At 52.3% G+C, this 60948-nt stretch overlaps 2 protein-coding genes across 3 annotated transcripts; both read right to left on the bottom strand.

Annotated features, from left to right (window-relative positions):
• Positions 1–9119: 9119 nt before the first annotated feature.
• Positions 9120–21960, bottom strand: WNT10A (Wnt family member 10A). 2 transcript variants are annotated; one of them, XM_036422020.2, is made up of 4 exons: positions 21334–21960; positions 20092–20354; positions 12638–12814; positions 9120–10175 (listed from the first exon to the last, which is right to left on the bottom strand). In XM_036422020.2, the coding sequence occupies exons 1-4, from the start codon at positions 21447–21449 to the stop codon at positions 9718–9720; spliced, it is 1014 nt and encodes a 337-aa protein (XP_036277913.1). In that variant the 5' UTR covers positions 21450–21960; the 3' UTR covers positions 9120–9717. The 2 variants fall into 2 exon arrangements, with proteins under 2 accessions (XP_036277913.1, XP_036277912.1); XM_036422019.2 differs by having other exon boundaries at positions 12435–12814; positions 21334–21953.
• Positions 21961–29145: 7185 nt separating this feature from the next.
• On the bottom strand, positions 29146–42909 carry WNT6 (Wnt family member 6). Its single transcript, XM_036422107.2, has 4 exons — positions 42505–42909; positions 31873–32093; positions 31378–31712; positions 29146–29966 (listed from the first exon to the last, which is right to left on the bottom strand). Exons 1-4 carry the CDS (start codon positions 42582–42584, stop codon positions 29505–29507), a joined length of 1098 nt encoding a protein of 365 aa, XP_036278000.1. The 5' UTR covers positions 42585–42909; the 3' UTR covers positions 29146–29504.
• Between the last annotated feature and the right edge of the window lie 18039 nt (positions 42910–60948).

Here is a 60948-nt window from a genome sequence, read left to right as displayed (position 1 = left end):
ACAGAACTGTGACTTCAAAAGTGTTCCAAATCAATGATCTCACTCAGGACTATGAATCTTCAGTAAGTGACCCAGGGAAGCAGAGAATTGTTTATAATTCACCCTAGAGGCAGCAACAGCCAGATCTCAGGGTGATGATGGTTGTGTTAGCGATGGCCCCTAGAGCCCAAGGCAGCAGCCCCCTTATCAGGCTGCTCCTGGGCAAGACCTTGCTGAGGTTCTGGCTGCTTAGCTTCTCTTGGTTCCTGCCTATTTCCTGACCCTGATTCTTGAGGGAACCTGTCAATTCTGCAATTGTCTGATATTCCAGTAAATTCCTCTTTTACTTCAGTTAAGCAGAGTCCATTTATATTGTTTGTAATTAAGAACCCTGATTGGTACAAAAAGCCCACTGAATGCTTCAGTCAGAGGAAATAACATGATCAGAGCACTTTATGAGAGAGAAAAATAGAAAAAATCTGATAGAGGTGAATTAAAGAGGAAAAAAGAGGAATGGCAGGAGTCAGTTAGGAGGCTGTTGTGATATTTGAGGTCTGTGATGAACTACTGACAGTGCTGATGAAATAGGAAAATCGGCAGATTTTGGCCACTGATTGAATATAGAAAGAAGAGAAGGGAAAGTCCAAGCTGGTAGAGTTTTGAGCCTTAGTAACTAGGAAAATGATGGTTTTACAAAGAGAAACAAGCAAGTCAGAGAGAACTAGTTTGGAGAAGGAAACCATTTATTTATTCAACAAATATTAAATGTCTGCTCTATGCCAGCCACTGTTATAGGCAGCGAGAAGAAGCAGTAACATAACAAAGTTTCAGTCCTTAAATTAACAAATACATGAAATAATGAAGCTGCCTTAATAAAGCTTTAGTTTGTGGAGCCACAGACACACAGTAAAGTATGTCTAGCTGGCAACCAGAACTTTAAGAAAGATCATAGGGCCCTAGCTGATTTGACTCAGTGGCTAGAGCATCAGCCTGTGGACTCAATGGTCTGGGGTTCGATTCTAGTCAAGGGCACATGCCCGGATGTGGGCTCAATCCCCAGTAGGGAGCATGCAGGAGGCCATCAATCAATGATTCTCTCTCATCATTGATGTTTCCATTTCTCTCCCTCTTCCTTCCTCTCTGAAATCAATAAAAATATATTTTAAAATAAAAATAAAGACCATAGGATGAAAGGCTGGTCCTAAGGACAGATTAGTAGTTATTCCCAAAGACATTCATTCACTCATGCACTTATATTTATTGAATATAATAAATATTATATTATATTTACATTACTTATGTAGGCAGTGCCCTTCTTGCTATAGAAATACAGCAAAAAAAAAAAATAGAGAGAGACAATCTCAGCTTTCATAGAGTTGCCATTAAAGAGTGTGTAGGCAAATGGTAAACAAATACACAAATATATCAAAGATGTGATGTGTAGTATGAAAAAAAAATAAAGCAAGGTAAGGGTAGGAGGTGGTTTGCTATTTTAAATATATATTTTATTGATTTTACACAGAGAGGAACTGAGAGGGATAGAGAGTTAGAAACGTCGATGAGAGAGAAACATTGACCAGCTGCCTCCTACCCCCCCCCCCCACTGGGGATGTGCCCACAACCAATGTACATGCCCTTGATTGGAATTGAACCCGAGACCCTTCAGTCCCCAGGCCAACGCTCTTCCACTGAGCCAAACCGGCTTCGGCTGGTTTGCTATTTTACACAGGATGATCATGAAGGCCTCTCTTGTAAGGAGATATTTCAGTGAAGTCCTGAGTGAAGAGTGGCAACATCCATGTGGCTATCTGAAAGAAACCTATTTCAAGCAGAGATAATAATGGGTGCAAAGGCCCTGAGGCAGGATAATTTGGTTTGTTCAAAGAACTGCCAGGAGGCCAAAGTGTTAAAGCAAAATGGATGAGGGTGAGAGTAAGAGGAGGCAAGATGAATGTGGTCATGGGAGCCAGATCTTGTAAGGCCTTGAAAGGCATGGTAAGTAATTTGGCTCTTGTTCTGAGTGAGAAAGGAAAGCTTTAGAGTTTTGAGCAGAGGAGGCACACTATAGGACTAACACTTTAACATGATCTCTCTGGCTGCTGTGTATAGAACAGATAACGATAGGGGTGCCGGGGGGAAGACAGGGGCAAAAGCAGAGATCTACTAGGAGATAACGGCTGTCATTCAAAACAAAGGAGGTATGGACCAGGATGGTAATGATGGAGGTATGGACCAGGATCTGCTGATGGTTTGGATACGAGATGTCAGAAATATAAAGGAGTCCAGTGCCTCCAGAGTTTTCAACAAGAATAGCTGAAAGAGAAGTTGCCATTTACTGAATAGAAAGGATGAGAATTATATCTAAAGTTTCAAAGAGAGAATAAAATTGTTTTTAACCTTCCTTCCTACCTCCCTTTTAAAATAATTTAGCTCAAAAGCCATGCTGTGAGTAAAGGATCTATGTGGGAGCAGAGGAAATATTGACTGACATAGGTTATCAAGGCCAACATGGGAGAAGATGGAATCTGCAAGGGAGTTGAAGGGGCTGGCAGCAGTGGTGGGGAATAGGTTAGTTACGAAGGGATTAATCCAACAAGAAGGGAGAAGGAAGCTACACAAATAGGGAGAAAATTAGAATAAATCCTGTGGTGCTGGACTGGAATTGAAGGTATGTGAACTCAAGATTTTCTACATAGAAAAGTTGATAGATGATAAATAGATATAAATGTGTGATAAATCATACTTTTATTTCCTAGCACTGTCCACTGAGACACAGTGTGCATCCTTAGCACCCAGATCTTGACTTCTACCAATTGTTCTCCATTAAAGGAAACAAAGGTGCCTTGGAAAAATGGCTGCTTGCAGGGCTGAAGCAGAGAAAGTATAAGATGAGCCCAGAACATCTTGTGCCAGAAAGTAAGGAAATACTCAAAGAATTATGGTGACAGGAGCCATCTTGGCAGCTGGCCAATTCTGGGGAATTTTAAGCATGAACATAAATAATGAGGCAATGAGTAAAATACTCACATCTGTAATATTGCTGCCAAAGATACATAGCCCCAATCTAATTGTGAGGAAACAACAGATAAACCACAATTGAGGGACATTCTTCTTGCACTAGGTCTGTAGTCTCTAACATGTCCTAATCATAAAAGCAAAAGAAGCCTTAGGAATTGCCTCAGACTGAAGCAGTGAATAGCTCGGGACTATATTCTATCATTATAGGCCAACTGATGAAAGTCCAATAAGGTCTAGGGGTTAGATAGTATTAATGTATCGATGTTAACTTCCTGACTGTGAGCATTGTATTCGGTTATGTAAGAGAATGTTGTTATTTGTAAGAAACATACACTACAGTATTAGGGGTGATGGGGTATCATGTAGGCAACCTATCATCAAGTGGTTTCAGGGAGGGGAAGATTCTTTGTACTATTGTATCTTTCTGTTACAACAAAAGAAAAACAAAACAAAGAAAGAGTGAATGGAACACTTAAAGCAGTAGAGAATGAGAGGAGAGCCAGGCAGTATAACATCAAATATGTGCACTAAAAGGTTGAATATGTCAAAGCAGAGGACAGCTAATAATGTGTAGTGTTGCAAAGACATCAAAGAGGATCAAGATTGGGAAAAGCTATTAAAATTTAACTTTTTATATTGAGAATTATGGCAGCATCTTTATACATCTGCAGTACAATGGAAAATAAATCAGCTATTCCATTCACAACAATACTGATGGGTATATGGATTTGAGGACACTTCTAATAATTTCTTGGGTTTTCTGAGCCCTGAGATTCAAAGGTTGGAAACTTGTTTCCATTGCAATCAGTATGATTTTAAGAAGAAAATCCCAGTGACATAGTCATATTAGCTCTTGCTAGGAGGTCAGGTCTCTAACACCTAGTTTTAAAAATGGTCTTTCTTAAATTCGGTATATTATAATGACATAATTTTATGCTCACACTTTGGGCAAAAATATCCTGGATGTGGAATTATTATTGTACCCAAGTAATATATGTTCATTATGGACAAATTAATAATGTAGATAAAAAGGAGACAAATTTTAAGCCACCTATAACCCCATCATCTAAAAATAATTTCTGTTCGCATTTTGCTGCCTATTTTAGACTGTGTTTTTAAATGTAAAACACACCTACAATTTTGTGTTGCAATAAAGGAGGGATCCTGCCCTCTGCTATTTTATATCTTGCACTCACACCCCAAATAGAGCAAATACTGTCTCAGTAACTAAATATACTTCAGCCACCTCATTTTTAAGGACGCTGTGAGGAATTCCATTGAGCGGTGATTTATGTAATCATGTTCCTATTTGCAGACTTCTAGCGTGGGCTCCAAGAGATCGCACCGCAGCACGAGCCAAAAAGGACTAGAAAAGATGGAAGATTGGGGAATGGTTAAATCACCGGACAAGATTTTAAGCACGCAGAAAAGGGGGAAAGAAGGTCAGGGAGGGTTCGACCGGCGCAATGCATAGGGCCTAAAGGAGTCGATTTGGAAACGGTGGGCGGCAGAGGATGGGTGGTACCCAAGAGCTAGAGGCGCGGAATGGTGGAACCCCAAACCCAACTCAGGCCGGCTGCGACAGCGGGCGGTCCAGGCTCAAAAGCTGGTGCGCCGCCGTTCCTCGCCAACAGAGGGCGCTGGGACCGCAGAGGTTCTCAGTGGGCGGGTCCCAGCTGCCAGCCAGATGTGTACTGCCGGACCGCGGGAGGACTGAGCTCTGGCCCAGCCGCTGCAGACCCGCAGGGCAGGAGGGGTGAGAGCGAAGAAGGGTTGGCAGGGGGTAAGGGGAGTGGCAGAGTCCCCCACTGTCTGAGCTCCGCAGGCTTCCAGATTGCCTTCACTTGTGTAACAGAAGCTGGTAGCCATCCGCCCAGAGGGGGCGCCGTTTTCTGATTCCCACAGAAGTGCGGTATGGACCTGCAGGGGGACCTCAGCAAGACAGAGCCGGGTCCACGGGGTGGGCCCGGGGCCAGGAGACATCCACGCGACCGTCTGCAGCGGGAAAGAGAACCGGCCTTGAGGGCTTTGACCTTCTGAGATACCCAACCCTCGACTTCAGACGCTCCAACACACACACACACACACACACACACACACACACACACCCTCCCGGCGCTCTCTTCCTGTCCTGGGTGCGGTGTGCTTTCCAGGAGAGAAACTGAGGCACAGCAGGACGGAACTAACAGTAGAGCCATCTTCTGCGTCTTGTCTGGAGCAGAGAAGTTGGCCTAAGAAGGCCTCACCCCTAAGCCCCAATTAAGGTCCCTGGGCAGACGACAACCCCAGGGAACCGCCCTTTCGACCTGCCCGCCGTCCCCACCCCCGGCCGCTTCCCGGACTCTGGAGCAATCAGCTGCTGCGCTGTTGTAATTGGCGGTGTGGGCCTACCTAGCCGAGGACCAGGGGGCAGCCGAGGGGCTTAATTGCAGGGCTTTCGGGGATCCCTTCCCCGGAAACTGGGAGTTGGGGGGCTTAAACCCCAGCGAGAATGCAGGAGGAGGAGGAGGGTAACCAACCCGGGAGCTGGAGGGTGGGGGGAGGGGGAAGATTCCAAACTCCCCACCCCAACCCCAGAAGTCCTGGTTAGTCTTGTCCGAGTCTCCTCCCTCGTCCTGACACCCCCCTCCCTCTCCTCTCTCTGCCACCCCCGTCACCTCCCCCCCTTCCCGTATCCCTAAGGCGCTCCCACCCTGGGGAAGAATGTGCCCTACTAGCGCACTCTTGCCATGGTAACGGCACACCCCCACCCCCGCGCACCGCAGCAGCCCGGCCTGGCCCGAAGGGCGGCGAGAAGAGGCGGGGGGCGCCTCCCAGCCCTGCGGACACACCTCGACTGCCCTGGTTGCCACGGCAACCGGGGGCGTTCCGAAGTGCGCAACCGCGAAGTGGCAAAGGGCTCTGCTCGGCTCGCGATCCCTCGCGCCTCTAATTCACCAGCAGAGGACCCTGGCTCCTGCAGGGGACCACCCTCCCCCAGCTTCCAGGACAGAGTCCAGGGAGGGATCATGGGGTGTTACAGCTTCGACGCTCTGCAAGCCTAGGGAGCAAAAGCAGCTGGAGAGCTCCAGGAAGCCTGGAACCTGAAAAGGAACCCCCCTTGTCCCCAAGAGCCCGTCCTCCCCTCGCAGCAGAGCCTGAGGGGGGCGCTGGCAGCAGGAAGCTGGGGTAGGGCCCGGAGGCGCGCAGGCCCAACAGCGGAGCGGTGATTACAGGGACCTGTCCCTCCCGCCCCCGGCTCCCACTCTCATTAAGTCATTTTTTCCCCTGTTGGAAAGTCCCCGCGCCTTGAGCACAGGGGTTGGGGCGACCGCAGGCAGCTGCCGGCAACCACATAAGAAGTGGGAGTGGGAGGGGAGGAGGGGGACCGCGACTAGGGCCTGGCCAAACTCCAATGTGGAAGGCCCCCTGCCAGGGGCTAGCTGGGGGCACCTTAATTCGGGGAAGGAGGGGTAGGGTGAGGATACCCCTGACCTTGCTTTTCACCCACCAGGGCCCTCCTACAACAGCCACCAAAGTCTACCTTTGCTTCTCTCTTTTTGCCAACCCTAGGGTCTTGGGAGGTTTGGATTTCTGGTCTCCACACTAAGCTGGCTGCTCCCCCCTGCTGCCTGCTGATCTGTCCACCACCCTCATTCTGCCAGTTCCCCCCATTCCTCCCGTTGGGACCTTCCAGGTTCCATTAGACCAAACTACGTTTTCCTTCAGCAAGATGACTCAGTGTCCATCAAGGTGAAAGGTGTTGAGGGTGGAGTGGTCCCCTTCTCCTCTGAATGTTCTCTGGTCCACCTTCTGTTCCCATTTCCAAATCTCAGCCACGGTCCTCTCTGAGCTGTTGGACAGTTCTTCCATCTACCTCCCCTGTCCCACTTTATTTCAGCCCATTTCCCCTATTTGCAATCAGTATATTGATTCCCGCCTCGCCCTTCAGCCAGTATGCATAAGCCCAATGCCTCCTGGGCCCCATTTCATCATCTCCACATCTCCCTTTGGGCCCTTCCCAAATTCCACACACCCCTGCCTGTTCAATTGTGGGATCCAGCTTTGGTCTCAGGACTCTAGTCAGCTTCTGGCCCAGACAGAGGATGGGGGTGGGCAACACCCTATTTGTTCCTTCCGCAACTTTCCCTGTCTTCCTTTCCATGTCAGACTAGCATATATCAGATCACTATGACTCAGCTGGTCTGGTGTCCAGCCCCCTGCCACACCTCACCGCCCACCCTTCCTTCTAGAGGCAGCATGCTCTCCAAAGTTACACCTCCTGCCTCCAAATTCCAACCCTGATCCTATATCGCCCATTTTCAGTCTCTCCTCCCCCAGCTCTGTCTTCCTTAAGCACGGGAGGCAGAGGAGGATGGGGCCAAAGCTTCTGCTGTAGTGGACACTGCTGGGGGAGGAAGTGTCCACCTCCTAGTCCTCCATTCCCCACGTGCCACCATTATCCCCCTTCCCTCCTCCTCCTCCTCCTCCTCCTCCTCCTCCTCCTCCTCCTCCTCCTCCTCCTCAGAATGGTATGGCAGGGAACCCAGCCCCCACAGCTCTCCTGGGTGAACAAGAGGAAAGGAATGAGGCAGGTGTGTCTGGCTGCTCCTGCTTACCCCTCCTCCCTGGGGACTCTTACCTGCCTGCCTGCCTGCCTGTGGAGCTGTCTTTTGGGGGATGGTGAGAGAAACCCTGTATTCCATAGAGGCAGAAGAGCTGAGCATGTGAAAGGAAGCCATGCTGCCTTAGCATGTCTGGGAGCAGGCATTTAGAGGGGAAGGAGCTGAAGACAAGCTAGTGAGGTCAAAGCTCCCAGCTGGTGGGCCTACAGGGGTCCATCCTATCCTTCTTATCCTTCCCTAGGGGTAGGGAGACATGGGGCAGGGCTAGGGAAATATGAAGAATTTTTGTAGGCTGGCAATTGGGGAGAGGAATGACACTCTGTCCTTGTCCAGTTGGTCATGAAGGGTGGCATTCTGGGGTGACCTGAGGCAGACAACAGGATCCCCAACTGTGAGCAGGAGGAGGCCTGGAAGAAGAGGTGAAGCATTCTTTCCCTAAGATCCTGATCCCACCTTCCTCTCCACTCCCGCCTCCTCTTTGAGGATCTGTTCCAGAAAACATCAGATCTGAGAGCCAAGGAGACTGTGACACTGAACCAGCTCAGCACTTTTCACGGGGACATGGGGATGGGGATGTGCTTGCTGACCTAAGGTCTCCCTGAGTTGGGGATCTAGGGGCACAAGAGGTCCAGGAAGGATGCCTCCCTCCCCCACCCCAGCCTTATATACCCACCTCCCCTGCCCGGACTCAGAGAGACCAGAATCCAGACAGTGAGTCTCCTTGGCCCTCCCCCGCCACCCTTCTCCCAGCCGCACCTCCTAACCCCACCTGCTCCCTGGGGCACTGGGCTGGGTTGAGCTGGGTCTTGCCCAGGATTACTCCTCTCAGAGTGCCTCCTGTCTCTGCTGACGGGTGCTGTGGGCACAGCCACTCGTCCTGGCTTCTGGCAGAAGGTTCAGATACAAGCCGGACTGCTAGAGCTGTGGCATCAAGGGCTCTTGATCCAGCCCCTTGTCAACATCCCCTGCCTCCACTCCATCCAGTCCGGGCCCCATCTCTGGGTGGGAAGACAGCTCCTAACTGGATCCCCTGCTGTCAACGTGTCCTCCTTCCGCCAGTTCCCCATGCAGTAATCCAGGTGGGAATTAGACCATGACATTTGCCTGTACCTGCTTAAGACCCTGTGAAGATTTCCATTCCTCTTAAATGAAATCCCAACTCCTTACCTTGACCTAGGACACAGATTAGGACCCTCCCCCTGCACCCAGCTCCTCTCCTGCTAATCTATCCCTTGATTTCTTCACTCCAATCACACTGGCCACTTTGCTATTCCTCATCAGAGCTTTTGCATTCCCATGGCTTCTGCCTGGAAAGCCCTTACCCTCAATCTGTGCATGGCTGTCCTTATCATGGGGCCCCCAGCAAGAGTGTCACAACTCCAGACCAGTCAATGGCTTTATCTAAAGGAGCCCCACTCCTCCAAATCACTCTGCATCCAGCACCCCGCTTTATTTTCTTCATCACACATAGCATTGCAACGTTTTGAAATGAACATCGTCTGAAATGAACCTGTTTACGTATTTACTTGTTTATTGTCCATCTCCCCCAGCCACAGTGTAAACTCCAAGAGGGCAGGTGCTGTCTCTCTCATTCACATCTGTATTCCCAGCACCCACCCCTCGTCCCCTGAAGAGTACCAGGCCACAAAGAGTGCAAAATAAATATGTGTTAACTGAATGATGAGGGGCAGAAGCCTGTCAGGGAGGGTGTCTGGGCCTCTCTAGGATCTCTGCAGCTCCATATGTCCATTTCTTCTTTTCAATCCTCTTCCCGCTGCCCAGCAGCTTCCATTCATTCCCTCCCACTTCAGGGGAAGGGGTGAAGGATGAAAGGAGATAGGCGTGGGGTTGGCGGCTGACACTCGCCCCAGCCCAACTGAGCAGCCAGAGCTAGGAGCCCACAGAAGTGAGCGATGAGGTCTAGACTTTCCCCGCGATTACACACCTGAGGACCCTCAGAACTGTAAGGTTCCTATACGATCACGTGACTCAGCCTCCTCTCCCAGGAGCCAGGGCGACTCTGTCAAGGTCTCCATCGGCAGAGGAAGGGCCAGTCTCAGGGAGGGGAGCCTCCCGCTACTTGCAGACGCTGACCCACTCCGTGATGCGGCACTCCTCACAGACCACGAAGCAGCACCAGTGGAAGCGGCAGTGGCAGCGCTCGCTGCGCGTCTGGCGCAGGATATTGTGGCCCCGGCCGCAGCACATGCTGCCGCAGCCGTCGGGGCCCGCGCTGCTCTTGTTGCACAGGCGGCCCACGGTGCCCGCCGAGTCCAGGCGCGGCTCGCGCTCGCAGAAGTCGGGCGACTTCTCGAAATAGACCAGGTCTGCGGGGCTGGCCCGGCGGCGCGGCCCGGGGCCGCCCGGGGCCGGAGAGGGAGCGCCCCCGGGGCCCAGCTCCAGCTGGCCGCTGTTGCGGTTGTGCGGCCTGATGAGGGTGGCGCGGTGGAAGCGGTTGCGCAGCAGCGCCCCCACCGCGCGGAACTCTGGCGTCACCTGCCAGCAGGTCTTGAGCTGGCAGCTGCCCGAGGTGCCGTGGCACTTGCACTTCCGCCGCATGTTCTCCATCACGGCCTGCAGAGGGAGGCGCGGTGAGAAGTGACCCAGGCCACCCCACTGCCCTCCTTCCAACACAAGACAACGGGTCTGAGAGAGCCAGAGGCTTTTTGAAACCAACTCCCATTGCACTGAGGCCCGAAGCGGGGGTTGGAGGGCGGGGGTCGCACAGCCCCTGAGCCAGGCGGTCCAGAAGAGAGATCTGCCTGCTCTTCTGCTGCTCTCGCACCCACCTCCCAACAGGCCAGGCCTTGGGGGAATTCCCTCTTTCCTGCTCACCCCCCTCCCGCCCCCCTTTCCCAGCACCTGCAGGGGGCCCTTGGGGCTGGAGGCTCTTGCTTCCTGAGGGGGGATCCCAGATCCTCAGGGAAATTCCCTCTCTTCCATCCCTCAGGTGGGGGCCAAGAGCTGGGGTTTGCTGGCCCCACTACATCCCAGCCCCAAAGCCTCTGGCCTTGCTCCAGGCTGTGAGTGGGGGCTTTGGGGAGTCTGAAAAAGCCCCTTTCCTCCTCTGGGCCCTGAAACCCTTTGCAGGGAACTTAGGAGGGGGGAGAGGGTGGAGAGACAGCCCTCCCCCTAGTATACTGTCTGGGGCTTTTTCTGTCCAATGTCGAGTAGCACAGTTCCTCCTAAGAAGCAGAACACCGACTGGGCTCAAAGGCTTTACCTGAACACAGATTGGGAGCAGAACACAAAGAGCCAGACCCGCCAACCCAGTGAAAGTGGAGAGAGGTTCCCAGACCTCCAAAGGAGATAGTTAGGGAACAGAACCTACTCACGCCCTGCTCTTCTCTGGCACGATCCTCACCAGAGGACTCAGAGGGCGTTGACCACATCCTTCTCTCTCCCCATTCCACATAAAAAATGCACCCTCAGACAGGGAGAGCAATGACCTGGGACCCTCGACCTGGGCAAGAGGGCCACAGACAGACCCCCTGCTCATCCAGGTTTTAAAGGGCTCCTCAGCCTGTATGTGCAGCCTGTGGTGTCAGCACCACGTGGGAACCAGCCCAAAGCCTCCCCTGGCCAACAGCTCCAGAACATCTGCTTCCCACAGGCAGCAGCCATTAATTAACCAGTTTAACGATGAGGAGGAGGCGCTGCTGGTATGGGCTGGGAGAGTAGTGAAGCTTGGGAAAAGAGCTGCATGGACAGGGCAGGGCTGGGTGGGAGCTAGACTTGACCTGAGGGTGGATATGCCTCAGTTTACTTCACCTCTAAAGCGAAATGGGAAGAGCTAAGTCAGCTTGGAGATTTTTTTTTGGAAGGAGAGGGTGAACCATCCTGACCGAGGGCCCAGGAGAAAGGGGAGTGAGATGGAGAAGGTGCCAGCCAGAGTGAAGGGAAGCCAGGACCAAGGCCTGAGCAGGCCCAGCAGGGCAAGAGAAGGGGCAGGGTAGGGGTGGAATAGCCAGGAAAGGAGAGTGCTGAGTTACCATGACGCTTAGTGTAGATGTAAGCAAAAGAGCAGGGTCTCAGAGCTCAACTGCCCAGAGGCGAATCCTGCTTCTACCCCTTTCTCACTGGTTACATCTCCTTCGGTCAGTTTAGTCGCTCTGTGCCTCAGTTTCCATATCTTAACCTGAGGTTCATAATAGTACCCTCAATAGGTAGTTGTATGATTAAATAGGCTAATATGTAGTAAAGTGCTCCAAACAGTACCTAACTCAGAGTAAGCACTCAATAAATCTAGTTTATTATTACTTTGTTCTCTCTCTCTCTCTCTTCAAATGAATGAGACATTTGAGGTAGCATGACCTTTAGAGGGTAGGGGAGCCTGGGACACAGTCCTACAGAGGTTCCTAGGAACCTCACTTTGAGAAATTCCCCATTCTGCACAGAAAGCTTGGGGGAGAAAGGGTTGCAGCAGAGGATATCATGGAACACTAGAGTGGATGGCCTTCTGGATGATCCAGTCCAAATTTCCCACTTCATAGGGGAGGCAAGAGGGTGGCAGAGCCAGGCCTAGACCCCTGAGGTCTGACTACAACCTGTCTCTCACCATTTTCCCCAGAGGAAATGGGCAGAGCAGGCTGCCCAGTAGAGGGTGAGTTAGTGAGGGCAGGGGTTGTTCCTGCCCTCTATCCCCAGGCCTACTCAAGTGCCTGGCACTCAGTAGATATCCAATGCATGTTTGTTGACTGGATTAGGAGGGGGCGATGAGAAAGTTACTGAGTTAGGGGGAGCCCTGTGATTCCCAGGGGAGAGGCAAGCTGGGGAAGGGGAGGGCCCATGGCAGAGGGAGTAGAGTGAGGGGCTGGGAAGGGTAGCTCTTACCTGCCTACCAACTCGGTTGTTGTGGAGTCTCATGCGTGCGTGGATGTCTCTGTGAGGCTCCCGGGAGTCCAGAAAGTCTTTAGAGAAGCGCTCCCCAAAGCCCACGTCAGGGCTGCAGCCGCCCCACTCCCAGGAGTCCTGCAGGCCAGGGCTAGCAGGGGGCAGGGCTGGGAGCTCGGGAACCCCGTGGCTCAGGCCCTTACCCCTCTGCAGCGCATCCAGCTGTAGGCGGTGCAGCTTCCGAAGGAAGGCCTCCTCATCCCCGCGCCGGGATGCGTCACAGCCGCAGGCCCTCAGTTTGCCCAGGGCACAGGCATTGGAAACGGCGTGCACTACCCCGGCCGCAGCGATGGCATATGCGAAGGCACTCTCTCGGAAACCTGCAGGTAGAGATCCAGGAAACTTAGGCTCTGAGCAGACTTGACAAGCCATCCCTCTGCCTTCCCTACCCAAGCTTCTCACCAAACAGAGGGGAAACTGAAGCCCAGTGTTGGGAGAAGGCCTGTTACAGGGCACCAAGTCAAAGGGGGTCATAAAGCACACCAGAAATCCTGCCCAGAGCATGCAGGTGGTGGGAGTCTCCCTCATAATCCTCCTTTTTGTTTTGTTTTTAAATATATTTTATTGTTTTTTTACAGAGAGGAAGGGAGAGAGAGAGTTAGAAACACTGATGAGAGATAAACATAGATCAGCTGCCTCCTGCATACCCCCTTTTGGGGATATGCACACAACCAAGGTACATGCCCTTGACTAGAATAGAACCTGGGAGCCTTCAGTTCCGATTTCAGCATAACCCTCTTTTTTGGCACTTATTTCCCTGTTTCATTAACATCACCCTTAACAAGCTCAGAATTTGTGTCTACATCTCTCCTTTTGGACAGAAGATATCGTATCTGTTAAAGATTCTCCTTCTTCTTCTTCTTCTTCTTCTTCTTCTTCTTCTTCTTCTTCTTCTTCTTCTTCTTCTTCTTCTTTTAAATCAGGGACTTGCCCTAGCTTGTTTGGCTCAGTGGGTAGAGTGTTGACCTGTGAACTGAAGGGTCCCAGGTTCGATTCCTGGTCAGGGCACATGCCTGGGTTGTGGACTTGATATATATTTAAAATAAAACAAAATCAGGGACTTAATCTATTACCTCTTATAATATTTGCATTGTAAAAATAAGCCTGCAGAAGGAAGGCAAATTAGGTAACCTAAAGAATAAATCACCAGTGATTGAGTTCTAGGTTGCAGGAAATGTTGGGCAGATGGGCAAGTCAGAGGAGCTGGTGTCCTTCTAAAGCTCCTGGCCCCAAGATTGCCTGCCTGGTTGTCTCTCCCCCCACCCCCTCCAGGTTCACCATAGAACCTTTCTGGGGCCAGAATTGAGAGGCAGGGAAATCAATTGGCAGAATTTCCTCTTTTCCTGTCCACAGGACATTCCTGAACATCTAGGTCAGCTGGAGGTTGTTTGAGGAATACTAGAGGTGAGCCCTGTGCTTTGCATGGGGTCAAGCAAAATAGTGTTGAAAACTGAGAGGCACTCAAGCTAAGGCAGACACTTTCCCTGAGATGCCAGTGATGGTAGGTGAAGGGGAGATGGGGGCACAAAGACTCCCTCATGAGCCACTCTCAGGGGCTCAGGGTTGGGCTAACCTGGCCACTGACTTATCTACACTGTTTTCCTCCTTGGTGTTTCCAGCCTGAGCTTTTCTCTGGGACATCCCTGGTAGGTCTGGGCCTGTGGCAGGGGAAGGCCTACTTGCAGAAGAGTATCTGGCTCTCAGACCCACAGCTGCTTCTTGCTTATTCTGCATCTGAGAAAGGACCAGCTGTGAGCAGGTGCTGGTACAAGTTTCTGACCAGTCTCTGAACCTGTGATGGCAATGAAAGACGCTAAAAGTAACAATAGTCCTCACACAAAGAGGAGTCTACCTTTGCCATAGGCCTCTGCTGAGGAAACCCAAAACTAGCCAGAGGCTGAAGGCCTTGGGGGATGCTGGAGGTTCAGAGGAAAAACTAGGGCCTTCCATTCAGCATCAAAGAATGGAAGGACAAGCTCTCAGAGGACTTAAAGCTCCAGAGAGCCAACCAAGACTGGACAGAGACCCCAGCCCAACCTTACCATGTGCACTCCTGCCCAACCAAACAAACAAAACAAAAAACAAACAAACAAACAAACAAACAAATAAAAAAAACCCCAAGATATATAGTCGTAGTTAAGAACTTAAAATCAGATTGCCTGGGTTCAAATCTAGGCTCTTCCACTTACTAGATGTCAATAGCTAAATGACCTTGGCCAAGTGACTTGACTTCTCTGTGCCTCACTTTACTCATCTGTAAAACAGGGTTATTATTATCTGCCTCACTGTTGTTCTAAGGATTAAATGAGTTAGTAAATTTAAAGTACTTAGAAAAATACTCATAGTAAGTATGAGTTAATGTTATATAAACATTAACTATTAAGTTCTTCCTGCTGTCTGACCTCACTCACTATTTCTATAGTTTCGGGCCATTGCTTTTTGTGTCCCTGATCAGGGACAGAGCCCAGAAGCTCACAACCCACTCTACAATAAATTACTTGGTTCACCAGAAGCCCATACAGCAGACTGTCCCTCTCTATTTTCTCTTTCCAACTTGTGGTATCTTTGGGATCTTTCCATAAGAAGCCAGCTATGAACAGACAAGAAGAGATGGGTATTTGCTGGAGCCTTCAAAGGGGATACTGGGAATTGGTGGCAGCTGCAGAGGAGTAGACACTGCTCTGGGAGATGGGGCCCAAGAGAAAGGAGGACAGATTCACGCTGAGGAGCACACCCTGTGTTTATCCATTGCCTTTTGTCTGTGGATCTCTGAAGCACTTCTCTTATTGCTGAGGGAGTCATCAGCCTGCTCCTTAGACAAATGGCAATATTCAGATCTCAAGAGGAAGCCCAGACCTCAGAAATCTACCCCCAAACACACACACACAAACACACACACACACACAGTGAAAGGAAGATGCCCAAGGTCATGGGGCTTATGGAGCTGGACCCAGCCCCAGCTCTCCCAGTTTCCAGGCCTGACAACTTTCTGCTGAAGGCCTTTTGACAGGGAAGACCTGCTGCTGAGTAAGAGACCAGGTAGCCCAGGTCCCAGTTCCCATGGCCCTGACTCTGAATGGCACCAGGAAAGAGCAAGAGGCTGGTCCAGGAGGGTGTGCTAAGCCAACCATCATATTCTAGGCTCTGTTACATTCAAGGATAGGCTGGAGGAATCTGGAGAAATCTAGTCCACAGCCTGCAATGACCACCCATACCTACCACAGGCAGCAAAAGAAACCATTCGTGGTCTCTAGTAGCTGTCGCAGCCCCATGTAGGTGTGACCAGGCAGAGTTTGTGTGGCCACCCTCTGTTCTAAGCATCCAGGCTTGAGAAGTCCAGCCCACTGGGTCTGCCTCCAGTTCCCATTCAGGGCCCCAGTTTCGGTCCTGGCCCCGACTGTCTGGAGCAGACGCAGGCACTGTGCCATCTGGCCAGCTGGAGGGGTGAGGGGTGGGGCCATGGCCAGCTGGGCTGCCCGGAGCATTGGTTGGGATGGGGGTGGGGGGCTCGTTAAGACGCACAATTAGCCTCTCTGCCTTTGATCTGGGACAGGGACTGCCAGCATCTAAGTGGAGTCAGCTGCTGCTACAGGCTGAAGCCAATGGCCAGAAAAGGGCTGGGGGAGGAGATTTGGAGGGTAGGGAAGTGTGGAGGAGAGAGGATTCAGGAGCCAGTGGGAACCTGGAGGGGGTAGAGAAGCTTGAGCCTTGCCCATTTGAATCAGACAGGAAAGGGGAAAGGTCTGGTCTCCATTCCCTCTGTGCAAACAATTTGTGCGTGCTCATGTGCCTGGGCTGAGAGGGCGAGAATTGTGTGCATACGGCAACACTTAGGGATGACACTGAATGTGGCTACATGCTTGCACAAACATGGGTAGGAGTGTGTGTGTGCATGTCAGTTTTAGTTCTTGGACTACTCTTACATTGCACAGTTCACCTCTGGGCACAGAGATCGTGGTGGCCTTTTAGCTTGGGAGGCAGTATGGCAGGAGTTGAGTGGACTCTTTAAAGTCAGCTGGCCTGCACTTGAGTCCTGGTTCTACAGCTCACTTACAAGCTGTGTGACTAAATGCAAGTTATCTAACCTCTCTTAGCTTCATTAGGAAAAGGAGGATAATAATAGGACCTATGAATGGGGATTGTTTGAGGACCCTAAAGTACAGATAAAGTGCTTTAGAAGAGTGCTTGGCACAACACAAGTACTTAGTATGTGTTGTCTGATCTATTGGATGCCATTAGAATAGTGGGATCTTAGGTGACCTTGAGATACGATTGCCTGTGCCTCTGTGTCCCCATCTGAGTTCTACCAACTACCCCAAGCCTGGAGACCTAGGCATGAAACCAAGACTCTGTGAGGATGAGTGTAAAGAGGAAGTGGGAGAAGAAAGAACCCAAACCTTGGAGAACAGAGACTGGACTCTAATCTGCTGGCTTCTCCTGCACTAGGAGCCTGGCTTGTTGTGGGGCCTTCTATCAGTTTCCAGTGGGTCTGGGTCTGAGGGAGGGCAGTACCTAAACTGTGTGGGAGCTCCAGAACCTGCTGTGTGAATCTCCTGCCGTCTTCTCCATCAAGCCTCTCCTTGTCCTCCGATCCCTTCTCACTCCAGGGTCCAAGTCCAGCCTGAAGAAGCCCCTTCCTCAAATCTCCCTCTGGTCCCTGAGTGAGAGATGGGTTCTCTAGTTCTCACAAGGAAGAGCTCCCCTCTAGCTGGTCTTCTGCCAGCACTCCACCCACCCAGGCACTAACGCTCTGGGCCCTAGAACTAAAAGCTGGGAATGTCAGTGCCCTTGACACTTAGGTCACAGCTGCCCCTGCGCTGGATAAAACAGCCAGTATGGACTGGGAGTCCTCTCACAGCTTTTTTCTGACTCTAGCCTCCTAGAGGCCCCTCTCCTTGTCCTCCAACCCCAGGCTTCAGTGCGTGGGTGTGCACACACACACACACACACACACACACCTATCTCCTCTCCTTGGCTGGGTAAAGCCCTGTTATGTGCCTTGCCTTCCCAAGAACACACTCCAGGTACTCAACCTCCTTTCCTTCTCTCTCCTGCATTAGAACCCAATCCCTCAGCCCAACCCATCTCAGGAACGGTGCCAGGACAATTAGATGACAGCAACAGCATTAAAGTGGAAGGCCCAAGGGACCACCTCTTCCCAGCAGTTTCTGTACTTTAAACATGGCAGGATGCACCTTCAAGAAACCCTATTGGCAGCCTAGGCTCAGCACCTTAATATTCTATGTGGCAGAACTGAGGTCACCTGGCTTGGACAGCCCACAGCTTAAAAAGAAGTGACACTGTGGAAAGGGCCTATACCAGGGGCTGGCTGCCCCCAAAAGTGGTTCCATGGGACTTAAATTCAGCTAGTCCTTCAGGTAGAGCAGGAAATGACCCCCATGGGGGTGAACTGAGAAGTGGAGATGAGAGAGGTCCTTTGTGGGGGTGGGGTGAGGGTAGGGGAAGGGGTGGGGGTGGCAATTCCGTTCCAGAAGCCTAGAGTCCCATCCTCCAGGGAGAGGTACAATGAGGTGTCGTAATGCCTGGAGCAGAAGCCGCAGAGGTGTGCGACGATGTTCTGAGGCCAAAGGAAGGAGCCCAGCCTCCTTGCCAAGCCCAGGAGTCGCTGTCCCGCCCCCTCCCCGCTTTGGGCGCCGCCCCGTCCCGGCTAGCCCTGGCAAGTCTCCCCCTCCACCCCTAACCTCTCCCCCTACCGTCCCCCCAGCTCACCTCCCGCTTATTAAACTGCAGGTGAACCCGGGAGCGCCTGGCGCCGCGCCAAGCCCGCTCGGTGCCACCGCTCGGAACTCGCCCCCCGTGTCCAAGACCCTGCGTCCTCCGCCGGGCGCAGGGCCTCGCCAGGGCGCAGCCATCGGAACGCCTGGCTCGCTCGGTCTGGAGGGGACAGGAGGACCAGAGGGGAAGAGGGGCGCCGAGGCCAGGAGGGGTAAAGAGCTAGTTTTGCCCGCCCTTCGGAAGCCGCAGGGCTGAGTCCCAGGGAGCGGAACCGAAGCAAAGCACCCCGGTGTCCTCATGGCGCTGGAGGGAGATCGTGGCTTCGGGGAACTCGGGTGACCTAGAGACCCCCCGGAGTGGGAGCGGGCACACGGCGGCGGCCAGGGCGGGGCAGATGCGGAGGCCTGTCACTTGGGGTTGGCCGGCGCCCCGCCGAGCAGGGCGGGGCGGGCGCGGGGGTCCGGCCAGCGGGGTCCGGGCCCGCCGCCCTCCAGCGGCTGGAGAGGCTGGAGATCGGCGGGGCGGGCGGCGGGGCGGGAGCGCAGGGCCGGGCGGGGGGCGCCCTCTCGGAGCGGCGCGGCGGGGCCGGGAGCCGTCTGCCGCGGCCCGCGGGGATTAGTTCGCGGCTGCATGCCGCCACACGCGTCGGGCTGGGCTCCGCCAGGGAGAAACAGCGCCCGGGGCTCGCGGGGGAGGCGGGAGGGAGAGCGCGCGGGGGCGGGGCGGGGCGGGCGGCCCGGGGTTGGGCTGGGGGAGACTGGGAATGCTCGGATGGGGTCCTGGGAGGGGTCCTGGTAGAAAGGGGAAGGCGCTGGCTTTCTACGTTCTCTCTGTTGTTGGGGGTCCATTGGAGCCTTATTCTCCCCAGAAGCCGCAGACCCCTAGGCCAAAGGGTAGAGGAGTACCCCTCCTTCCCCCTTTACCGTCAACTGAGAATTGGACAAGTCCCAAGGAGCTAGGTCTCCACACCGTCCCACACGGGTCCCCACACTGTATCCCCTAAGCAGCTGAGTAGGAGAGATGGGTATCCAGCCGGCCAGGCCAGGAGGCAGGACCCCTATCCTTCCCACAGCACCTGACTCAAGGCCTAAGATACCAACCCAGGAGGTAGGAGAGCAGAACTGAGTGACAAAACCTTCCTAGATCTCCAGCCCAGGCCATTCTAGGGACTGCCCAGGTGAGGCCTGGGTCACCTAGCAGTGAGGAGGGAGGGCAGGAGTCTAAAGTTTCTCTGTGTCGTGAGGGAAAAAGAAATTGGCAGGGCCCCCAGGCCTACTGGGCTGGAGGCACACACACCCAGTGCCTCTGATTCAGAGAGAGCTTTCCAGGGAGGTGAGGATGACACAGAGGCCTGTGGCATATCCTGCTGGGAAGAGCTTCTTCGGAAGTACAGACCTTTTACCTGCCCAGGCTTCCCTCACCTACGCCATTTGGCAAAAGTCCCCCATGCCTCCTCATGCTGATTCTGGGTACTTTATCACAGGCGTTCTAACCTCAGCGCTGTTTGCTAGGAGGAGGGTAAGTGAGGCAGGCCACAGATATAGATAGTTCCTGGGCCTGGGATAATGCCATGCCAGTGACAGGGCAGGATAACTCAGGAGTCCTCTTCTCAGGCATGGAACCTGCCACCCTGGGGCCACACAGCCTAGCCTCAAGCCAACTCTTCCCCCATTTGTCTGCCCATTACCCCCCTCACTGTGGGGGGGGGCATTTCTGAGACCAGATAAAGGTAGTGTGGCTGGCAAATGGGCACCGAGGAGGTTGCCAGCTTGAGGGAGTGGGCTGGGGATGGCTAGCAGATAGGTTCTAAGGTGGAGGTGCTGGGAGGGGCAGGCAGAGGGGCAAGATGAGGGGCAGCTACCTCTGCTGAAGATGGGACTCTCGTAGGGGATCTTATTTCGAGTCTCGAGACTAGAGCAGTTCCAGCGCTGATCCCGGAACTGGTGCTGACATTCATGGATGGCGATCTGGATGCCCTGGATGGCCGAGGCAGCCACGTCAGGGTGGCGCACGCACACCTCCATCTGCCGCCTACTCAGGCCGGGCAATGTCAGGCACACGGTGTTGGCATCCAGCACGGGCTCCGGGGGAAGGCGGAGGCCCAGAATGTCGTTGGGTGCAGACCTGCAGAGTGGGATGGGGGTGGGTGAGTGTTTGGGGGACTAGGAGGGCCCCATCTAACGATACACAGCCTGTCCCAAAGGCTCTAATCCCCTGGCCTTTGGGTTTCGGCCCCTCAGTGTACCCCTAATGCATTCTCTTTTCCTTGACCTTCTCACCAGCATCAACTCCAACAAAACCCACCCAGCGGCACACCCACACAGGTAAACATGTGCAAACGCACACATCTGGAATGCCTGCACACACAGTATCTTATAAGTACATCTGCAGACATGGATGCTTACCCACACAGCATTCCCCAGAAGACCACTCTTTAAGACATGTTTCAGACATATTCCTGAAGACACATTGAGGTGAACACCCAGACCCACTTACATGCATGCACACTTCACCAGACATGGTTACAGACACAAACAAGTACACATAGGTGTTCATCTTAACATTTAGGAGCTCTCACATTCACATACCTGTGCACACAGACTGCTATTTACATAACACACCTTGCTGGGCTCACTCAAACACACACACACACACACACACACACACACACACAACCCTTCCATTTTCAGTACCTCACTGAACCCACCTGGGACTACACCCTTCCAACCCCCAGCCCTGTCCCTGCCTGTGAGCCTTCTCCAAGGTGGAGCAAGGCAGTTTGGACTTATTTCTGGGTTGGGGTTGCATGCCTCCAGCACAGCACTGACTCCAACTTGGTACTTGCCACACACACACACACACACACACACACACACACACACACCTTCCCTTCTGGTAGCCATCACTCTCCTGGGCACTGCCCTGTCTCCCTGCACTGCCCATATTCTGCCACCAGTTCTACACCTCCCAGGAGGACACTGACTTTCATTGGGCAGCAGGACTTTCCTGCGACACTGTCCCTCCCTCCTTCCAGGGTCCCCGAGGCCTCTGCGGCTGGGGGTCCCAGCTCTCTGGGAAGGCGGAGCATAAGGTGAGGGCTCACCTGGGCAGGGCGGCAGCCAGCAGCAGCAGGAAGAACAGGAGCGCGCAGAGCGCGGGCCGCGGCTGGGGCCCAGGTCGGAGAAGCCGCAGCCAGGGGCAAGGGTGGGTGCTGCCCATGGCGCGCGGGCCGTGATGGGCGGGGAGCAGGGGGCTCACAGCCCGGCAGGACCCTCGAGCCAGGGGCGACGGCGCATGATCCGCGGGGGTCGGGGTGGCTGCGACACGGAGCTCCGACCTGGGTCACGGCTCCGGGAGCAGACGGCGCCCGCCTCCCCGCTCCATGGGGCAGCGCCCCCGGGCACCGCCCCCGGGGGGGGGGAGCAGGCGGGCGCACCGGGCACCTCCTGGCACAGGGGTCCAGGGAATTTCCCGAGGCCCCCCTGCGACAACTCCTGGTGCCTCTTGAGGGTAAGGGGGGCCCGGAGGTGCTGCGGGCTGGAGACGAGAGGCTGGGGTGCCGGGCAGCCCCCCGGCGCTGCCCCGCCGAGCCTTCGCTTCCGAGGGCGTGTAGGGCGGCGTGTAGGGCGAGCCGAGGTGGGGGCCGTGGGGGGGGCGGCGCTGTCTGTGCTGGCCTCGCCGCCCAGAGAGTGAGTGACTGTCCCAGCTCAGGGAGCTCCGCCGCCTCCCCAACCCCCAGAGTGTCTCAGGGCTCTACCCCACGTGACGTCACGACGGGGTGGGGGAGTGGAGGCGTGTACGCGTCCTGAGGCCACTGCGTCCGCTCGGGACTCTGGGTGGGAGCGGACACGCGGGGGGTGGGGGGGGGAGGAGAGGGCAGGGGTCTGTGCGCACAGGCACAGGGAGGTGCTGGCACTCCAGACGTGCTGGTTTGTGTTGGAAGGTGTGTGTTACTGGGAGGTGTGGGTGCCTGGCGGAGACACAGCTGCTGGGGAGCGGGTCCCCCCCCCCCCCCATACACACACCTGCGAGGGTTGGAGGGGGGAGGGCTGCCCCTCTGCTCGCCTCCCCCACTTCAGGGGGGACTTCCCAGGCTTGGCTGGCGAGGCAGGTGTTGGATCCTGCAAAGGGGGGTTTGGCAGCTTCTGGATCTTGCTCTCTCCTTCGCTGTGTGACCTTAAACAGGTGCCTGCTGCTCACTGAGCACCCTTAGCTGCTTTGTGAAATGAGGTTAACGAGGGCCCCCTCGTCTAGTCACCTCATCCAGCCAAGGAAGATAAAATTGCTGGGACTCCAGTAGTAAATGCTTGTCTGGGCGCAGAGCACCCAGAGGTGGCACACCCTGGGAGGGGTGGGGTTAGAGAGCCTCTTAATCCCAAAGGTGTGCTTCAAGGGCGCCTTATTTCACCCTCTTTTATTCGCAAGAAAACATTTAGGTTCAGAGAGGGTTGCGATTTACTCAAGGTCACACAGCCAGTAGGTGGAAGAGTTGGAACCAAAACACGTTTGCTTGATCCTGAGCACAGCAACAACTGCCCCAACACCAGGTACTGCTTGCCCTGGCCCTGCCACTGGTAATTGCTCCACTGGGAGCTCCCCAACACCAGCTTCCAGCTCAGGCTCAGGCTCACTCCTCTCTGGTATCCTTCCTGTCCTCTCTCTGTAGCTGAACACTGGGTTCACCTCAATACAGGGTGAGTGTACTAGATCCAGGCAAGCACCCGAGAGCCGGAGGGTTGGGAGAGAGGCTTCTGTGCCTGATTCTGGTTCTAATCTGTGCCCTGATAGTGAATCCTACTCCCGCTGAGGCTTTAGCATTCTCCTCTCTAAAATGGGCACAAGCCTCCCACTTTATACACACACCTCCTGCCCACCTCACTGCCCTCTCTCTGAAGAGAGCCCCTGCTGGTTTAAGGACAAAGCACAGAACCTCTGGCCGCAGAGACAAAAGGGGCCCTTTCCTGGAACTGGCCCACCCCGAGGAACTGGCGGAGAGGGGTGGGGCCTTCTCTGTCCCCAGACTGTCAGGTGGTGGAGGCAGCCTGAGCAATAGCAGGCTGGTGGCACGCTCCCCCTTCTCTCCCCCCTCTCTGCCTGTAGCCACTGCAGCTGTCAGGAATTAAGGACTTGAGGCTGTGGGGGATGAGGGTGGCAAGGAGGAGGGGAGAAGATTGGCTGGACAGCAGGAAAACAGCGGGGGGGGGGGGGTAGGGAGCAGGGGCGGGGCGGGGAGAGCAGTCTGTGTCAGCCAGAGCCTTGTTTGACCCCAGCTGCCCTCTGCTCACCCCCCCCCCCACAATGTTTCAGGCACCATGCTGCAGGCACAGGAATTTGGAACTAGACTTGGGGAAGGGTATAGAGAGGGACAGGGCAGCACCAGCCTCAACACAGGAAGGAGGCATGGACCCAGGGTGAGAGAGGGCCCCAGAGGAAGTCATGCTCCCATTGGCTGTGAGGGAAACGGAGGCCCAGAAAGGAACACGCTCCATGAGGAATGGGTTCCTCATCCTTACTCCCTGCCTAGTGCTCACACTAGCATTTCCCAGTACCCATGTGCCATATGTATCCCTTGGGGTGGGCCATTGTGGGAAATACTGCTTCCAGTCCCAAGCAGCCCAATCATCCTTTCCAGGGGCAAGGCCTGGACATCTGCATTTCTAACTAGCATCCCAGTGATTTTTATGAGGATCACATTCGGGAAACACTGATCTGCTTGAGTGGCTGATTTTTGTCCTTCAGCCTCCGTCTAATGAGGGAGGGTCTCTTTGCTCTCCCACCCCTTGCTGTTCACGAACCGTAGACATGTGGAGGAGAGGGAGAAGGCCCTTTTTTCAAAACCCCCAGGAGGCAAATAATGTTGCCCAAGCCCTGCTTGCACCAGGGCGTGGTTCTGGCCTGATGTCATGAGGGTTCAGAAGCACCAAGCCTGGGGCACCTCTCACAGTTTGGGGAGGAGAGGGCCTATGCAGGGTCTTGGCCTACGTGCAGATGAAGCCCAGAGAGAGTGCCTGCCCCAGCCTCATATGACCCATGCCACGGGCAGCCCCCAGGCCCCACCCTGGCCCTGCCCTGGGCTCTGGCCCTCAGCCCAGCCCCAGCCCCCGCAGCAGCCTCAGCGCAGCCTGAGACCACAATTACAGGGGCCACTGAGGGTGGGGGAGCACCATGGCTGAAAGGGAGCTCTGAGAATGGTTCCAGCTGTGGCGGCTCTGGAGGAGGTGGCAGGGAGGGGAGTGCTGGGGAGGCACCAGGGTGAGAACAGGTGGGCCCTCAGTCCTGATGCTCTGCCGGAGACGTTTGTCTTGGTGAAGAAGAGAGGGAAGGAGTCTCAGATGGATAAGGGAGTTTGTTGTCCTATTGTCTAGGTCTCAGGGGCCACCACCCCTCAGCAAGGTAAGGGAGCCTAGCTTGCTGCTTCAGTCTCCCAGACACCTAGTTTGTTTAGTCATTGAAGGGAAGGGGAATGTTTCTGGAGCTCTCAGCCTACAGCTGATCCTGGCCCTTCCAGCCAGCTTCCCCATCCTTCTTGCATTCAGGCTGTGTGTGTGTGTGTGTGTGTGTGTGTGTGTGTGTGTGTTTAATTTTTATTAATATATTTTATTGATTTTTTTACAGAGAGGAAGAGAGAGAGGGATAGAGAGTTAGAAACATCAATGAGAGAGAATCATCGATCAGCTGCCTCCTGCACACCCCCTTCTGGGGATGTGCCCGCAACCAAGGTACATACCCTTGACCGGAATTGAACCTGGGACCTTTCATTCCGCAGGCCGACGTTCTATCCACTGAGCCAAACCGGTTTCGGCCAGGCTGTTCTTGATATGGTCACTCACACATCTGGAGCATCTCAGTACTTTCCCGCCATCTCCTTGATTCCACATGTCCTCCATCACACAGCCAGCAGGAAGCCTTGGTGACTCAGATTGTGTCTGGGTCTGAGCAATTGGGCCAGCAAGTGTATGTGTGTGTGTGTGTGTGTGTGTGTGTGTATGATGGGATATTTTTGAGTTCTGCTTCCAGCCTCCTCCCAGGCAGCAGTGCAAGAGCCTGATCCTAAAGCGGGCCAGGATAATGGTTAAAATGGTGCCTATGGAGCCATCACTCTCACCCTTCACAGGTAGCTGTTCCCAGACTCCTGCTAGGCGTAGTCACAGAAGATGGACCACTAACAAGTGACTAGCACTTTAAAGATGGCAGTGTATCCCTGACCGGTCTGGCTCCGTGGATAGAGCATCAGCCTGTGGACTCAAGGGTCCCAGGTTTGATTCCAGTCAAGGGCATGTACCTTGGTTGCGGGCACATCCCCCCCTCCCCCCCAGTAGCGGGTGTGCAAGAGGCAGCTGATCGATGTTTCTAACTCTCTACCCCTCTCCCTTCCTCTCTGTAAAAAAAAAAAAAAATCAATAAAATATATTTTTAAAAAAGATTGCAGTGTACTCTTACAATGTAGTACTAATAAACTACCAGGCACTCTCCCCCCTTTCCCCCCCATTTCATAATGGGAAAACTGAGGCTCAGAGAGATTAGCTAATTTGATCAAGGTTGAGCTAGCAAAATAGGTCTTTTGTTCATTGTATCATGCTACTTCCTCTGAATTCCTTTTAACATGCTTGGATTGGTATCAGTTTATGCCACTGCCTCAGTTTCCTTCTCTGGCATCATGGAGGAGAATGTCCAGAATTACTCACCCCATACACTCTCCACTCCCCCCGCCCTCTCCTGGACCTGGAAGTAAAGATGGGGAGGCAGGCATCCCAGACAGTCTGGAGCCCTAGCAGCTTATCCTAAACTGTCTCTGGGTCTCCTGGCTTCCTTTCATCCTTTCTCCTGCCTACCATTCTGAGTTCCCTAATTGTTCTGCAGGTTCTGATGGTCCCTTTTAATAGGGAAACTGGGCTCTGTGCACCCTCTGGTGGTCTCTGAAAGAAGTTCGGGAGATTATTTTTTATCAAAGAGCTCTGGGGAAGGCAGAGATGTGAATAAAAACCCTATCTGCGGGAAGCTTCATTTCCCTTCCACATGGCCCACAATGTCAGTTCCTCTCTCTTCCCTTTGTAAGTTACCCAAGTCCTCTTGTACGAGAAGTTCTGAGTCCAAATTCTCCACTATGCTTCCCTGAAGCCCAGGCATTTGACTTGAGGGAGCCAGGAGAAGCAGGAAGGAAAAACCTAGATGTTCCTTCCTACCCATAGCCCCTCTCCATACATGCCACATGCTGAGGCCTGACCTGATCCTTGAGAGCTTAGCCAGAGTAAGTGATAGATGTGGATGGAGGGCATTGAGGGGGGAGGACAGATGCTCTAGAAGCCATAGTTAGGGTCTGGCACGTCCAGGATGAGTTCTCCTTCCTTCTGTTTCATTTGAAGAACTCTGCCATCCTCCCTGTGCCCTTACTCTCTGTGGTCTTGGTGGGGCTGTCAATCCCAGTCAAAGTAGTACATCTCTCTGACACTGTTATTTCTTCAGGAATAGGCAAGACCCAAGCTGACCCAGTCAGGGTCTTCCTCAGGACCTAGGCTTAGAAGGCCATTCTTTTTCATATCACTAGCTCTAAGAATGTAGGCATAGAGCTATCATTTAGAGAAAATCAATCTGCAGTAGGCAAGAATGAGGAGGCATGAAAAGAGAGGCAGAGTTGGCACCGGTTTGGCTCAGTGGATAGAGCGTTGGCCTACAGACTGAAAGGTCCCGGGTTCAATTCCGGTCAAGGGCATGTACCTTGGTTGCGGGCACATACCCAGTAGGGGATGTGCAAGAAGCAGCTAGTCGATGATTCTCTCTCATCAATGTTTCTAACTCTCTATCCCTCTCTCTTCCTCTCTGTGAAAAATCAATAAAATATATTAAAAAAAAAAAAGAGAGAGAGAGAGAGAGAGGCAGAGGTAAGCAGAGACAGTAGATCTGGGGTGGAGGTGGGAAAAGAGATGTATGACACGCTTTGGGACCCTGGGTTCAGCTGTGTCTGAATTCAGTTTTACCCCTGGACTTCCAAGGTATAAGACCCATTAATTAAATTTCTTTGGACCAAGCTAGTTTTTTAAAAAATATGTCTTTATTGAGTTTTATAGAGAAAAGAGGGAGAGGGATAGAGAGATAGAAACATCAACAAAATGAGAGAGAAGCATCATTGATCAGCTGCCTCCTGCATCATTAATCAGCTGCCTCCTGCACGACCCCTGCTGGAGATCAAGCCCAAAACCCAGGCACGTGCCCTAACCAGGAATAGAACCTGTGGCCTCTTGGTTCCTGGGTCAAAGGTCAACTGCTGAGCCACATGGGCCAGGCTGGACCAAGCTAGTTTGAGTTGGGTATCTTTATTTTCAATCAGGGCCTGCCTAATACCTACAAAAACAACAACATCCCACAGCTTTCTATTCTCATTCTTACAGCAACTATAAATTATTTAGCATAAATTTAACATAAATTATTCTGTGCTGAGTGCTTTTCATAGTTGAAAGATATCCTCCCCACAATTCTATGAGGACGTGGGATGGATTGTAATGGCTGCAAATTCTTTGCCACATTCCCATGGAGAGGTGGCGTCTATTTCTCCTCCCCTTGAGTTTTGTCTGGTTCTATGACTAGTGGCGACCGATAGAGAGTAACAGAGATGCTGTGCAGCTTCCAAAGCTGGAACTAAAAGAAGAGACGGCAGCTTCTGCCTCCCAGGCTGGCACAGTCTATGTCAAAAGTCAGCCTCATGTAGGAAGTCCCGTCACATGGAGGCCACCATGCTATGAGGAAGCCCAAGCTAGACACATGGAGAGAAGGAGGCCACTGGAGAAGCTCTGAGGCACTAGACATATGAGTGAAGCCCCTTTGAGTGTCCAGCCCAGCCCAGCCACCAGTGGAGTACAGCCAAGTGAATGACTACAGCCAATAGTTCTGTCATAAGGAGCAGAACCACCAAGCTGAGCTTTGACAAATTCCTGACCAAAAGGACCGTGAGAAGTAGTTATGCTGGGGTTGTTTGTTATGCAGCAATGGATAACTGGAACAGGATGATAGCCCCATTATAAAGGTAAAGAAACCGAGACTCACATGATCTGTACCGTAAACTTCTAAGCAGCAGCACCAGCTCCAGACCCAAAGCTCTTGCTTTGCCCTATATACCTTGAAGGGGGCATGTACAGTATTTGGACTATGAGAATATTGGGGGCTTTGAATGCTAGCCTTTTGGCTGTCCCCTTTCCCCTTCTCTCTGGAGGAAGATGGGGGCATGAAGTTCAGCTCTGGAGAGCCCAGATCTCCCACACCTTTCTCCTCTCCCCTCCGCACTAACCATCAGCTTCCCGAGAAAGAACTAGAAGGAAGGAAATGTAGTTGGGTGCCAGGAAAAACCTTGGAACAACTTTTCTTTGTCTCCCTCTACATGTAATTAGAAATGCTGTTCTGAGCAGTCTTTTCAGTGTTAATGGGGGTAAAGTTAGTTTCAAATGTTTAGTCTGATGTTAGTAATAACATATTTCATCACATTCTACGGTTCATAAAGTGCTTTAATCCTATGGGCTTGGGTGGCCCTAAAAGTCTACCCACAAATCCCCCAGGGATCACAGAAACAGAAGGGCAGAGGAGGGTGTCACACTCCCCTAGAATGTTGATGAGAGCTGAGTACGCCAGCAGAGGCTTCCCGTGTGCTTTCCCCAGACCCTCTCTAGAGTCTGTTCCTTTAAAGAGGGATTGTTACTTCTTCCCCAGCTTGTAGATCCAGGCTCTACATGTGTGACAAGAGTGAACAAAAGAATGCCAAGGGGAGATTTGGCACTCTTCACCATGGTTGCCAGGAGAGCCCAGTCCCAAGGGAGGGCAGAGGAAGGAGAGGATAGGGACCCAGTTCTATCAAAACCACCTTCCAGAACCTGGCCCATGTTAACCCGCAGGAGACCAGCCCCCCTCCCAAACGGTGGTCCCAGTCCTATTGGTTTAAATATCTTTATTGATACTAAACTCACCCACCCAACACATGGCCAGCAGTTCCTAGGGACCCCGCATCCAGAGGCCTAGAGAAGTTTCCATCTGGGACCAAAAGAGGGAAACTGCAGAGCTCCCTACAGCGTATAGGCTCCCCAGAACGCGTTAAAGCACCCCTGGGAATCCCTGCGATGCACTGGGTCTTCCTGGGCACGCGAATGACTCCAACCTCAGTTTCCAGAGGCTTGGGAGATGGACTTTTACAAGAGTAAATTGGGCTACGGCAGCGCCCTCTGCTGGAGCCCAGAGGTCACACAGGTACGAGAGGCAGCGCTGCGCGCTGTTGGGGGAGCTGCGGGCGGCGGGTCAGAGGCAGAGGCTGAGCTCCTTGCGCACGAGGCACTGGTGGCACTGCACCACGCAGCACCAGTGGAAGCGGCACAGGCAGTTCTCTTCGAGCTGCACGCTCTCCTCGCGGTGCCCGCGGCCGCAGCACAGCAGGTCGCAGCCGCTGAGGTCCAGCGCGCTGCTGTTGCAGGCGCGGCCGCGCGTGCCTGGAGAGCCTGTGCGCCGGTTGGGGGCGCAGAAGTCGGGCGAGTCGGCGACGTAGAGCAGGTCGGCGCGACTCGGCGGCTTGAGATTGCGGACGGCGGGCAGCAGAGCCTTGCCATCGTTGGTCCCCATGACACGCGAGGCGCCGTGGAAGCGCTCGAGCAGCTCCGCGCCCACCTCCCGGAACGGAGGCAGCTTCTGCCAGCAGGTGCGCAGAGCGCACGAGCCCGACAGCCCGTGGCACTTGCATTCAGTGCGTGTATGGCTCCGCACCGCCTGCGGGGAGCAGAGGAGCAGGCAAAAGGAGACACATGTGGGGTACGGGTCTCGGAAAGGCCCAATGGACATACAGACAGAAAATAGGGGGGTTGGAAGAAAGGAAAGAGCAGACAAAAAAAAAGTTAAGGAAGCGACAGCCCGGAGTGGAAGGTAAGAATGACAATGATGGAGAGGTAGAAGTGTGGAGTGGGGGAAAGAATGAAGCACAGGGACTCTGGGATCCAAAGCCAGAGAATGGGGAGACGGTAGAACGGACGGCGCCGGGTGAGAATCTCCCTGGAGCAGGAGAGGTGGCGGTGGTAGCTGTCGCACCTTCTCCCTTCTGCCAACCCTCAAGGCACCAGGCAGAGCTGAGCGGAGGCGCAGAGCCCGCTCCTTGGGCGCCTGTCTCCACCATCCCTCCCCAGCCCTCTCTGGCAGGTATGTGGGCCTGTCAGGACATACTGCTCTGGGCCCCTTCTCACCCTCTGCCCATGCCTCAGCCCCAAACTCTATTATAGAAGATACAGGCGATGTGTGGGGATGCCTCTAGAGCACCCTAGAACTGAGGCAGGGTGCCCACTGTAGACGTACTACTGAGAACTAGAACCCCAGGAGTCCTGTCCTCTGTTTGCTGTTTGTGTCTAAGAGTCACAACCCCACCAGAGATTTATGGGGCCAAACGCCCTAGGAAGATCATCTCTGGAATCTCAACATCTATTACAGACATTTGTATCCCTTCCCCTCCCAGGTTCTGTCCTTCCCCCTGGAGACTTCTGACCCAGAGAGCTTTCTGTCCCTAAACAAGCTCCTGGGGCCTCCTCACTGCAGAGGGACGGGACAGGCTGCCAGAGTTCTGGGCAGGGCCTGGTCTAGGATTTCTGGGAAGCCAGTTGACAAGAATCCCGATTCAGACACAGCTTTCCTGGCCTCTGCCTGACCCCCTCCTGCCTCCGCCAGGATCCAGCCCATTGCTCCTTGGTCTAGCCCCTTTTCTGGCCTCCCTCACACCTCCTGGCTCCCCTACCTTAAGACATTTGTCTCCATCCTCTTGTCCCTGCCCTGGCAGCCACATCTCTACCCACCCCAAGCTTTACCCCACCTGTCCTGTTCAGAGGTATGCCCTCTCTACCTGGGGTCCCTAAAAGCCTCTCCCCTGGGTGACCTTCCCTACCCTGTCCCAGGCCCCCAACCAATCTTCCCAAGTGGCCCTCCACCGCCACGCTAGCTCCCACACACGTTAACATACTCCTACACATACACACCCTCTCTCAGACACTCACTTCTCCCACTTCAACAAAGTGCTCCTACACATTCACCACACTGTCCTACACCCACCCAGCCACACAACTGTCCCACATCCACTGACACACGCACACGTTTCCACCGTCGTGCACACACCCTCTCGCGCACCCCTGCCCATACTCACCAGCCGGCCGGCCTCATTGTTGTGAAGTTGCACCAATGCTCGGATGTCTCCACTTCCCCGCTTATGCCTCGCATCCATGAAGAGCCTGGACTTCTCATCCCCGAAGTCCACATCGTCCCCACAGCCTCCCCACTCCCAAGCTGCACTGCCCTCTGGGGAGCCCACAAGGCCAGGGGGCCCAAGGGTGCCTGGCAGGCCAGGGGGCCGTGATGGGGCCCGCCTGCGGGGTGCCTGACAGCCACATTGCAGCAGCTCGCCCATGGAGCAGGCCTGCGTGACTGCATGGCTGGCGCCCGCAGCCGTGATGGCAAAGACGAAGGCAGTCTCCCGGATGTCTGTGGGGACAGGGAGGAGCAGTCAGCACAGCACCAAAGCTGGGCCCAAAGATTCTGGGAGAGGTGGGGCTCGGGCAGCCTCCCCAAACCTCCGCTCTTTCTCCTGAGCCCAGAGCCCAGAGCCCCCCCCCCCCCCCCCCCCCCCCCCCCACACACTGACCCTGCTGCAGGATGCGCCCAAAGGCCTTGCTGTGGCTGGAGCAGTTCCAGCGGCGGAAACGGAACTGGAACTGGCACTCTCGAACCCCAAGCCGGGCACCCCGCGCTAGCTCGGCCACCACTTCTGGCTCCTCCTGGCACAACTCGGCCTGCCGCCCTGCCAGCCTCCGTGCTTTCCTGCAGATACTGGTGGGGTCCATGACCAAGGGGCTGCCCACTGCCCTAGGAAGCAAAACACAGCAAGTCAGGGGTATAACTCCAAGGGTAGGGGGTGACAGAGAGGGAGAGCAACACCCCACCCCCACCCCCCAATCAGCCGGGTTATGCCTCCCACCACCACCAACTAAGATTGAGATTCTCCTATCTGGTTCCCCTGCCATTTCATCCATGTCTGTGTTCCCTTTTAACTAGAGTCTAGACTGAAATCCACTGTAGAGCAAGAATTCAATCTTATCCTTCTATGCATGTTTTTACTAATAAATCCTTATCTAATTTGACTCAAGGTAAAGACAGCTGGCAGCAGGCAGGCCAAGACTGAAACTCAACAGGCCTCACCCAAAGGGAGACAAGGAAGAATTTAACAGAAGGAAGATCAAGAAGGTTGTCAAAAAAAAAGAAAAAAAGAAAAAGATTTTAGAAAACGATCAGAAAAATAACTGGTCTTAGTGGACCACAAGCTGGATATGTGTCAGCTGAATAGTCCTGATGCTAGCAAGGCATGGGCAATCCCAAGGGACATAGAAAACCATCTGATGTTAGTGTGTGGGGAATGGAGCCTCTGAGAGAAGTCACACTCCCTCTCCAGCCCAAGTTTCTCATTCTGTAAAATGGAAGAATGGGTTTGACCTCTAAGGTGGGCCCTCCCCTCCCACCCTCAGATCCTCTGTTTCCCTGAATTGGAGAGCAGGAAGAAGGAGCTGGGGCTGAGTCTCTGAAGCATTGTGAAGCAGGTGACAGTGACCCTTCTCCCACTCCATGAGCTGTGGCCTTCCCAGAGCAGCATGGCAGCAAGCCAAGCCCTATGCAATGGGGTGACATCACTGATTGGAGAAGGGGGGACACTGAGCGGGTGGGTAAAGACCTTGTGGGAAGTTCCACACACTTTCAGAAATCCCTCCATTCCCACCACCATGCTGGCTCCCACACATATTCCCCGCCTTCATTCTGACAAGAGAGTTACCCTTTGGTCTCCATACCAGGCCTGCGAAGGTTAACTTGGCTGGGTATTCACACCTGGATGAAAGGGCTTTCATCAGATTGCTCTTATTTGAATGCTTAACTGGTATGCCTGTCTTGTAGGAATGAGTGCGTTGAGCACTTGGGAGCTGAGGGTAATTTGAGACCACTCAAAAACCCTTCAGCAGAGGGCAGAAAAAGACTCTCTGGGCGGGGAGAGAAAAGTGGCATCAGGAAATAGAAAATGTAGAGGAAAATGGTGGCAGATAGGTGCCGAAGGTCAAGGTGGCCTTCTTTTCAGTTTAGCTTCAGTGTACATCCACCCCACTGTCCCCATTTGCTCCACAAGTACAGGCTTCCCAGGCATGTTCTGGCCCAGCAACAATGAAATGTAATGGGCTTAAATAGCAGCAAGAGGAATTTAGGTCTTAAGATAGAACTTAACACTAAAGAGTGAGATGCTTGAAGAGGTGGTTGCAGGGAGATATGTAAGTCCTTTACGGTCTAACACACACACACACACACACACACACACACACACACACACACCACCCGACATCATTGTTATCATCCCTTTCTAAGTAGTCCAGGAGCCAGAGTTCTCTCCTCAGTGAAGAGAGAGACTCATAGTCCAGACCAGTGATTTTCAACCTGTGTGCCACAAGAATTTTTAAAACTGACTATTGAGCCAGGGCACTGAACTTTTTTTAAAAAAAAATATATATATTTTTATTGATTTCAGAAAGAAAGGGAGAGGGAGAGAGAGATCAAAACATCAATGATGAAAGAGAATCATTGATCGGCTGCATCCTGCACCCCCCTCTCCTCCCAAATTGGGAATCAAGGCCACAACCCAGGCATGTGCCCTTGACCGAAATCGAACCCGGGATCCTCCAGTCCATGCTCTATCCACTGAGCCAAACCAGCTAGGGTGGCACTGACCTCTTTTTCCTTAGATTGTTAAACAAATAAACAAAAAAATGACAACAATAGTTGTCCAGTGTGAGTGAATAAAAATTATACCTAATTTTTGGGTCAGATTAACACATTTTTGGTGTGCCACAGAATTTTAGAAATTAATTTATGTGTGCCATGAGATGCAAAAGGTTGAAAATCGCTGATCCAGACCTTCTCCCCTCCATGCTTAGGACCTGCCCATCACTGTATCCTGGGAAGGTCTAGCCCCAATCCTTTCCCAACCCTAGAGAAGTGATGGATGGAGCAGTGGGGAGTGGGCCAAGGGCAGGACAGCCAAGCTGGCTCCCAGTGGCTCAGTGACCTTCAAGAATTTTAGGTGCTTCAAGAATTGATTTCTACTGCCCAGTGTGGCTCAGTGGTTGAGGGTTGACCCATGAACTAGGAGTTCACAGTTTGACTTTTGATCAGGGCATATGCCTGGTTGTAGGCTCGATCCCCAGTGTGAGGCATGTTTTTATCTCTCTCTGCCTTCATCTCTGAAATATATATATATATATATATATATATATATATATATATATATATATAAATTTTAAAAAGAGTTGACCTCTATCTATTTATCTATCTATCCCCACCTCCTGCCACTTATTTCACCTCATTACAAAAAGAATTTGAGGAAGCTTCCAATAAGATCATATAGGGTCAACAGATAAGATATAAGCACCTTGAGAGCTATTAGCATCATTTTCTTTTGTCTCCTAGGCAGATTTTAAGGTGCTTAATTCCTATTTCCCCTGGATTTTAATGGAAAATTTGCATATTATAAACAATTACTATAATGCTACAATGAATACCATTTAAAACATTTTTTTGAATGAAGAAAGGAGCCTTCTAAGGAGACAATCCTTACTTGAGCCCAGCCCCTGTCCACATGTCATTTCATGACTCCTCCTAATTGCTTTCCATAAACATTTTATTTCTCCCACTGGATTCAGAGGCAGGGAAGCAGACCTCCCCAGGCTGTCCAGGTCCTCTCCTGCCACCACATGTCCAGGCCTCCACTTAGGAGTCTGGGGCTCTGCACACTCAACACTCCCCCATGCTACTAAGTTCCCCAATTCTCCTCCCCAAACCCTGTGCTAACTCCCTACTTTCCCAAGGTCGACTGGCCTTATCTTCCCAAGGTTACTCTGCCCCATCCCTCTCCTCTCCCGCCTCTGTCCCAGGGGATGGAGGGGGTATGCAGGGGAGAAAGGCAGAAATCTCTTGACCTTATCTGTTTCCCAGGGGCTAGAGATAGAAGACTCAGAAGGATTCCTGGCTGCCTGGGAACTAGACTTGTTTACAAGCTGGTCAGGAGAAGGGATGGGCAGTAGTAGCAGCCAGAATCCCAAGGGACCAGTTTGCTCCCTGCCCTCCTGTTCTTGCTCCCATCCTCAAGTCACAGGAAAGGAAACTCCAGAAAATGAGTGGCCGGGCAGCATTGGGCAAAACACCGAGCCTCACTTGAATACCCTGGTCTCTGTCAGCTCTGGGTGAGCTGAGCCACTCTGGGCAAGTCAGTTCCCTCTCTGGGCTTCAGAAACACGAGGAGCTAGCATGAAAGGCTGGCATACCCCCTCTCACTTTAACACTTGACTCCACATCAAAAAATAACTCCCCCATCCCTCCTCTTCGTTTACCCTCCTTCCTTCCCTTCTGCTTCCTTAGGGAATGAACTCTGCTCTTCATGCTCTGAGTCAGCATAGTTCTGGGATCAGCCCACAGAGGCTGTGCCCCTTTGGGAACATCTGCATGTTTTGGGGGCTGGGACACAGGGTGGTAAGAAATATGTAATATAGAATATATAGGGTCTGTGATCCTAATCAAGTAGACATTCCTGGGCATAGAAACAATGAGGCTAGTTTTAAAAGAAATCAGTATGCAGACAAGAAGGGACAAGCCTAGGGTTAGCCATTCTAACTGGCTTGGCCTGCGCCAAAATCTTCCTCCCAGGGCACAACATCTGTAGATCCTGCTCTGGGGGCCCGGAGTCCTGGTCTGCTCTACTTTTCCTTTCCCATATTCTCAGGGCCTAAGAGAATGCCCAAGGTCATGCAGGCCAGCTCCACCAACCTGACCTTCCTAATACAGATGCACAGTCTGAGAAGGGAGGTGACTAACACTGACCACTCAGTGTGGGGTGGGGGGAGAGGAGGGAGAGGAGGGTGTCTCATTGCAAGAAACTTAGGTAAATATTTTAAAAACCAAAAGGCCAGGGGGAAATAGCCACCAAAGGTATCAGAAGACATTAGGTAGCCTCCTTCCATACACTCCTTACTCCTAGCAGGATTGGGTAACTCTGCAGCCATCCTAGATTCTACTGGACTGAGAGCCAGCCCCTCCCTAGATCCTAAGTCATGAAAAATCTAACTCAGCATCTCTCCAAGCTCACCTTAGATACCACTTGCCCTAAGGTGCCTCCTCTGGTCCCCATGCCTCCATCTACCTCATTCTGCCTGTCACTCACTGCGGGAGAAGGGCAGGTGCTTGTTATCCTGCCAGTGGCATAATTATTTTGTCATGCTTTCTTGTCTATCTCTCCAATTAGATAGGAAACTCATTAAAGACAAGGATCTCATGAGGAAGCATAATATCAATAGTAGAGTATACGCAGGGCTTTGGGGATCCAGAGGACATGGGGTTGGATCTGGGCTCTGCTGCTTGCTTATTCTTTGATGTTGAGCAAATCCCTAGCACGTGCAGTTGGCATTTAGTATTTGCTGAATGGCTGCTGAGATTTAACCTTCTGAGTCGGTTTTTGCAACTGTGAAATGGAAGCAAATAATAACACCTGCCCACTTCCCAGGTGACATGTGAAAAGAGCCTGTCCAGCAGAGACCGGTTTGGCTCAGTGGATAGAGTGTCGGCCTGTGGACTGAAAGGTCCCAGGTTCGATTCCAGTCAAGGGCATGTACCCTGGTTGAGGAAACATCCCCAGTAAGGGGTGTGCAAGAGGCAGCTGGTCGATGTTTCTCTCTCATCTATGTTTCAAACTCTTCCTTTCTGTAAAAAATCAATAAAATATATTAAAAGAAAAAAAGAAAGAAAGAAAGAAAGAAAGAAAGAAAGAAAGAAAGAAAGAAAGAGAGAAAGAAAGAAAGCCTGTCCAGAGAGTGGGCTTCCACATGTGATCTTTGTCTTGCCTTTCACACCCTTATTCACCTCCTGGCCTGCTCAGGGCAGGGCAAACAGTAGGAGTGCAGGCAGTGTCTGTGGACTCCTGAGAACTCTCTTTTCTCCAACTTACACTTCTCAGCCTGTGTCTCCTCCCCTACCAGCCCTGCCCATGGACCAGGGGACCCTCCAGGACTCCCACCCCCTCTTCCTGATGAGCACTCCTGGGTGGATTAATGAGGCCAAGGGGATCACAGACCCTTTTGATGCCCAACCTCCTCTGAAAGGTCTCACAGCCAGCTCTCTATCCGCCCCCCTCCCCCACGGGGGGAGGGGGTCCCTCATCTGACCCTCACCTCCAGGAGCCAGCAGAGGGAGCCCTGAACCCTGGGGCTGTGGGTGGGGGCTGCACGGGGGTGGGGGAGGTGGGTGGTGGAGAAGGGGCAGAAAAATGTTGCTTGACTGCTGTGGAGGCGGCTGGGCCCGGGCCTGTGCCCGCCCGCCTGTCCTGTCCTGCTCTGTCTAACTCCCTAATTACTGCTACCCCTCCCCCAGTCCCTACTCCCACCCCAACCACCACATCAAAGCCAGTGATGCCCCAGCTCCATTAACCCCTGCCTCCCCACCACCCACCAGCCACCCTATACCACCACCAGCACCACCCCCTTTCCCACCCCAATTTGGTTCCCTCTGCCCTGTCCTGGGCACTGCCCTTCCCACCTCCTCACACTTCTCTCCTTCCCATCCTCACCATACAAGAGGGCTTCCTATTGATCAGGGCTGTGCAAGGCTAAAGAGTAGACACATTGAACCTCCTACTGGTCCCCCCCCACCCCCCAGGACAATCTGTGCTTTCTGCTCTCCCATACTTAGGTGGGGGCAGGGATGGGGGAGGCCCAGTACCCCTTTTCTGAGGCCCACACCCAATGGCACCCAGGGTGAGATCCTCAGCAGGAGGTAGGCTCCTGGCTCCCACCCTCAGCTGCCTGCATTCTGTGTGTCTTCTGGCCATCTCCTATCCCTGGACTTTGCTGGACTTCTTACTATAAGTGACAAGATGAGACCAGATGATCTATATATAAGACCTTTCTCAGTCTCATTTCTGAATTAAATGGAGGGCTCGGAGCTGGAGGAGCCAGCCAAAGAGGCCAGGTGGAAAGTGGGAGAACCCTCCCAGCAACCTTTCCCTTCCTCAGGTGGTCCAGGGCAGCGCCTAAGATCTCCTCCCATCCCACTGCAGGCAGGAAAGAGGGCGCAGGCTAGAGGACTCTTACCCAGTCCCCAGGGACAGGCTTCTGTGTTCCCTGAGTGCCTCCTGCTCTGGCTGGCTGGGTGCCTGCTGCCAGCCTGACCCAGGCCTGGCTGCCTGCCCCGCCCTGGCCTCATCCCCTCCACAGCTGCATTTCTTCATCAAAGTACACATTTGAATCCCCCTCACTGAGCCCTGGTGATCAAGCCTCCCTCTGACCTCCCCCCACCAACTGCTGGCTTCTGATGAGAGCTGGGCAGGAGGGGGCTGGCACCTCCCAGGAAGTGTCACGGTGCCAGGACTCTGGTGGGCTCAGGGCATGCTCTGGCCCAGACTGAGCCAGCCTCCTTTTGCCCCTGCCCTTTTCTGCTCACAGCCCCATTGTCTTCCTCCAGGGGAAGCTGCCAAGGCAGGAGGCCTGGAGGGTGGGACTGGATGACCACCCCACCCCCATCCCCACCGCACCCTGAGCTTGGCAAGGACCAGCAACAGGACTGCCCACAAAGGGTGAGGGCCCCAGATAAAGGTGGGATGGGAAAGGGTGGCCAGGTCCAGCGTGGGGTGGGGGTCACAGCTGGAAAACCCAGGCTTCAGGAAGGAGCCTTGTCTTTTCCCTGTCTCCCTGTGGGGCCAGATATGAGGCTATCTTAGGCCCATGGTTCCTGTTTCTATAGGAAGGGGGTGGTGGTGAAAGGCAAGATGAGATGGGGGAACAGGGTGGAATTGGGTGGTGTTTTTCCCAGTGGAACAAGGGGAGAGTTAGTTTCTTTCATAGGATATATAAAACAGAAAGAGGAAAAGAGAAAGAGGGAGATTAATTTGGCTATTCTGTGAAAGTGAGCTATTTTCTACAACCACTAATTAAAGGATAAATAAAGATGGGTCAGACATTAAGAAGAACTTTCAGGGTGGGACGGTCAGGGAACAGGTAGAAGGGAGCTGGTGAGTAGGAAGCTATAGTCTCTTCCTCTCTCTGACTCATTCTCAACATGGGGTCTGTCAGGGGCAGCACATTGGCTGGACAAGACAGCCTGGTCAGTGTCCTGGAATCTTGGATTCTGAAATTCACAAGGATACAGTTTTAGATGTGAGAGAGACAGGCAAAGAGGCTGGGGCAGAGTTTAGAAGGCATCAGTTCCATCAGGGGAGCAAGGGGGAGAGGGACAGAAGTGAGAGAGAAATCTTTGGAACCAGGAGCCAGGTCCCTGAGCCTATTCCAGGGTTGGGGCCACTCCCCTCCAGGAAGGACCCTCCTTTCCTAACCAGGTTAGTCCTGTCATTCATAGTTCCTGGGCTCCTCTCTGCTCCCAGTCTGGCCACTGCTGGAATGTCAGAGCGGATTGCAGGGAGCTGCTGCAGGTCGCTGCTTCCTGCTCCACCACTAGTGCCCTAACCTGAGAAGTAGGGAGAAGAGGGCCAGGAAGTAGGTCCTAGACATCAGAGAACAGCCTAGAAGTCCCTGGCCTGAAGAAGCTCCTAGCCAAAGTGAAGCTGGAGGGTGAGGGTGAAGTAGAGTGGCAGGAGCCTCAGGCCACTTGGGATGCTGGGTCTGGCCCATCAGCCCATTCCTGATTTTGGAGGGCAGTGATGGGTGTGGTGGGAACAGGAGTGTAAGCAATCAGAGTCAAAGGTCCTGAGAATGGGAATCTGGGCTCAGACCAAAAGAATTAAGTATCAGAAACAGACAGAGGGGAGCGAAGGGCCAAGGCAGGCAGGAGAGGCAGGTTCTATCTGAGAAGCATCTGAGTGAGGCAGTCTCTGGACATCTTATCAGCCCAGCCCCTCACTCTTCACCCTGCTTGCCCTGCAGCTGTGGCCATGAAGGCTTCTGTGTTCTCCCACACCTGCCCTCCTCACCTCCTCCCCCACTCCTTGCTTCCCAGTTTCAGGGTCAGTCTCCAAGGGAGCAGGTCTCCCTCCCCCTGGTTTGGCTCTTACCCAGCAACCCTTCCTGAACAAAAGCACCACCACAGATACAAATCCCAGAAAAGTGAATCAACCCACCAGTAAACACTCCATAAAACTGTCCCCAGCACTTTTAGCCTCCAGGGCCCCAAGGCTCTGGTTTCCAAGACCAGGGAAGAGAGACACAAGAGGAGATGGTTGTCAAAATGCAGGAACTGGCATAGTTGCCCAATGCATGGGATGGTGCATTGGGAGCACAGAGAAGGCAAGGGAGAGAAGACAGGGGGACAGCTTCCTGGAGGAAGTGTCATTTTAGTCAGAAGGATGAGAACAATTTGGACAAATGGAGAGAGGGGGGAGGTAAGGCAACAACTCTCAGGGAGAAACCCTGTCCCACCCTGAGCGAGGGCAAAGTTAAGAAAGGTTTTGGAGCCGAAACCAGTTTGGCTCAGTGGTAGAGCGTCGGTCTGCGGACTGAAAGGTCCCAGGTTCCATTCCGGTCAAGGGCATGTACTTTGGTTGCGGGCACATCCCCGGTAGGGGGTGTGCAAGAGGCAGCTGGTCGTTGTTTCTCTCTCATCAACATTTCTAGCTTTCTATCTCTCCCTTCCTCTCTGAAAAAAATCAATAAAAAATAATAAAAATAATTAAAAAAAGGAAAGGTTTTGGAGAGTAAAAGAGAGATCCCCTTTACCAAGTTTTGTTTGGGACCCTGGACTTTAAACTTAAATGAATATCCCTTTACACTGAGGAGAACCTGGGGTGTGGAGGAGGGAACTATGTTTAAGGAGTGCCTCCCAATGTCAGATAATTTTGCAAATCATCCCACCTAATGCTCTGACTAAGCCTGCCAGGTAGAGGGATTGTCTCCCAGTTTTATGGCTGAGACGTTGTGGGGCAGTGGAAAAAAGTGACCTGCCCAAGGGTAGCAGATTTAACAAAAGGAGCAGGTTAGATCTCAGGTCTATTTCAAAGCTGCTACTGGATTATGCTAAGACCTAAGCAAGGGACACATATTGCCTAGCTGGAACCTGGGTCGTCCTCAATTTGCCCCCTCACTGACACCCGAAGGGATGCTCTCTCGCCAGCAGCTCCCGGTGTGGGCATCCTCCTTTCCATTTCCCTAGAAGAGACAGTTCTGCCTACTTCACCCCTCCTTCCAAATCCTGGGATGGGGAGGAGTGGAGTGTAGAGAATCCAGCCAATGGCATGGCTATATGCAAATAGGCACGACCCTTCCTTCTTAGGATTGGCTGATATCGGCCAAGTCCCTCCTCTCTTGACACTAAGCTATTCCGGGGTGGTTTTGCTGCCCAGGAGACTGGAAAGGAAAAAGTCCGCGGGACCCACATATCCGAATGGTCCTGACTTGGCACCCACCTTCCCAGTCCCTTCTCCAAGACTCAAAATTCCTGCACCCTTCGCTGCCTAGGTGTCTGCTCTAGCTAAGGCCAGTTCCGGAGAGATGTCTTCATTTCTTAGTTGACCAAGCCTCCCTCCCTTCCACCGGACCCTCCCGGGTTCCTGAGCTGCACCTTTACTTGACCCTTGATCCCATATCCGCAAGGTCCAGGCGCCTGGGTCCCTCTCCTGCCTGGGTCCCTCCTCCCCGAGCAGAGAGCCAAGGTCCTGACTCAGTTTCCCCTTTCCGTCCCTTTCCTGCCACTACCGCCCACACTGAAGGAGCTCAGAGAGAAGTAGGTAGATTTCTGGGCAAAGTGGGGAGGGGGGGGAAGGCAGCTGTTTGACTCTGCTTATGACTTCCTACCTTGTTCCTCCCCCCCACCCCCCAATCTAGTCCAACTCCCCTAAACCCAGAGCCCTCCTCGCAAGTTCTTTTCTTCGGATCTCTAACGACAGATCTTCTTCCCCCCTCTGTCTCCCAGGTAGCTTTTCCCTACCCACCCACCAAATTCCTCAGTGACCTGGACTGAGCGCATAACCTGGGAGGGAGCTGGCGTGTAGGGCACGGGCGGGAGGAGGAAACACAATAGAGTGTGCGGGGGGGGGAGTGGGGGGGTTGGAGGAGATCAGAGCCGCCCAAGCGGTAGGTGAGAAGTGCCACGGGTGGAGGCCGGCGGGAGAGCGGTACGCACCTCCCCCGCACCGCCCCGGCGGCGCGCAGGTAGAGCCGGGAGGCAGCGGGACCGCGGTCCGGAGCCATCCGTCGCGAGGTCCCCACCCTCGAGCGCCGGGAGCCGCACCGCGACAGCGCGCTGCAGCACTCACCACCACAGTCCGCCGACGTGCGCGGGACACAGGAGCAGCAGCAGCAGCAGCCCGAGGCGGGAGGGTAGGGGCGGCAGCATCGTGACCGCTCTGCCGCCAGCCGGTGCGGGCAGGGGGCGGGGGGGCTTGGCTGCGGGGCCAGTCGGTGCACGCGGGGCCCGGGCTTCAGGGCGAGTGCGGCTCCGGCGGCGGCCGGGAGGCGACGGCTCCGGCGGCGGCGGCGGCGGCCGCGGGGGGGCCCATCCCGGGCGACGAGGGCGCGGCGGAGGCGGAGAGCGGACGGGGCAGCCAGCGCCTGAGTCTCCTGCCGAGCTCGCTCGGGAGAAGAAATCAGAGCCGGGGGCAGGGGAGGGAGGGGAGCGGGCCCGGGCGGGGGCGGGGGCCGCGAGGTTGTCGGGGTGGCAGTTGCGACAGTCGGGCGGCGGGACTCTCGGGAGGGAGCCGGGAGCCCCGGGGCGGCGGGCGCAGCGCCGCGGAGGGCGGGAGCGAGGGTCCGGGGCGGGGCCGCGCTCGTGGCCGCCCGACCCGCCCGCCTCGCCCCCTCACCACGCCTCTCGCGGAATGGGAGCCCCCCGCCGTCGCGGGAGTCGGGGGCAAGGAGGGCGGGGAAACAGGGTGGAACGGGGTGGGGTGGGGGTGGCGGGGAGAAGAGGAGCTGAGGAATGGGGGACGGGCTGGAAGGGAGACGTTTGACAGGTTTGTTGACTGTAAAGAGAGAAAACTTCCCAGGAATGAGGGAGTTTGGGTGGGTGGGGGGCGGGGGCGGGGCGGGGAGGGTGGTGCGGGCGATGCCAGAGCGGGGGGCCGGACGAGGAAGTCCGCCTGGGGCTCTGGATGCTCCCGGGAGGGGTGTCTATGGAACTAGAGGGTAGGGACGGGCGGACCCAGGAGGGGGTCACCCCTCCGCCCCTCACGCCCCTTTCTCAGCCTTTCCTGCAGAAAAGGAAGAAGCCCTAGGCCTCCACTCTGGCTCCCCAGCCACCCCGCCTCTTCAAGCCCGAGTGCAGGGGAGGGAGGTACGGAGGGGAGATTAGACAGCAAGAGGAACCTCTCCACGGTCCGCGCTCCAGCTCTTCAGACTAAGGAGCGAGCGATAGAGCAGAGGTTGCAGAATAGCAAGAGATTGAGGGGTCATAGAGAGAGATTGAGGGGTCATAGAGGGAGATTGAGGGGTCATCGAGGGAGATTGAGGGGTCAGAACTTGGCAGCCAGGCCTCGCAGTGCCAGCAGGTTCCTGCCTCACGTTGCTTCCCCAACGTAGCGGGGGCCAGAAGGGGTAGGAGAGCCAGCTGCAGGTGAGATGGCATTTATTCTATTCTCTAATGCTACAAAAATGTCTTTGATGCCCCTGGCCCCCTCCCCACGTGGGGAGATCAAAGGCTCCGTGGGAAGGAGGGACAGCTCCATTCATCACAGCCTTCGGCTCACTTGCTCGCTTGCTCGCAAGGGCTACAGTCCCTGCTCCTCCCCTCCGGCCCACATGCCCCAGGGGTGCTGAGGGACAGGTGGTGGGGGCATTCCACAGCAAGGGCCTTGTCTCCAAACCACCATTTTCTATCTAGAGTGGCCATCAACCTTCAGGAATGTATGGGGTGGGGAGGGCACGGACTTCAAGCCCCGAGGCGCAGACACCTCAGGCTCCCACAGCAAGACTCCTGGTGGTATGGGTGGAGGAGTCCCTGAACTTGGAGAGGTCAGCCACTTCCAAGAAAAACACCCGTGGTGAACAGAGAAGGCATGTCTCTGAGTTCCTCAGAGAGCAGAGACAAGTGGATCAAGACGAGACTGGGGACCGAGGTGATGGGACAGAAGACCATAGGTGCCTACCCCACAGGAGGAGGCAGATCCGGGAAAGAAAAGGATGGGTACGAAGTGGGAAAAGGAAATGGAGACATGTTCCCCTGGGCACACAGGAAAGCCTCTGAGTTTGCTGTGAGCTCCACCCCAGGGCCCTGGTGTCTGGGCTGTGTTGTTGGTCTAATTCCTGGGTACAGAGAGTTCAGGTGAGGGGCTGGGATACTCCAGAAGGGGACAGGCCCTGTGGGGGGAGCTGGTGGCTGAGGGAGTTGGTGAGGAGGACATGGTCCTAGTGCTGCCCTTTCTCATTTTAACCCTCCACAGCATCCAGATGCCACGCATAGCCTTGCACCTATGAATTCTGTCCACAGTTGCTGTTTCTGCAAGGCAATGCCAACTCTGGGCACTGCACACTCAAAGACATGCCCAGGTTAGGCACACACTCAGGCCAGATGGTGCCCGAACAGACTGTTGGGGGCTCTGTGGGGGTCCCTGGAGGCTGCAGGTGGCCAATGATCAGCCCCCCCTCCCATCCACTGCCTGGGTTCTGAACCTCCTGCCCCCACCCTGCTACTGTTATTGCAGATTATGAAATGCTCTCCCTATCCTGCATTCTTCTTGAAGGCAAGAATTTTAATGTATTTGTCTTTGTCATCAGGGGACCAGGGCTCTGGGACCGCCCTGCCTCTGCTTGAGGAGGGAGCGCCCCAAATCTGGTCCCAGCTGCCTCCAGACCCCAGCTTCTCTCCATTACCACCCCCTCATGCCCTAGCTCTGCCCCTTGCCTCCCCCTTCTAAGACACAGTCTCTCTGTGGGGTGGATAAAAATGATGTTATTGAAACAACAGAATTGGGAGCAGTGGCAGGGAGCAGGGATCAGCTCAGGAAACTGGGGTGTTTGCCAAGAAGCCTTCTCCCCCGCAGGCGGCCTTTCTGCTCCTCCCCCCCCCCCCCCCACCTTTCCTACAAACACACACAGATAGCCCCATCCCTCCTGCAGTACTCTGTCTGGTCAGATCTTGCAGAATAGCTGGCCATCTCTGGACTCCCCAATTCCTTGTCCTCTCCTCCAGAGTCCCATTCCAGAATCAATCGGCTCAGTGGTGCCTGCAGAAGCACTGGGGCAGTACAGGTGTAGGCTGTAGTCTGTGATGGACAGGCTCCCAAAGCCTCAATTTCCAGGGCCTGGGTTCCAAGGGAAACCTTGCCTCTGCTCACTTCCTTTTGCCTTCTCTGCATTCTCATCTAGGAGTTGGCTGGCATCTGGGCAGAGCCAGAGCCCTTATTTTATAATTTCTGCCCTTATGCCCTCCAAACCTTCATGTAGATGATTTCAGAAGTTACTGAGACTTCAGTCCATCACTATCACCCTGGAAGACTTTCCACAGAGAAGGACCAGGACATAGAGACAGAGACACACAAAGACAGATCAAGATGCATACACCCCGCCCACCCCGCCCCCTCTCCCACACACAACTTGGCACAGACTTTCAGAGAACTCCACAGAAACCACAGGACAGCCTCATCTCCCCCAGACAATGCTGGATAACCCACACATATGGATGGACACACAGACGGGCTGGCTCATGATGAGACTCATACCTTCTTCTCTGGAGATCAAATGTGCGCGCGCGTGTGCGCGCGCGCGCACACACACACACACACACACACACACACACACCACCTCTGCACAGACATGCATGTAGAGAAAGGGTCACAAGAGATTGGAATGGGAACACAGCAGCCCAGACGTGAGCAACATGAATGGAATGGTGCCCCACTAATCCCCCTCTCTCTGTCCTCTGGGCACTGGGCACCCTCTACTCTTCCCCCCACTGCTCTGCCTTAAGTCCCAAGAACCTGTTAATTCCAAGTCTAGGCTCTGATGCAAGAGAGAGATGGAAAGGAGAGACATGGGTGTCTGGCTGTGGGTTTGAGAGGAAGGAGGGGTAGAGTTGGGGACTGTGGAGGGGGAGAGAGGCACCTGGAGAAAGATAACATCAGAATTGCTGCAGGCACAAGCAGAGCCCTCTGTCTCTGTCGGATTCTCTCTCTCTTTCAGTGTCTTTTCACGTTTCTCCTGTCTCCATGATTCGGTCTCTATTTGTGTCTGTCTCTAAATCACTTTCTCTGTTTCTTTGTTTCTCAAAAGGACTGGAGCTGCAAGAGCCCAGGAATTTGGGCCTGTGACCCTTCCCCTCCCAATAACCTCTCTCTCTTCCTCCCTCCCCATTGCCCTTTCTCCCTTCTTTCCCAGCAATGGGATCTAACTCTCATTCCTTTAGGATGGTGGCAGGGCTTCAGAATTCCTCAGGGCCTTGGGTCTCTGGGTCCCAGGAGAACAGAGGAAAGGCCAACTCTCTGGAGAGATGGAGGGAAGGAAACAGATAGAAAAAAGAGTCACTTTCCTCTCCCTTCTTTACCCCAAATCCCTCCACTCCAGCTTTCTCCAGCCCACCTGAAGTCATCAGAATGCACCTTCCTGCCAAAATTGGTTTGGCTCAGTGGATAGAGCATCGCCTGCGGACTGAAAGGTCCCGGGTTCGATTCCGGCCAAGGGCATGTACCTAGGTTGCGGGCACATCCCCAGTAGGGGGTGTGCAAGAGGCAGCTTGTCGATGACTCTCTCTCATCGATGTTTCTAGCTCTCTGTCCCTCTCCCTCTCTGTAAAAAAATCAATAAAATATATTTTTAAAAATACTACAGTTAAAAAAAAGAAAATAGAAAAAAAAAGAACGCACCTTTCCAGCTGAGAGGGTGAGAATTCAAATGTCCAAGCTTTAGCCAGGCTTGTCCCTGCCTTGCAGGCTAAGTTTCCTCTGAGACTCCCTCTGGGCCTTTGTCCAAGGGAACCCCCACTCCAGGCCCAGGGTCCCCACAGAGCCCACCTGCCTCCCATCTTCCACATCTCTCAACCCCATCCATGTCCCCAACCTTCCTATCACCCCATCAGTCAAAGGGAGAAAGAAGAGGGGGGAGGAGAGAGCAGGGGATGAGAGGGAGGGGCTGCTGGCCCACCAGGACTGGGCTAGGAAAAGCCAAGGAACATTTGTTTCCACTTAGCTCGGCCCCAGTGGCTCTGAGTGGGAGCGGTAGGACCCAGGAGCTTCTCCAGCCATCCCAGTCCAGGCCCAGCTCCTGCTTTATGGATAGTGGAGTGGGCAGGAGGACTCTGGGTATTCTGGGGGAGCCCCTACCCTCTTCTCAATGCGCCATTCTTTTCCAAGTCACACCAGTTATCCAGGCTGTGTCAGCTCTCACCTCTGAGGAAACCGGGCTCTTTAATCAGTTCTTCAGACCCAGACTCTCTCCTAATTGTATTGGTGTCTGCTGGCTATCATCCCTCCCTGAGCAGCAGTCAGCAAACTTTTAATCGAACACCTACTATGTACCAAACACCCAGCCAGATAGTGGAAAAACAATGGTGAGCAAAAGCAGACATCACCCCTACCCTTAGGGAGCCGACAGTCATTAATCATAGCATCTCACAAACAATTGGAAATCCACAACCTTGACCTGTGAAGGAGAAAGAAGGGGGGGCTGTGAGAGGCTCTGGTTGGGGGACTGGCCAAGTCAGGAAGGTGAAGAAGGCTTTTCTGAGAAGGGAATGCTCCAATTGAGATACAAAAATACGTTATGGTTAACTGGGAGACACAACGGAGGGGAGAACATTCCAGGCAGAGGGAACAGCCTTTGCAAAAGCCCTGTGGGGCCCTGGCTAGTTTTGCTCAGTGGTTAGAATGTTGGCCCACAGACCAAAAGGTCATGGATTTGATTCCCGGTCAAGGGCATGTACCTAGGTTGCAGATTTAATCCGCCAGAAATCCTCCTTTCCCTGCCCGGGAGCAGGAGGCAACCAATCGAAGTGTCTCTCTCACATCAATGTTTCTTTCCTCTCTCTCTCCCCCTCCCTTCCAGTCTCCCTGAAAATTAATGAAAGAAATATCCTCACTCCTGGGGTGAGGATTTTTTTAAAGCCATGTGGGGATATGGAGAAAGTATGTTGGCGCTGAATTAAGGTTGGCACTGAATCACAAGGTGGGAAAGAGTGAAAGGCAGCCTGGGGGGAGACGAGAGTGAAGGTATTTGGATGATCAGACCAAGTAAAGCCTTACAGGCATGGAAGGAAATCTTTTTTTCTTATTTTGAAAGCAATGGGAATTCTACAAGACAAATACATCACAAGAGGGAAGAAAAAAGAGATGGAGGGGACCTCTAGTTTAAAGGAGAACTACAGACATCCTACATAATAAAGAGCTAATATACTAATTAGACCAAACAGCAGAAGGCCATCCAGAGGACTTTCCGGACAAAACCGGGGTTGCAAGGTCCTAGCCCCTTGCAGGAATTTTGTGCATCAGGCCTCTAGTATAAATTAAAAAACAAAACAAATGTGAGCTATAGTATTTATTTATTTATTTACTTATTTTTAAAAATTCATTTTATTGATTTTTTTTACAGAGAGGAAGAGAGAGGGATAGAGAGTTACAAACATCAAAGTGAGAGAATCATCGAACAGCTGCCTCTTGCACACCCCCCACTGGGGATGTGCCCGCAATTAAGGCACATGCCCCTGACTGGAATCGAACTTGGGACCCTTGAGTCCACAGGCCGAGGCTCTATCCACTGAGCTAAACCGGTTTTGGCTGAGCTACAGCATTTAGAGATGCATGCTTGGATGACAAAAATAAGTTGTCATAAAATTCAGGATAGTACTTGCTCTGGGGTTGAGGGAAGGAGGCAGTTCTATTTTGAGGGGTATGGCTGGCAAGATTATGTCTCCTTTCATGGCAGTTGTTTTCAAATCTCTTCCAATTTACATTTGCTCTGTGCTCTTTTCTGCATTATCCTAATCAAAGGGTTTAAGGTAAAAAGCAACAGGAGGCCCTGTGAAGATTTCACTGGGACAATGAGTGACAGGGCCAGTTCTACATTTTGAAAAGATGGCTCTGGCCACAGTGTGAAGAGTGGATTGGAGCCAGCGTGGAAGCGGGAAGACCAATTTGGAGGCTCTGTGTGGCCAAGGTGAAAAGCCTTGTGGAGTGGGCCTGGGTCAGCGGTGGAGGAGATGGGGAAAAGCCAGCAGTTCGGACTGGTATTGGGGATGTAGGGGTGAGTGGACTTGGGGAGGGGGTGAAAATGGGGTGAGGAAGAGAGAAGTGGCAAGGATGCCTCTGAACACGTAACTGGCCTAACGGGATGAATGGTGGTGTGTCTACTCAGCTGAGAACACTGGAAGGGGACCAGCATTAGGTGAGGTCGGGTGGGGGAGTTTGGGACATGAATTAAAGATGCTTCTGAAACATTAGCAAGAGCTGTCGAGTAGGCAGTAGGATATATGGGCCTGCAGCTCCGAGGGGAGGCCTCAGTGAGGCCTCAGCGAGTCTTGATGTAAGGTGTAATTAAGCCAGAGCAGAGCTGAGATCGCCCAGGGGAGAGTGAAGAGTGAGAGGAGCCATGATGAAGTGCGGTGTTTAATGGCTGCATGGGGAGGAAGAGGCTGCAAAGGGGGTGAAGGAGGGGCTCCAGAGGCAGGAATGGAAAGAGCGCTCTGGTTCACAGGAAAGACAGCACTTGGAGAAGAGAGCATGGCAAACCATACCAACCACTTCTGAGATGGGAAAGAACATGTGTCTACAGAATAAACCAGGAAAACCACAGCCTAATGTTACCGAAGCACAAATACCACCCCACCATTTTCTTGCTGTAAAACGTCCATCAGCATACCTTCACTTACAAAATCAAGTCCGTGCTTCTTACCGAGGCATTCAGGCCCCACCACACAGTTTGTCTCTTGGTCATCCCAGCCTCATCTTCCTTTTTATTTCCACCTGAGCTCCAAGCTTACAGTGGCTCTTGGTCAGGCCTCCATATCCTGCCCCGACACTCTGAGGACCCAGCTCAACCCCCACATCCTCCAAGACCCCGCATACCTAACGTTGGAGGCAATCACTCAGATTCCCAATAACTCATAGCACTTTGAACCTTTATAGGAAGTACAGCCTTTCTACGAATTTTGTTTGCATATTTTCTCCCACTTGTCTAGGAGTTGTTTTTTTTTTTTTTTTTTTTTTTTTGAGAGTGAGAACTATGTCTGGCCTGCAGTGGACATTTCATAACCTTGGGTTCTGTTGAATTTCAAGAGACTGAAAGATATGCTGGCTGGCAAGGCAAGGTCAACTCAGCAGGTGTGGTCTCAGCTCCTCATCAAAACCAAGTCTTCTGAACTCAGGTTGGAAACTGGAGACCAGGAGATTTTTTAACATCCTCTCTCCTGCAGCACACATACAACCCACCCTGACCTCAGGGCTTCTTCTCAGGGAGCCTAAGCACAGGGTCACAGCGCCATCTCCTGCCAAGATGGAGCACTGTTCCTTAAGAAAGATTTATCTCCAAAGCAGAGAAATACAAATAAAAAATGAGAACCAGGAAGAACACCAACCTGTAAATTTTAGAAGGTGTAAAAGTCCAATTGGAAGAGGTGAGGAGAAATTTCCGTGTGTTGTTGCTGGCACTATAAATTTGCCCATGCTTTCTGGGGGGCATGTTGGCAAAACTGCTAATATACTTTGCATGATTTTACTTCTGGGGTGATAACCAGTGTAAGTTACTTAAGAGAAATCCCTAGCTATTATAGTTTGGCTCAGTGGATAGAGCGTTACCCTGCAAACTGAAGGGTCCCGGGTTCGATTCTGGTCAAGTACCTTGGCTTCAGGCTCATCCCTGGCCTACGCCCTGGTCAGGGCTCTTGAAGCAACCAATTGATGTGTTTCTCTCACATCAATGTTTCTCTCTGTCTTTCCTTCTCTCTTGCACTCTCCCTAAAAGTCAATGGGAAAATATCCTTAGGTGAGATTTAACAGAGAGAGAAGAAGGAGGAGGAGGAGGAAGAGAAGGAGGTGGAGGAGGAGGAGGAGGAGGAAGAGGAGGAGGAGGAGGAGGAAGAGGAGGAGGAGGAGCTATTCAATGCATGCAAATGTAATTACTTGTATTTTCTATATTAGTGAAGAGCTAGAAATTTATGTAATGCCTAGCCAACAACAGGGTACAGCTAAAGCACATATGATTTGAAACAAAGAATAATATCTATAAAATAATTTCAAGTGACAAAAAGAGTACCCCAAATGTTATTTTTATAGTAAAGATTGAAATAGAAACAGCACATGCAGCAATGGGGATCAGAAGAGGATTAAAAATCTTAGAAGTAGTTGATGTTCTTCAATACTGAAGATGCATTTTGAGTTGCTTTTTGTTTTGCTTTGTTTTAGTTTTGCCTACTTATTTACTCTTCAATTGAAGCTTGTTGTTGCTGTTATTATTATTATCAAGGCTTCAGCTATTCAGTGAAAAGAAATCAAATAAAGGAGAGAACCGATTAGGAAAATGTCCAAAGCTCATGGGGCTGAGGAGTCTCCCTTAAAGGCAATCAGGCTCAGAGACCCTCTCTAAGGCTTTTCTCCAAAATTGCCCACCTCCTAGCACAAGGTCATGCACATAGCATGTACTCAATAAATGTCTCTGGAGCCACTAAATCAGGGGTGGGGAACCTTTTTTCTGCCAAGGGCCATTTGGAAATTTAAAACATCATTCATGGGCCATATAAAGTTATCAACTTAAAAATTAGCCTGCTATAGGAAAAAAAAGGGGTGGAGGGGATTACCCTGCTATATTTGGTCAAACACTTAATTAACTCACCTCTAATACCTTGGCAGGGCCAGACCAAATGATTTCTCTGGCTTTATCAGCCTGGGATATACGTTCCCCACCCCTGCTCTAAATGAAAACAATTAACTAACTGCCTGAAATATTGACCGTCTTCCTCCTTGTCCTTCTTCTCTCAACAGCTCTGCAGAGAGGGTTATCCACCAGAATGCCCCTGGCTGGATTGAAGTGGTTGGGCCTTTACACCTCTACCACACTTGGTCACCAGATAGGTGGGCAGCCACAAGAAAGGCAGAGTGTGTTCTCTGACGCTGACCCTGAAGAAGCTGTCAGCTGGAGACTGTTTGCTGTCCCCACTTCCTATAGCTGGACAGCAAGTGCTTCCATAAAGGGGAACCTGGGTGGTGCATCTCCGTGTTTGCTATGGAACTTTTGACAAATGAGGAAACTGAGGCCAAGGTCAAAGTCATCGAGTAATAGAGTGAGGAGTCCAGCTTGTACTTCTGCCTTATCCCCATCCTCCTCTGTCTGTCTGCCAGTGGCCCAGCTCTTCCCCAGGAGAAGGCCCAGGTGGAGCCACAATTAGGAAGGCTCCCATGGAGTTAATGTCACAGACAGCCTGTAAGTGATCAAAAGAGGCCACAGGGTACCTGGGGCATCAGAAAGGCAGATCCTGGAATGCCCCTTGAATCCACTCCATCTCCTCTCTCTGTTCCTACTCCCAGGACTTGTGGCCCACCTGTTTCTGATCTTCCTATATTCCTATTGGCCAGGATATCACACTTCCTCATGCTTCTAGGACAACACTCATATGTGCACAATCTAACTTCCTCCTGCACAACAAACCCCTCCATAGCACAGATGCTTCCCCAGTCATTATCTCATAACTACAGCTTTGCATCATTTTACTTTGTTTCTTTTTAATCCTCAATCAAGGATATTTTTCCGTTGATTTTTAGAGAGAGAATGGGAAAGAGAAATATTGATGTAAGAGAAACACATTAATACATTGCCTCCTACATGATCCCTGATCAGGGCTGGGGGTGGAGCCTGCAACAGAGGTACATGCCCTTGACTGGAATTGAACCCAGGATCCTTCAGTCTGCAGGTTGACGCTCTATCCACTGAGCCAAACCGGCTAGGGCTGCATATTTTACTTTTAATTTCAAAAGACAAGCAAGTTCACATTGGTTGGCTTTGGAAATAGAGTAGGATTAAATTCAGTCAGCCACTTAACAACTGTAGGGGCTTGATCAAGTAACTAGCCTGTCCATGCCTCGATTTCCCATGCAGATAAGAATACCCACCACTTGCAGCTGTAGTGTGGACTGAACAATACGATGAAGACACTCGACAAGATCAGTGCCTGGAAGATACCAGGTTCTCATTTGCTAGCAATGCTTGTTTTTTTAAGTGAAGAACTCAGGGTTAGGACCAAGTCTTCTTGCACTAAAGATAGACAACAGGACTCCCAGCCAATGCCTAGGCAACCAGATGCATCTACACTTTACCATCCAGGGAAAGGTGATGCATTTCTTTCCACCTTTCAGTTTAAAATGAGACAATTTAAGAATAGTATTAGGCAAATTATAGTCTAAATGGTACATGGATATGGCAAATCCATGAAGGGGGCAGAAAATGATGGTGTTTGGGGAAGCACAGCCTATGCCGAGGTCATTAAACCCATCCATGCTCTAAGGGCAGAAATGGGGAGTCCCAGAGAAGGTAAAGGGTCCATTGCCCAAAGCACAGCAGAGTACAGCTAACATTTGTTCCTTTCAACCCTGGGAGCCCAGTAGGGGTCACCTGTTCCAGAAAATTCCTGGGGGCATGTGTGGAAGGCAGGTTCCCCAGCCTGGGAGCCCAGTCTGACATGTCCTATGTTCTTCATTCCCTCCAACCAAGGTATGCTGGGAGTCGTGCTGGGAGAAGAGTCAGAAGGCCTATGTTTTGTTTTGAGGAGCTTATTTGCTTTGTGCTTTTAAGCAAGTCACGTCCCCACTTGCTGTCTGTCTCAGTTTCCCCATATGACAGTAAGGGTGGGGATGGATGAGCTTTAAGGTGAGTGCAGGTCAGGCAGTCCCGGAACGTCTGTGGCGGGTCCTTAAGGCCAGCAGAGGGCAGCAGACCCTAAGGAGCAGATTCAAAGCAACCGTCAGACCATCTAGAAAGAATCACAGTGAGACAGAGTGATGGGGTAATCCTACTGAAGATGGAGGGACAGGGCTGCTAAGGAAAAAAAGCTCTGTGTAGGAACAGGGCCAGAGGTACCCCAGCCTGGCTTGGGGCAAGGCACTTTACTGCTCCGGGCTAATGGCAATTAGAGACCAACTGGATGGTATTCAAAGGCAACATTTCATTCCAGTACCAACTTCTCTTGGGGCTTCCACTATAGGATGACATTTGAAGGTTAGATTCATGCATATTCTCTCTCCCCTTACAAAAAAAAAATTAAAAATACTTGGGGAAAAGAAATGTTGCATCATGGAAATGATCATGTTCTGCAGAAGACGCAAATGCCACATTTTGACCTCATCTAAGTTCGAAGTGAATTTATCATTTCAAGATGTTTAAATAAGACAATTTGTTAGCACATTACTGGTAACAGTAAAAACAACAACAACAAAAACCTGCCAAAAAACTAAAAACAACCTAAATACCATAAAATATAAACTCTCTACAAATACCGATGGGGTCAAGACATATTATTTGTGAAGAAAACAAGAACGATGCACCAGGATAAATCCTGAAAAGGGTAAATTTCTGGGAGGAAATACAAGTAATTTAGTGCCCTGTTAACAATGGGAAATGAAAATTTACTTCTCTGTTTTACTCTCCCATATACTGCTTTATAATTTTCTAACAATGTGCGTGCATTATCATGTTAAAATGTCAGCAGGGAATATCTGGTAGGAAGATTATGCATTATTTTTGTTTCTATCTTTAAACTTTACATTTAAAAATGTTTTGTTATTTTGAGTGTAGAACACATTATAAAGTCCAGAAAATCAGGACAATATAATAAATCTTACTCCCACCTTGTTTGAATCTCCCCCTCTCTCTTAACTCCCCATCCCCCAGCCCATATTCTGCCAATCTGTTACAGGTCCAAAGTCCATGTAACCAATGCTTTGAAAAATGAACTCAAAATTTCAGTGTTTGGAGTAAGGAAGGGTTTATTTTTTTATTTTTAAAATATATTTTTATTGATTTTTTATACAAAGGAAGAGAGAAGGATAGAGAGTTAGAAACATCAATTAGCTGCCTCTGCACCCCCCACACCCCCACTGGGGATGTGCCCACAACCAAAATACATACCCTTGACCTGCATCAAACCTGGAACCTTTCAGTCCACAGGTCGATGCTCTATCCACTGAACCAAACTGGTTGTGGCCTGGTCCCAGACCTTTATGGCTAGGACCAGAAGGCCACTCAGGGGACCCAGACTAGAACCCATTGCCTATCCTTATATTGGAGTCTAAATGTCCAGACCTACATCCAGGGCTCAGACACAGAATCCAGACTTGTATCAGGGGTGTACTTCTCCATTTGTAACTCAGACCAACATTTTCATCACCCAGAGGTCCATGTGAGGTCCCAAACCCCCTCAGGGCCCCCAAAGCTCTTCCAGGACACGGACCTCCTTTGGGGGCCCAGACCTAACTTCTAGTCGCAGACCATTATGGCGAGGACCAAAAGGTCATTTTGGGGAATCATACTGGAAGCCAGTTCCTATTCCTTAATTGGTATCCAATTAACTAGGCTAGTCCTGACCATTTCATCATCCCGAGGCCCTGCCCTTGCTCCAAACCTCCCACCCGAGCCCATAGTGACTCCTTGTGACCACACCATGCAGGAGCACCAAGACCTTCTACATCTGGGGCTCAGGAATACATCTGAGTCCCAGATCATCCTGGTGGGAACAAGTAGGCCCACCTGGGGCCCAGGCCACAAACCTGGAACACAAAGTTGTATCAGGGGACGTGAACTCTATGCCTAACCCAAACAACTATTCCATAACCCATATTCTCATGTGAGGTACCAGACCGCCCCAAGGCTCAGACTTACCTCTGTGCCAGAACTGCCTTCACAGGACCCAGTCTTCCACCTGTGGCTCACACCTACATAGGGGACCCAGACTATCATGGTGGGGCCAAGAAGATTACACCGGGGCCCCGGCCTCAAACACAGAATCCAGACTTGTATCAGGGGTGTACTTCTCAATTTGTAACCCAGACCAACATTTTCATAACCCAGAGATCCAAGGGAGGTACCATATGCCCCCAGGGTCCCAGATGTCTCTTCCTGACCCCCAAACCCTTTACAGAACCCAGATCTCGGTTGGGGGCCCAGACCTATCTCCTAGTCACAGACCATTATGGCGAAGACCAGAAGGCCATTTTGGGGAGCCATACTGGAAGCCAGTTTCTATTAAAAAATTAACCAGGCTTGTCCTGACCAACATTTCATCATCCCGAGGTCCTGCCCTTGACCAAAACCTCCCACCTGGGCTCATAGTGCCCCCTTGTGACCAAACCTTGCCTGAAAACCCAGACCTGCATTCAGGGCTCAGACCAACATCTGGGTCCAAAATCATCATGGCTGGGACAAGTAGGCCCATCTGAGGCTCAGGCTACAAACCTGGAACACAGAGTTGAATCAGAGAACAAAAATGTATGCTTAAACCAAACAACTATTACATAATTCAAATGCTCAGGTGAGGTACCAGACCACCCTGGAGCCTCTGAATTTCCTCGGGTCCAGAACTGCCCTCAGAGGACCCAGACATCCACCTGTGGCTCACACCTACATCTGGGACCCAGACTATCATGGCAGGGCCCAGAAGATTACACCGGGGCCCAGGAATCAAACACTGAATCCAGAATCATATCAGGGATGTACTTCTTAATTTGTAATCCAGACCAACATTTCCATAACCCAGAGATCAAGGTGGGGTACCATACCAACCCCCGGGGCACAGTTTTCACATCCTGCCCCGCCCCCCCCAGGCCCTCCCAGTTTCCAGACCTCTGTTGGGGGCGGAGACCTAACTCCTGGTCTCAGACCATTAAGGCGAGGATCAGAAAGCCATTTCAGCAAACCGAACTAGAAGCCAGTATCTATTCCTTAATTGGTATCCAATTAACCAGGCTAGTCCTGACCATTTCATCATCCCAAGGTCCTGCCCTTGCCCCAAACCTCCCACCTGGGCCCATAGAGACTCCTTGTGACCTCACCATGCCCGAGAACCGAGACCTACATCCAGGGCTCAGACCTACATCTGGGTCCCAGATCATCATGGCGGTGCCACATAGGACCACCTGGGTCCCAGGTAACAAACCTGGAACACAGAGTTGTATCATGGGACAAGAACTCTATGCCTAACCCAAACAACTATTCCATAACCCAGATGCTCATGTGAGGTACCAGTCCGTCCCAGAGCTCAGACTTTCCTCTGGGCCTGGAACTTCCCTGATAGGACCCAGACCTCCACCTGAGGCTCATTCCTACATCTGGGACCCAGACTATCATGGTGGGGCCATGAAGATTATCCCGGGGCCCAGGCCTCAAACACAGAATCCAGACTTGTATCAGGGGTGTACTTCTCAATATGTAATCCAGACCACCATTTCCATAACCCAGAGGTCCAGGTGAGGTACCATACGCCTCCAGGGGCCCAGATGTCCTTTCCTGGTCCCAAGGTCCTCTCAGGACCCAGAACTCCGTTGGGAGCCCAGACCTAGCTCCTGGTCGCAGACCATTATGGCGAGGACCAGAAGGCCATTTCGGGGAACCATACTGCAAGCCAGTTCCTATTCTTTAATTGTTATCCAATTAACCAGGCTAGTCCTGACCACCATTTCATCATCAGGATGTCCTGCCCTTGCCCCAAACCTCACACCTGGGCCCATAGCGCCCCCTAGTGACCACACCATGCCTGAGCACCCAGACCTACATCCAGGGCTCAGACCTACATCTGAGTCCCAGATCATCATGGTGGGGACAAGTAGGCCCACCTGGGTCCCAGGCCACAAACCTGTAACACAAAGTTGTATCAGGGGACGTGAACTCTATGCTTAAACCAAACAACCATCCATAACCCAAATGCTCAGGTGAGGTACCAGACCGCCCAGAAGGCTCTGACTTTTCTCCTTTCCGGAACTGCCCTCAGAGGACTCAAACCTCCACCTGTGGCTCACGCCTACATCAGGTACCCAGATTATTATGGGAGGGCAAAGAAGATTACACCAGGATCCAGGCATTAAACACTGAATCCAGACTTGTATCAGGGGTGTACTTCTCAATTTGTAATCCAGACCACCATTTCCATAACCCAGAGGTCCAGGTGAGGTACCATACTGCCCCAGGGGCCCAGACGTCCCTTCCTGGCCCCCAAGGCCCTCCCAGGACGCAGACCTCCGTTGGAGTTCAGACTTACCTCCTGGTCGCAGACCATTATGGCGAGGACCAGAAAGCCATTTTGGGGCACCATACTGGAAGCCAGTTCCTATTCCTTAATTGGTATCCAATTAAACCAGGGTAGTCTGGACCAACATTTCATCATCACAAGGTACTGCCCTTGCCCCAAACCTCACACCTGGGCCCATAGCGCTCCCTAGTGACCACACCATGCCTGAGCAGCCAGATCTATTGAATATATCCGGGGCCCAGACCTCACCTGGGTCCCAGATCATCATGGCAGGAATAAGTAGGCCCACCTGGGGCCAAGGCCACAAACCTAGAACACAGAGTTGTATCAGGGGACAAGAACTCTATGCTTAAACCAAACAACTATGCTCAGGTGAGGTATCAGACTGCCCCAGAGGCTCTGACTTTGCTCCTATCCGGAACTGCCTTCAGAGGACCCAAACCTCCACCTGTGGCTCACATCTACATCTGGGACCCAGACTATCATGGTGGGCCAAGAAGATTACACCGGGGTCCTGGCCTCAAACACAGAATCCAGACTTGTATCAGGAGTGTATTTCTCAATTTGTAACCCAGACCAACATTTCCATAACCCAGAGATCAAGGTGAGGTACCATACGCCCCCAGGGGCCCAGATGTGTTTTTCTGGCCCGCAAGGCCCTCCCAGGACCCAGACCTCTGTTGGGGGCCCAGACCTACCTCCTGGTTGCAGATCATTATGGCGAGTACCAGAAGGCCATTTTGGGGAACCATGCTGCAAGCCAGTTCCTATTTCTTAATTGGAATCCAATTAACCAGGCTAGTCCTGACCACCATTTCATCATCAGGATGACCTGCCCTTGACCCAAACCTCCCACCTGGGTCTATCGCGCCCTCTTATGACCATAACATGCCTGAGCACCCAGACCTACATCCGGGGCTCAGACCTATAATACATCTGAGTCCCAGACCATCATGGCGGGGACAAGTAGGTCCACCTGAGGCTCAGGCCACAAATCTAGAACACAGAGTTGTATCAGGGGATGCTTAAACCAAACAACTATTCCATTACCCAGATGCTCATGTGAGGTACCTGTCTGCCCCAGAGGCTCAGACTTTCCTCTATGCTGGAACTGCTCTCAGAGGACCCAGATCTCCACCTGTGGTTCACACCTACATCTGGGATCCAGACTATCATGGTGGGGCCAAGAAGATTACACTGGGGCCCGGGCCTCAAACACAGAATCCAGACGGGTGTACTTGTATCAGGGGTGTACTTCTCCATTTGTAACCCAGACCAACATTTCCATAACCCAGAGGTCCAGGTGAGGTACCATACCACTCAGACCTATCTCCTGGTTACAGACCATTATGGTGAGTACCAGCAAGCCATTCCTGGAACCCATACTAGAATCCAGTGCCTCTTCTTTAATTGGAGTGTGAGAGCAGTGAAGTCAGCAGCAACAGAGCTGCCAATAGACAAGGGGTGGGGGAGGAGAGGCAAGGTGGGCAGGGGCCTGGAGAATGGGCAGGGACCCTCCCCTGTGGCCACTACAGCCTTGTGGCCCACAGCTCCTTTCAAGGTGCATGAATTCATGCATGAATTCGTGCTCATGGCCATGATAAATTATTAATAACTTATTTAATCACATTGTATTTGTTCCAGTGAAACTCTTGTTATCTTAACCAAACAGTTGGAAGTAATGATTTCTAGCACTAGCTCAAGCTTCCTAGGCTTACTGATGGAAGGTAGTCTTGAGCTAGTTAATTTGATATAAAATAACACAGGAAACAGCACAAGGCAGCCAAGGTTGAGAGGGTGAGAGAGATGGGAGGCATAGATGAATGGTTCCCAACGAGGAATAAATGTATGAAACCTGAATGCTTACACACCCCTGAAGACGGCATTTCCTCAGCACCCAGGATTGGGGCGAATTAACTCACTTATGGGGAAGTCTGGCTCTGGCCTCGACTCGTGTGTTTTGGATGTGTGTGGTGACAGCACCCTGTTTTTAGGTTCTGGTACAACCCAACCCGAAGTTCTGTGAAGCCTGAGAAGGCACATCCTAGAGCCATAATATACATTAACACTGCTGGGCGTTATGGCAACGGAAACACAGCATGGAGGAGCAGGAGTGCTTAGAGGGCAACGGCTTTATGGGAAGCAGGCCCTGGGGGCGGGGGGGAGGACGGGAGTGGCTGGAAGAGGCTCATGGGGAAAAAGGAGGGCCTATGTAATACTCCCAACAATAAAGATATTTTTAAAAACACCACGCTAAAACACTCATTTATATAATGTACTTAAATATGAGTTTATATTAATGTAAACCTACAATTGTATGCATTTATGAATATAGAATAAAAATAATACGAAGGGCAAAGGATGGGTGGGAACTGGGTGTAAGGGAGCCATGGAGAGAAGAAGGAGAAACAATTGTAATAATCTGAGCAATAAAGATTTATTTTAAAAAAATAATACAATATGCAAAAATAAATAAATAAATAAATAAATAAATAAATAAATAAAGCAGGCACTTGGCAGGCAGAGCCCAGGACAGGCTTTCTCTTTACCCTCT

Source organism: Pipistrellus kuhlii, unplaced genomic scaffold (assembly GCF_014108245.1).
Source record: "Pipistrellus kuhlii isolate mPipKuh1 unplaced genomic scaffold, mPipKuh1.p scaffold_m20_p_7, whole genome shotgun sequence".
NCBI classification, from domain to species: domain Eukaryota; kingdom Metazoa; phylum Chordata; class Mammalia; order Chiroptera; family Vespertilionidae; genus Pipistrellus; species Pipistrellus kuhlii.
This window is presented reverse-complemented; position numbering and strand designations above follow the sequence as displayed.

Bases quoted from the DNA above. Each gene is read 5' to 3' on its own strand.
- WNT10A (XM_036422019.2), bottom strand. From the start codon at position 21,449: ATGGGCAGCACCCACCCTTGCCCCTGGCTGCGGCTTCTCCGACCTGGG. The intron at 20,355-21,333 runs GTGAGCCCTCAC...CCCACTCTGCAG, and splicing joins CTGGCTGCCGCCCTGCCCAG to GTCTGCACCCAACGACATTC. The intron at 12,815-20,091 runs GTAGCTGCCCCT...CTCTACCTGCAG, and splicing joins GAGTCCCATCTTCAGCAGAG to GTTTCCGAGAGAGTGCCTTC.
- WNT6 (XM_036422107.2), bottom strand. From the start codon at position 42,584: ATGCTGCCGCCCCTACCCTCCCGCCTCGGGCTGCTGCTGCTGCTGCTC. The intron at 31,713-31,872 runs GTCAGTGTGTGG...CTGTCCCCACAG, and splicing joins TGGGCGCATCCTGCAGCAGG to ACATCCGGGAGACTGCCTTC. The intron at 29,967-31,377 runs GTGAGTATGGGC...TGCTCCCCGCAG, and splicing joins ACAATGAGGCCGGCCGGCTG to GCGGTGCGGAGCCATACACG.